The sequence below is a fragment of the Mixophyes fleayi genome, chromosome 3 (assembly GCF_038048845.1).
Source record: "Mixophyes fleayi isolate aMixFle1 chromosome 3, aMixFle1.hap1, whole genome shotgun sequence".
NCBI lineage: Eukaryota > Metazoa > Chordata > Amphibia > Anura > Limnodynastidae > Mixophyes > Mixophyes fleayi.
In genome coordinates, this window is record NC_134404.1 from 136,864,370 (window position 1) to 136,936,458 (window position 72,089).

Genomic DNA, 72,089 nt, shown 5'->3' on the forward strand with positions numbered 1-72,089 from the left:
CCCTATACGATTTTTTCCAGACATGGGTCCTTACGATGCAATAAAAACAAGGTGTGTGTGTGTGTGTGTGTGTGTGTATTTATGTATGTCAGTGTCAGGCACCTTCCCCGCACTTACTGGAAGTGCTGGGGACGGGTGCCTTCCTCCTCTGCCTCCTCGCGTCCCGTTGCTAAGCAACGGAACGCATCTATGCCCGGCGGGCGCCGGCGCATGCGCAGAACTGCGGCGTCCTCATTGCTAGTCAACGTGACATCCATCTCTGATTCCTGTCGGCGGTCAGCTGATTCTGACCGGCAACCCCGCTAATTTTAAGTTAATGCAGTTTTAAGAAATACTGAGTGGACTTATGGGTCTATTTATTTAACTGTAACATAGATTTAATTTCACCCCAGTTACTCAGCGATAGAGAATCTATGATTGACATAAGTTCCGTAAAAATTATCGCCCAGTGATACTGGCTGGTAGTCTAACTGCTTCCCCAGCCAGTCTTAGGTGCATCAGCACATGCATGAGCCAGCTCGCAAGTATACGCATGCACAGAGCGCTCTGGTTTGAGCTTCCAGTTCCACTAGCACACGCAAAATAAAAGAGATTATATATATATATATATACCAGAGAGAAAAAATAAGCACATACTCGGTTAATCGCATATTCTATATATGGTACCAGCTCCATGGCAGTATAAACAACCTGTATGTATACAATGCAAGCACTTATCCTTAACACTACATATCTGTGTGTGTCTAGCAAAATGAAAGCATGAGGTAATCCTTCATATTTTAATCAAGACAGTTTATTTAAAACATTTGAGCCTGCACCTCAGCATCAAGGGCACCTCATTGTATGCAGGTCCTACACTGACTTATATGCTACAAACACCATTAAAATGCAGGTAAAACAGATGCACACACCTCCCAGGTATAATGGCTTATATCTAGCAAGGGCTGACTTGTAGGCCACACCCAAATGAGCCTTAAATAGTCTTGATAGACAGCAGCTAAGACAACATAAGGCAATATTTTGAGACAAAACCAGAGAAGAAATAAGCCTGCGCTTGGTATATCGGTAAATGCCCTATATGTATACAAACTGGAAATTTAGAAGTGGAGGTATCAAAAACGTAATGGGAATGTAAGTGAATGGAATTTGATAGGTTTACATTGAAGGCAGTAGGAGAAGGCACTTGCAAAACATGTTTATATTTTGCAAGTGATCCGCTTTGAGAAAATGTTACATTTAAATAAATAAAGCCTATTCTCAATGACAATTCTCCCATCACTAATCAGAGATGGCAATAGGAAAGAAGGATAGGGGAGGTAAATCTACCACCACAATCCTTGCTAAATAGAGAAAGGCAGTGAATCTCTTTGCTGATATTGGCTAACACATCATTGGTAGATGTTTAACCACCCACAAGTACTTGTACTAATGGTGCCTGAAATGGCATGCAGCACTATGTCATAAATTTTTTGCACTATTAAACAAACAAATAATTAATAGAATAGTCTTCACAGCAAATATTGATACTCCTGATGGATCACTTTTAAATATTCAATGTTTGTATGCAAACTTGGGGCCTGATTCATCAAGGTACGCAAACGCACACGCATCTGCATTGCATACTTTGAGTGACGCAAACCGATTTGCGAGTGAAATAAGCACCTCAAACAGCAAAAACACACCCCCTTGTGGTCCATTACAACTAAGTGACGCAAATAAGCAGTGCAAACGTTAGAAAACACACCCACCTGGGGATCTTTAAACATGCTACACGCATAAGCGACGGCTCTCAACTGATTGACGGCAAGCTAAACAATGCATACTTCACGCCCACTGTGGGAGGGGCCAACAGTTTATTTATATACAACACAACAAACATGCCTGGGGCTTATTTTTACGAGATAGCTCTTTACCCATTAATTACTGTCAATTAACAATAATCTGGAACACTCTCAACCTTGTTTTTCCTTTGCTAATAATTAGTGTAATACACACTGTTAACAAACACATTCTTCACGATCTTTCTGTGTTTAGGATTTCAAGTCGCCGTATAGTGCGCAAAATGCATGAACAATGGCTACATTAAAAACACATGAATAACGAATGTATCAAAATGTATGTGGTGTAAATAAATCTTGGCTTTTCAGCAAAATGCACAGCATACTCTTCCATAAAGGATACACACAAGAGTGTATACAACCTCCACACAGAGGAAGGGTTTCTGTCTGAATCAGAACTCAGGAATGACTGTATGCAAAGTGGGACAGCTACCCACTAGGCCAACCTCAGATGTGAAAAACCACACACAACACCATCCATACAGCATGCGTGCTACACAGGCAACTAACACTTAATACTACTCTTCATTATTCACACTAATTACTCTCAAAATACCCATCTCACAGCTAGCTCACTGGTTTGCACTTTGGACTCACAACACAGCAGACATGCATTCAAATACCAAGCATACCCACAACTTTTGTGTGGACTGGAATCATGACACTAACAAGAAACACATGAACTTGACATAATGGTTTCATTTTTGAAATGGGTTTTGTTTTAAGTGCTCACCCACATTGTAAAATAAGGCCTCATATTGTTCCTGTATGGTAAGATTTACATTTTTGGGGGTGTACTTTATACAAGCCGCAGGGCTAACACTTCACACATGCACATTATTATGTCCATGCTTACATTTTTTTACTACAAATGGACTAAGATGGGGGGGGATTGTAGGGGTCAGCCTCCTTGGAGTTACATGCAACATTGTCAGCAAACAGACCTTCATCTGGATCCACGGCGTACACGTTATGTCATGTACTCAGCTTTATCGAAATAGGCCGATCTCCACACTCCAGTACCATGGAGCTTTGCATTGCTTGCACTTCTGCCTTACACCACTTACGCCACTCCTGGGTACACTTTCCATGTTTCCATGTTCTCTTCAATGTGTGACTGGCTTTTCTCTGACACTTGAACGTAACTTTGGACTATTACTACAATGACACATGATTTTTGAAAATTGAAAACTAGCTAGGGCATTTGACCTTTGGGAATTTATCTTGCACACAGGGCCTACAGATGCCATACCTCTTACAGGGGTGGCTTGTTGGTGGAGGGCACATGTTCCTTTTGGATGAAATGCACACAGAAATGAAAAATCTTTTCTGCTAGAGAAATTATTTTAGCCCAAAACCATCTTGCTGAAATGTTACTCTTTTTTTATATATACATATATATATATATATATATATATATATATATATATATATATATATATTTATTTATTTTTATTTTTTTTTAATTATATATTTATGTATTTGTTTATTTATTATTTATTTATTATATATATATTTTTTAGATATATATATATTTCGGGTTATATATATATTCTTTTATCCGTACAACCACAAGTAGGATAAATAGATGAATAAACACACACACACACCAATATTTTTTAACTTAAACTTATATTTTTTTTTACATATTTACAATCCGAAACATCTTTGTTTAGTTTTAATTTTAAACTATTTACATGACAAGAAAAAGAAAAAAAGAAAAAAAAAAACTATTCATATAAAGCAACACAATAGGCCAGTTTGGCCTCAATGTCCTCCATGTGTTGCTCCTGTTCTTTTTGGAGGTCCTTAATACGTTTCCACGAGGCAAGAATGTCGGCCCTCAACTCTGACAAGGTTGGTGGGGGGGAGGCCAATGGTCAGCTTGCTCCATGTGTGCTGCAAAAAAACATAAAATAAACATTAAATACATGTATACCTATTTGATCAAACAGACAGGATTTACTAGAGATGTGTAGTGTTACATTACTTTAAAATGTTAGGCTTGTGGCAACCAAACCATTTGGACGCACATTAGACGTTGATAATGCATTTGGATCAATGTACTACATTCTGGTGAGCCACGGGGAGAGGGCCATGGACAGGGTTGTCTTATCCAGCATTATAGGCCCCAGGGCAAAGCACTACCATGGGCCACTACCTACACAATCACTCACAGGAATTAAAAAGAATTGGGTTGATGTTTGAATTTAAAAACAAGTCATTAATATACTGGCAAGTTGACCAGGCTAGTGGACACATTTTTTACGGCCCTGCCCTGCGTGCCCATGTGTAGCTAGGAAAACTAGCATTTAACAATAATCTGTTCAGTAGCTGATTTGACTGAACAGGACACATTGATATATATAAATTGATATATATATAAATATGGCTCTGGCTGTGGTTTGAGTGTTTCATGTATATCAAAATTATAGGCAGATATTATGTGTTAAACCAGTGGCATTTATGTCACCATTTAATCAACATCATGTGTCACAGCAGGGATTATGTACAAGTATAATGGACATCTCAATCGTATCAAATTAGGTCCCTCACTTTTGCCAAATACTTACTATCATCAAAGGCCACTGCCTCTTGGCTGCCCGATGCTGCCTCCTCCAATTGTTGGTCCTCCGGGTCAGCCTCCTCCTGCACTCCCACCGGCTGGACCATCTCCTCCTCCTCCACCTCTGCCACTGCCACTGGCACCGGCAGGTCCACCTCCTCCTCCGATGACAGTGACACTGCCACCGCCACTGGCTCCTCCTCCTCCTCCGAGGACAGTTCCACTGCCACCACCACTGGCTCCTCCTCCTCCTCCGAGGACAGTGCCACTGCCATCGCCACTGGCTACTCCTCCTCCTACTTCTCCGCTGCCTGCGCCTCCACCACTGCCCAGCGGCGTTGCCGGCGTTCCCAGCGTGCCCGGTCTGTTTGAAACAAGGAAATATAAACAAATGGACATGTTAACACAATCACCATTTGAAATAACTGATAGTATTATGACAATCAGGTGATCATACATATTTAATAAACTTTACATTGTCAGCAGACAGAAATATTAGCTACTAACAATGCAAGGAGCTAAACATGATGAACACAAAGCATTTCACATGACTTGTTGGGCCGGCACAGTGGTCTAATGGTTAGCACATCTGCCTCACACCACTGGGGTCATGAGGTCAACTCCCTGATTTTTGTTTCATATGTGTGGAGTTTGGAGGCTTGCTCCATATTTGCATGTGTTGTCTAACACACTCCCCAAACATACTACTGGCCGCCTAATTTGGTTTTGTACAAATTTGGCCCTAGTATGTTTTTTCATGTCGGTGAATTTAAGTCTGCAAACTCCCATGGCCCTGGTAATGATGTCAATTAGTTCTCTCTTTACATGACCACAGAATTAGTGGATGGAGCTCCAAATCTTAGAATGTTGAGTATACTTTGGAAATCACCCTTTGTTGGGACTACCTCACAGTCTACAATAGTCAAAATAGGCAGTTAAGTAATGATTGATTAGCTATATCTAGTATACTCTGTAATCTGTTTGCATCTTATGGGAGTTTTTAAAAATTAGTCTATACACTAAGGTGGAATTTGAAACCTGGCTTTTACATCTTTGCCAAATAATGACAACACATCTGCCACTACAAAATGTTTTTAAGGTTAGACCAGCAAGCTACAGCACACGGGTCAAGAGTTACAATGGCTGATTCCAAAACCCACCCTTAATAGTCAGATTTTTCACAATAAAACATTTAGGTCATTAAATTGTCAGCAGACAAATGTAGGAGACAGGAGGCAAAGCATTTTGGGTGCACTGGAAGGGGCATGTCCTTTAGAGTGTGCTTGCACATTGTTATGTAGGCCATGTCAGGTGATTAGGGTGAACTTATTTACAAACATATAGCAAATATATATGTACACATGTGATGGTTTTTGCGATTAATACAGAACTCACTTCTTACAATCTCCTGCCGGAGGTCATCAAGGAGCCTGGGCTGACGGCGCCGGAGATCGCTCCAGCGCCTCTGGAGCTGGACAACGCTCCTGCGTATCCCATACCGCAGGCGGAAATGTCTGCGGACCCTTTGATATGCCCGCAGTTTACCCTCATTGGACACATATCGCCCAGAGGGCACGTTGTCCATGGCCTCTGTGAGGACACGGAGCTCACGCCTCGTGAAAATACTGGCCCTCATTTTTCCTCACAGAAACCAACTCAGCAGTATTCTGAGCTCCGATTGGTTCTCAGTTCTCTTCTAATGTAGCCTTCTTTTTTGTATTAAATATGTGTGTCCTAGCTGTCATAAAACTGCTATAAAAAGGGGCCTTGCCATCACATTTTAACATGGCACTAATGGTATATTTGCCTACAATAAGCTAATTTTTTCTACCTTATCAATCTTGCACTCAATAATATTTAGATGTTAGCATTGTTGATAACATAAACTTAACTTGCATTTTAATCAACGTAATTTTTTGTTTTGCAGGCCACCCCAAATATTACACACTGTTGTAATCTTATTTTTTGTTATCTTTGTGTGCAAATATATAAAAGTAAGTATAAATAGGTCAGATATATTGTATTATATACCAATAATTTGTACCTGCTCATTTAGCCATCTGTGTATGCACAAAATGTGTGTCCTAGCTGTAATGAGAGTGTGACCAGAAGTGGCCTTGGCCTCACATTTAACTGTAAAAGAATGCATTAGTAGCTTACACTATGCCATACTTGCCAACTCTCCCGGAAAGTCCGGGAGACTCCCGAAATTCGGGTCAGTCTCCCGGGCTCCCGGGAGAGATGGCATTTCTCCCGCATCCCGGATTTCACAGAGAATCGCGTCATTTGACGCGATTCTCTGTGAATCACGCTATTTTGGAGGGCGGGAGGGGGCGGGACGAGGCCAATCGCGTCATTTTGGCCCCTGCCCCCGCAACGCAAATTACGTTTTTGCGGGGGGCGGGGCCAAAATGACGCGATTGGCCTCGTTCCGCCCCCTCCCGCCCTTCAGTCTAGCCCCCTCTCCCGGGAGTTGGCAACTATGCACTATGCTAAGTACTGTTAGATTATCCATATCCCACACACTAATAACTGACTTATTGCATTGAGGGACACATGCATCCAAATGTTTAAATGTATTGGGACGCTTACATAACAAATAGCATTTGTAGTACACATTTAAGTGTGTTGCTGGCTGATTTGATTTACCAAAGTAATATTGCAAGCACCATATAGGGCTTGCTACTCCGACAAACTTAATGTGATATCATTAATTTATGTATGTGGCTAAACCTGTTAACCAAGGTTAGGCTTTTAAAAGTGGCAACTGGTAGTAGTAGCTGAATGTGTAAGTAGTATTTGTCGACCATTAATGTAAAAATACAGTGGACAAAGTAAATGTTGGTTCAATATAGAAGCAACAATGTTGATTAGAATAAGGGCCATGTGTTTTATACCTAGGTAGTACTTTCCCAAATTAAACCTTTTAAGGGGGTGGATGGCCATACAATCTGTATTGGCACCTGATTGTTTGCATTGCCAAAACCTAATTTAATTATCTTTCCAATAGGAATATGTGTGACCCAGGCCCCAGTGGGGAGCAGGCACCCGGGCGCCCAAGTATGCGCAAAAAAAACTTTTCTAATGAAGAATTAGAGGTTTTAGTCTCTGAGGTTTTACAGCGATTCCATTCGGAGGAGCGGCAGATTACTGGGCCGGAGCGTCACCGCCATTGGGAGCTAATTACGCTAGCTATTAATGATATATCGCCCCATGGACGAAAAGTACATGAGGTCCAGAAACGGTACAAAGCCAATGTTTGTAAAAAAGGGCTATAGAATGTGACTGACTGTGTTGAGTAGTATTTATTAGCTTTTGTTTCTCTCTCTCTATATAGATATATATATAGACATGTATGTACATTGTGTGTTAGTATTAATTAGGCAACTGTGATGTAAAAGCAGCCTTGTGTGTATAATCTTTTCTTCTATCAGGGCCTTAGATGATGGTTCCAAGCAGCATGGGCCTTGGCCACATTTACATAATGAGTTGTGCACATTAACCACGATTGTAAATCCCAAGACATTAGTGTACAATGTGCCATTAATAAATGTGGTTTAATTAGTATATTGATTTTAACCTTTACAAAAGGCAGATATTTAACACCATAATGTTTGTCTATTCCGCAGCTGGGCAGACTATAAAGCTAGGCTGAAAAGCAAACTGGCACGGCAACACCGGCATGCGCACGGGACTGGGGGTGGCCCACCAATGGACATTTCCTTGAATCCGCTTGAGGAGTGGGCAAGGGCCGCAATTTCTCTTGTGGAGATTGTTGGGGTGGGCGACATAGACACTGGCTATAGCCTATCCCGAAGAGGAGATTCCGCTCCACTAGGTACAATGATGAGTGTGCAAATGTATAAACTCTCTGGATGTGTCTGAAGGATAACTTTGATTGCACAATATCTTAGCCTATCACATTTGAGGAAATGTAACGTAGACAGTGAAGATAAAAATCCTCTATATATACAGTTTTGTGCATAATTTGAATAAAATAAAAAAACTAAAGTCTGATTGGGTGACTGTAAAGGGCTGCAAGCACATTAAATGTGATTTCAGACTTGACCAATGCTACATCAGGCGTACCTCAATATGTTTTAAAAAAACATTATTGTTCCCAAATGTTTTTATCTAATATCTTGGTGTTTGTTTTTATTCTCTCTACAGATTCCGAGCAGCAGGCCACTGAAGCCGTTTCAGAAGTTGCCCGTGATGTGGAGGGGGATCAGGTGGATCCAGCTCAAAATGCATGGGAGCGGGTACTCTCGGACGCATCACAAAGACTTAACTGCGCCACAGAATCACAGAATGATCACCTGGCACTTATAGCGAGCACTGTCCAACACACGGATCAGCAACTTACAAGTCTCATAAACACACTCTCCACTTTCATGAGCACACACACCTCTTTAATGACCACACACAACTCTTTAATGACCACACACAACACCCAAATGGCAAATTTAAATCAAACAATGTCACATATCGAAACACTCCTGGGTGATCTCTTGCATGCCCACTCCCAACGCACCTCCGCCACATTCTCCCAGCTCAGATTTTATGTTCACCAGCCCCCATACCCAGTTGGCTGGTGGCTCCAACCTCCCTGTTGTGTCTGACTCCTCCCTCCCTGTTGGTTCTGTTCCGTCCCCCCTCCCTGTTGGTTCTGTTCCATCCCCCCTCCCTGTTGGTTCTGTTGTGTCCCCCCTCCCTGTTGATTCTGTTCCGTCCCCCCTCCCTGTTGGTTCTATTCCGTCCTCCCTCCCTGTTGGTTCTGTTGTGTCCTCCCTCCTTGACCCAGCCCTCTGTCGTCTTGTGTGTTTTGCTTCGGCCAATCCCCTGTCGTGGTCCTTTCCCAATCCCCTGTCGTGGTCCCTTCCCAATCCCCTGTCCATGGGGCTGCACCTTCACCTCGTCGGACACAAACCGTTTCCCATGCAGGTTTGGCTGCTTCATCTGACTCCTCTACATCACGGGTGACAAGAAGTAGGAGTCGGAGCCAGCCCATTCCCATTCCTTACAAAAAGCCTAAGAGAAAATAATTTATTGTTTTGGTTTCCAAACCTTATTTCATATTTTGATTAAAAAATATGTATTGTTTCATTATAAAAAATTTTTTTATTAATAAGTATGGGTTTCTTTATTTATTATTACATCATCTATTATGGTTTTTTGTACGCAATACTTGTTATCAAGTATAAGCAAAATATTACCTCCGAACACACGGGCGGAATCATTAAGGTTCTTTAAGGAATAGGTATCTAATTTCAGTGTGGTGTCCAAAAGCAAGTGGCAGATTGATTCAGGGTCATAAATGCAAAGGATCCTTATTACAATAATCTGCTAGAAACCATGAATTAATGTCAGGGTAGTAAAATATCACCCATTTTTTTAAAAAAATTACATACTGTCTGTATCTTAATATTGTGCACAAATACTTGATAGCTTATTTGTAGACGGTAATTTTAAGTTCATCTAGGACCTCTCCTACCCCCCCATAAGAAACAGCAAGCTCCATTTTTCAAACATACCCCTCCAATGCCACATGGTTTGGCCTGACTTAGTTACTTTGCCTTAACTTTCTAGAATGATTCAGGCCCATGGTTTGGTCAAGAAGACTTAAACAAGAAGTTTATCAAGCTAAGCTTTAGAATGATTTTTCCACAGTGTTTCTTTATTTGTGTGAGTAAATATTTTTAATTCAAGCGTGGCACTACTACAGTGGGCCTTTATAGGTTGCAAAAATCATCCTGTAAAGGAAGTATTGTTTTTGTAAACTGTAAGTTGACAGAAAGTAGCCAGAAAAAAAAGGTGCAAATAGCGCCAAAATACTCCTAAGATTATTTCCCATAATGCGACAGGTCAAGTATTGTTAACTACTATTCTGAACCGTTCCGACTGTAGAAAATTTTAACAGATCTAATAAGGCATTTGTCTTTAAGAATAGTACTAATGCACAGTGTATGGTACACCAATCACCCTTTAGTCTAACACTTGTTTAAATGTTACTTAATGTCCTTATTGCACTAAGCACATATAGTTAGTGAGTCAAATTGGGTTCTTAGGTGCACTTACCCCATCCACCTCTGTCATATCACGTCTACCCTGGCCCCTTCTGTTAGTCTGCAACATTCCCGTCCTCCACACCACCATTTGAAAACACACACTGTTTGTTCTGCTGTATGGGCGTGGCCAGCTTGGATGCAGTCAGGTGATCATTCCAGACCAACCAGAATCACCAGCTCAGATCACATTAACTGATCAGCCAATAGTTGTTTGGGACACCCTATTTAAATCTGCTGCTGTGATCTGTTCATTGGCCGAACAACACACTTCTCTCCAGAGGATAGGTCTTGCCTCCAGTGTTCTGGCCTGCATTACAAAAGCAGAGTTTTTGGCCACATTTGCAGACTGGTCATTCCCCTGCTATATTAGACAATCATCAAGAACATGAGCAGGAAGAGGATCGAGTCTGCTAAGTTCTTATTCAGTCCAGCTCCAGCTTGTCCCAAGGGCCCATAATCGGACAAAGAAATACAGATGTCCGTGACATTTGTACACTATATAAGGGTGTATGTTGTGTTGTGTGAGCTGTTTGCTGTGTGCCTGGCTAATCATGTCATAAGGACACTAAAATCATGGCAGTTTGATTATGGTTTACTCTGCCAAAGAAACACACCCTCTAATTTAATTAAGTATACACAACATTATCTACATCACCTAGTGATCATCATCATCATTAATTTCTATAGCTCCACTGATTCCGCAGCACTGTACAGAGAACTCATTCACACCAGTCCCTGCCCCATTGGAGCTTACAGTCTAAATTCCCTAATATAGACACATACTCACACACAGACAGACACGGAGACAGACAAAGAGGGAGAGACTAGGGTTAATTTTGATAGCAGCCAATTAACCTACTAGTATGTTTTTGGAGTGTGGGTAAAAACCAGAGGACCTGGAGGAAACCCATGCAAAAACAGGGAGAACTCCACACAGATGAGGCCATGGACAGGAATTGAATTCATGACCCCAGTGTTGGGAGGTGAAAGTGCTAACCACTACGCCACTGTGCTGCCCGTGATGGATATCCAAGAGGTAGTTTTTCACCCAATCTTATTGATACAGTCCTTATTTAACAAAACTCTATGGTCTCATTCCACAATTGCATGACAGTTCAAAACAATTTGGATGCCTTAATACCTTTTTTGCCTAAACAGACCTTATAGTTTATTCAGTTATGAAAACTCATTCATTCATTCCTATACTGGCCATGACAATACATTTTTGCTCCCTTCCAGTGGTGGATTTTATTTACGCAAGGGCAAGCTAGTTGACATGACGTGCAAATTATTATGCTGAGTCGTTTGGTAGGTGGAGATTTCGTGTAAATACAGACACAGGTACCCATTGCACATGATCACTGGCCCAGAATGAATAAGGATGTTCAAAGCTTTGTATCCTTACTTCAGTGTCCTGGAGAAAACCATGTTACAATGCAAGAGGCGCAAAAGACTCTTCACATGTACTAGCATGTTTAAACAGTCATAGCTTCTAATCAGGCCCAAACTAACATAATTTACTAGTGACACACACACTGACATAGGATTTGTAGTACAACCAAGCTGGAATGTGGCTTTTGTCGATATGTTATATTTACAGAGGGAAATGCAACAGATATTTGGATAGTCTAATAATTACACATTTAGACACCACAACAATGAAACTTTGTAAAGACACCATGAAAAGGGTGTATACTGTATTATTAGCCGTTCCAAAGGTGGGTTACACATAATGTTAATCTGCCCTTGTAGCAACACGACACTACCTTAGGACACTAACGCATTTACCATCATTGTTAGTGTTGGTTTTGTGTGTGCCATGTGGGTGTTGGCCCACTTTTAAACAAAGTGCCACTAGCACAGGCGAAAGCTAGTTATCCTGTTTGTGCAAGGGCCAAAAGTTTATAGTATTGGACGTAACACCGGTAACATTTTTGCATTATTTGTATGCGTTACACATTTTATAATGCCTATATTGCTATGCACCTACCATGTTCCCTCTAAAAGCTGTAAAGTGTACAAGAAATTAACTACTAAGCAACCAAACACACATACAAACCTCCAAACTAAACTCATTTCCTATAACTGAACATAAACACCATAGAGTGTGTTTGTAGGCTATGGTGTGTCTGTGGCAAAGGACAAAAAAACCACACAAAATAATAGTATATTTTCAAAGTATACCTGTTACACAATAGTTAGGAAAGCAAATCACAAGTATCTGTGTGTATTCAAAGAGAAATCACAGCACTATAGTAATGGTACAAAATGGCATAACAACAGATTGCAGAGTCATTTGCAGGATAAGATATATTTATTACATATATGAATCCAAACAGCCTAACAAAAACATAGCAAAGAAGTTAACGGTGTGTGTGTGTGGCAAAGATCCTTGGATGAAGAGATACCAATGTGGCCAGACTGAAGAGAGACATAAGCAGCCTTGGAGCTCTGGAGAAATACTTCAACATGTAGTGAGACACGAATTGCACCACTCCAAAAAGCAAACAAAATAAAAAGTTTAATGCCACAAAGACCACCACTCCAGGCCAGGTGTTATATACAGGCTGTAGAAATGACCACTACAACACACTATATGTGCCAAACAATTACCTATAAACCTCGCATGGATAAATAACCAGAGTTAGGCCACATTTACATGGTCACAATTTAGCTAACACATTATGACACTAGGGGACATCTACATACTACACCATTAATGCCTTTTGTGACTTAGCAAATACAAGCATCAAGTGTGCAAAGTCTGGACTGGCCAAAGTGTAGCAAATATTAAAAAAAAACAAAAAAAAAAAACACATTAGCCTGTAGATGAAATCTAACACACTAAGGTGCATTTAGCAAAAGACATTGAGGCAAAACCTACAGACATGAATATATACTTTCTACACACATTGTAAAGGTTAAAAACAGGTAGCAAATATTTGAAATACAAATTATTACACATATTAGACATTTCACTATCACACCAGTCCATGTAGATTCATATTGACATTTGAACTTAACATACCTTATATCATCTAACCTTGCCGATGATTTTAACACACAGCTTTGAAATGTTAAGGTTGAACAAGTGCATTAAAAATTATTACCTCAAAAATAACGATCGACAACATAGCTCCTGAAGTTTGAGCCACGCACTACTTCACGAGGGGGGGGACTTGATCTTCCTCCTCCTCCTCCTCTGCCTCCTCCGCCTCTTCCACCCCAGCAACCTCGTCCATGACCCCTGGTGCCCCACTCCTGATGGCAATATTATGGAACACCACACACAGAGCGATGATCCTACAAACCTTCCTTGGCTCATACATCAGGGCGCCACCAGACCGGTCCAGGCATCTAAATCGAGCCTTGAGAACTCCAAAAGCCCTTTCTATGACCGATCTGGTGGCCCTATGAGCCGAGTTATAGGCCTCCTCCTGCTCTGTGTGTGGGTTCAATATAGGAGTGAGGAGCCAAGGGCAGGAGGGATACGCATTGTCTCCTATGTAGGAAGAGAGGAAAGGAAAAAAAACAAAAAAAACAAAACCTTTTAAGACTACAACTATATGTGATATAAATTTAATACTAACATTCTAATATATGAGGGCAAACTACAATATAGGCCAAATAGTAAGGTTACTACATCTTAATACTGTATAATTAGCCTCCAAACAAAACTAGCCATATCCATTAATGCCTCAACAACAAAGGTAAATCAACATTACAGATTGGCAAAGTGCACCTAACAAATATTTTTACACCTGCCAAAGTCCACTATTCTCAAGACACATACCTATTACTAATAGGTGACTTTCAGTTATACGGCTACATGAGCATTATATCTCTTAATAGTCAAAAGATTGATACAATCACTCTATAGTAGGGAAATCTATAAATACAAGGCACATGTGTAACAGTAAAATATCAATTACTATATTAAACTTTAACAATCTATGTCTGCCATACAATATGACTAAACATTTATAGTTGAGGGAACCATTATTTGCACATAATTACCAAGAAGCCACGCATCTCCGTGTGGTGTCACACCCCCTTGCCTCTGTTGCAATCTAGGCCACAACCATGAGTTACGAAATGCATAGGAGTCATGGGTACTCCCAGGCCATTTCGCAACCAGGTTTCGAAACAGGAGAGACGGGTCACATATGGCCTGGACGTTTATTGAGTGGAAATGCTTCCGGTTAATGTAAATGGAAGCATTTCCACTCAAGGGCACCAGTGCCACATGAGTCCCATCTACAGCCCCTATGACATTTGGAAAGCCAGCTATGGTGACAAACTGCTGCTTGATCCGCACAAGAGACTTCTCTTCGAGTGGCAGATGTATAAACTGCCGAAGTCGTGACTGAAATGCCCTCAGGACAACCTCCAGCACACGGCTGAAGGTCGTCTGGGACATTCCTGCAGCGACCCCAACTGTGAACTGGAATGACCCAGTAGCACAGAAGTGCAGTACCGCCACAAGTTTGGTCAAAGGCGGTACTGCTGTTGGGATGACGCGCATTGGCTCAAGGTCACGCTCCACAATGCGCAGGGTGTCAAAGATCAGATATGGAGGAAGCCGATAGCGACAGACAACCTCCGCATTTGACATCCCAAAGAGGCTGACACGTGGCCTGAAGATGCGCTCCCTCGGACGGCGACGTCGGCGTAGTTGCTGGTTAGGACGGGGCACAGGAGCACGCCCCTCGTGATGCATAATGTACTGAAACTCCAGGAGTGCCTGTATATGTGTGAAAAGGAAGAGGTCACAAACCAGCACTTAGGTGAAACGTTTAGACTTTGCATTGTCTGACTTTGGCACAAATTACACAACCAATACTTACAATGATGTTGTTATTCATGCTTTCGCTTCATGGTGTAAAAGAACAGTCCATAAGTAGATGAAAGTAATGTGGAAGGGGAGTTTGTATAAAAAATAAAAAAATAAAAATAAAAAAATAATTACATAAACAAACCATATTCATTGTCCAAACACCATATAGTCATATAGAACCACTACCAAAGTGCTTGCAAACGTGATACTTACCATCGCCATAGACCCTTTCACAAATCAGATTAGTTAGATTGACCTTTATGTGGCGTACAAATGTGAAGGGAGTGAAACACTAAATACAGAGTGCTAATGTGTTTTTAAGGTAGGGGCAAAAAACACCACTTTATTAAAAGTGATTATAGCACAATAAAATAAATCCTAAAACCATGTCCATTATTACTGCAAGGTGTTTTAACAAGGGGTATGTAAGAAACTATATCTGGTTTATACTTACCACACACACAGACAAGATTGTCTTAAAATGGCACACAACAAGATTAGTCAAAATCCCAGCAGAACCAAATGTCTGTGGGGGAGGGTAAACAAGTAAAAGAAAAAATAAATAAAAGGGATAATATTTAATCATTTCACTACATTCTAGAGGACTGTATGCAGTTCCGCCTCTAAGTATACACAGTGGACTAAATATTAAAACTCCACAGCTAACCAAACACTTTTGCACTAACCTTCAACATAAAAACCACTAGCACAGTACATTAAGCCCTTTCTGCAGCAATAGAGATTTCTTGCTCACCAACATATAGTTACATCTTTAAACATACTGAGTACTGAGCAAGGTACAGCAGTAAACATCAGATTCAAAAAACATTTGCCCATCTACAGTCTACTTACCCTGAATTGTGAAACTCACAACAACACAAAAGTGCAAGCAAGGTATTTTTAACTACCACTCTAATTAGGTAATTAAATGCCGGTGCGAACGCCGAAGAGTATGGCGAACAGAAGTCATTAAGAGCTGACAGGTGCGTACCAATTAAACAAGTTTGTTTTTGACTAAAAGTCATGCTGGCATTTTACCTAAGGTTCTTCATTGTACGTTAAGTCGATATTTAAACTATTATTACAGATGTAAATAATGCGCTTAGCTTTTATTACTGTGCCAATAATAATGAATAAATTGTTTGGACTATAATTATATTCCCTAAAAATCATTTACATGTATTGAATTAACATGTGTAAACTTAATGTGTAAACTTAATGTGTAAACTTAATGTGTAAACTTAATGTGAGACACTATAGTGTAGTGGTTATGTATTCCACCCACCAGTACTAAGTGCAGGAGTTCGAGCCCCCAGGTCAACCATAAGCACAGAGCCATTTACAAGGCTCCATTAAGCATACTCAGTAAAGTATAATAGGAATAAAAATACGCAAATGTTTGTAACATAGCACAAGATACACAACTTTTTTTTCTTTTTTTCAATTATTAACATGGTCAAGTCTTTCAAGGTCCTGATGCGTTGGACAAGCATTTTTTTATTTTATGTGTGTGTATGTAGGGTTATGTTTTTTATAGCACCTTATCCGTCATTCCGTTAACAATAAATGCAACCTGCCAGATTTGACAGACCTAAGACAGCGATTCAGCTGGCCGAAAAAGTTATTGTGCAGTTTGGTGGGTGTTTTTCTATCTGAAGTATACCTTAGTGGATAAAGAACTAACCTTACAATGATAAGGTAATGGGTTTGACCCCCGATTCATGCGTGTATGTGTCTTACCTTTGTTTATGTAAATGTTTGAGTGCATTTATTCCACTCTGTGACTTATGTGAGAGTGCTTTTGTATATGGTTTGGTGTTTAATCTGCCTATCTGTCATGTTGAACATTGTGATCACTTACAACAGATGAAAGGAGTTGTAGCAAAAGACTTTATTGCAAAGACATAGTAAATCTATACTCTCAGAAGTAGAAAAAGAGAACACAAAAATGGTAGCAATATTAATATACTTTTGATTTGTATTAATGAACATGGATATAATTCAATATGCATACATTTTTACTCACCATATACCAGTTCCTACCGTGTATAATATGTGAAAATATTTGGAGTTTTCAACATCTTTTAAGGACACCAACTTATTATATACGTTGGTGCTCATCTTTCATTATTATTCTATTCTGTTCTTGTCACTACTTGTACAGTGGCGTAGCAGATAGCCAAGGCACCTTTGAAGCTTGCAAACGTGTGTTCAAGACCTCACTAATTCACTTGTGTCTTAGGGATCCTTCATTAAGGATATTTCCTTACAATATTTGTGTTGGTGTCCAAACTTACCCTGTGGTAATCGAACACTTTGTTTACAATAGCTAATAAAATGTGTGTAAATTCCTTTAAAAAGTGTAGTTATTCTATGTGTATTTTTCTTTTATTATATTGAAAAGGCACCATCAACAAGTGTCAAATCATCCATGTTGCATATTGAGACTAATGTTAATTGTTAGTTGCTGAGAATCAAAAGAGATCTGTAATCAATATTTATGATAAAGCAGAATGTTTGCCTAACAGTTTAACACAATTTATCAAATTAGCCATGCACTGTGCACTCGATTCCAGCAGCCGACATGAATGGGGAATGGAGTGTGCACTCCATTCCGGAAGCCACAATGAATGGGGAATGGAGTGTGCACTCCATTCCGGAAGCCACAATGAATGGGGAATGGAGTGTGCACTCCATTTTGAAAACTGCCATGAATGGGGAATGGAGTGTGCACTCCATTTTGGAAACTGTCATGAATGGGGACAGTTCATGACAGTGCTTTGGAAACTGTCATGAATGGGGAATGGAGTGTGCACTCCATTTTGGAAACTGTCATGAATGGGGAATGGAGTGTGCACTCCATTCCGGAAGCCACAATGAATGGGGAATGGAGTGTGCACTCCATTTTGAAAACTGTCATGAATGGGGAATGGAGTGTGCACTCCATTTTGGAAACTGTCATGAATGGGGAATGGAGTGTGCACTCCATTCCGGAAGCCACAATGAATGGGGAATGGAGTGTGCACTCCATTTTGAAAACTGCCATGAATGGGGAATGGAGTGTGCACTCCATTTTGGAAACTGTCATGAATGGGGAATGGAGTGTGCACTCCATTTTGGAAACTGTCATGAATGGGGACAGTTCATGACAGTGCTTTGGAAACTGTCATGAATGGGGAATAGAGTGTGCACTCCATTTTGGAAACTGTCATGAATGGGGAATGGAGTGTGCACTCCATTCCGGAAGCCACAATGAATGGGGAATGGAGTGTGCACTCCATTTTGAAAACTGTCATGAATGGGGAATGGAGTGTGCACTCCATTTTGGAAACTGCAATGAATGGGGAATGGAGTGTGCACTCCATTTTGGAAACTGTCATGAATGGGGAATGGAGTGTGCACTCCATTTTGGAAACTCTCATGAATGGGGAATGGAGTGTGCACTCCATTTTGGAAACTGTAATGAATGGGGAATGGAGTGTGCACTCCATTTTAGAAACTGTAATGAATGGGGAATGGAGTGTGCACTCCATTCTGGAAGCCACAATGAATGGGGAATGGAGTGTGCACTCCATTTTGAAAACTGCCATGAATGGGGAATGGAGTGTGCACTCCATTTTGGAAACTGCAATGAATGGGGAATGGAGTGTGCACTCCATTTTGGAAACTGTCATGAATGGGGAATGGAGTGTGCACTCCATTTTGGAAACTGTCATGAATGGGGAATGGAGTGTGCACTCCATTTTGGAAACTGTCATGAATGGGGAATGGAGTGTGCACTCCATTTTGGAAACTGTCATGAATGGGGAATGGAGTGTGCACTCTATTTTGGAAACTGTCATGAATGGAGTGTGCACTCCATTTTGCCAGCCGGAATGGATAGGGAGTGATAGTAGAAAATATATCTGACTAGCATACCAAACTGCAGTGTAGAGGCCCATAAAAGCCAGGCCTCTTTACTAAAGAGGCAGCAAGCAGCATAGTGCACTATTTTTTTTTTTTATAACAAAACAAATATTAATATGTGTGTTTGTTTAGCAGATTTTTTTAATTTTTTATTTGTTTTTTTCATATGCAGAGTATGCTTCTAAAGGCTTTTAACAGTTGTTTGCGCTAGGTGTTTGGGATTTAAACATGACTCTGGGCGTTATTAACTTTTGTAAAAGATTTGAGACAGGAGTGACGTCAGTTTCACTCAACTGTTCTCAAGTAAAAATGTATAATGCCTACTTTACTCAAATGGTGTCTCATCTCCACCCAGTCCGCGCCTACTCTCCGCCCATTCCCACCCCTTTGTTCTCAAGTGGTCGGCAGCCATCTCAAATCTATTTGCGTTGTCCTTTGAGATTGCGTTGACTTTGAGAGTAGTATCTGCCGTGATTGCGTAGCGCAAGTGTCGTTTTGCGTATCTCAAGTGTCGTTTTGCGCATCTCAAGTGTCGTTTCGCGCATGCGCAGAACAAATTAGCAGATGCGTATGCATTTGCGTACCTTGATGAATCGGGCCCTTGGTTATCTTAATAAGGTCACTGGCACACCACAATTCCACCATATACGTACAACTGATAACTCGGAACTCCTGTATCAGGTCCACAATAAACGCTCTTCTGAAGTAAGCAGTATCATGTTGATTGTAATAATTACAGCAAAGTGTTATGAGGATTGCAGAAAATTTAAGCCGATAAAACTAAGCAAAGTGAAGTCTTCTCTACAGAGAGTGCTCCAAATATTTACTCCATTAAACATTGATTGCTGCAACTGACACATTGATGTTTTTATGCACAGGGGAGAACACCCATATGGAGGCCACACAAGTGGAGTCTAGCCAAGGAGGACAGGCTCAGCTGTTTCTAAGTAGCATCTCAAGTGACCTACAGATCACGAGGCAGATAATGGCAGGTTATGATGGAAGTCAAAAAGTAGCAGAGAAGTGGCTGCGTATTGGGCTTATTCTGGATACTCTGATATACCAGTTGTACTTGCTCTTCCTTGTATACACTTTAATACTTGGTGCTATCTGGCGTACTTGGTACCATACATAAATCACCTAAGGTGATGTTAAGCTGTGTTTATATTGTTAGACAAACTGTATTTACTCCCCAAACTTAGCAAACCATAATTGTAGTGTACGACATGCTATGGAGGGAAGACAAATACATAAATAAATACATAGACTTTTGCTCTTTAGCAAGCTGGTAATTAATGTCTAATGTGTTTCTCCAGTTTAGCCAGCATATTGGTGGTTGGTACTGTACGTTCTTCTTATCATTTACTATTACTGCATCATTTTACTTTTGTTATAGTTTGCTAATATGGCTAAAAATTTTTACAGATATACATTGCCTCTGTGACATATACAAGACACAAAATAAAGCACTCTCACAAGAGAAGGTTGTACTGTCGTTATTTATATACTGCTACCTCCTCATCAGATCAATTTTACAACACTGTAAATCAAGAACTATTGAAGCCTAGGTCTGAGAGTAGGCCTAGTCTTATATATTTGTTTACACTGGATCATTACCTTAATAATGTGTAAGTACTTTGTCTATGACTCTCTTACATGTTATCTATGGCAGCTTGGCTGAGTGGAAAACTTCCCAAATGTCTTTCTTATTCAGTGCCATGACAAAATGACATAACACATGAAAATGAATGAAACAACCAAAATATGCGATGGTCTAACCGGGTCTGCCACAAAAACACTCATGCACACAGTATACAATTATAAAGGGTATTTATTAAAACATGATAAAAACCATATAAAAATGGTAAATGCAATATAAACACATATGTGCTAATGTCAGTGCCAAATTCAGCTTACAGCAGAGTAGGTGCACCTACACGCTATTAAATATGTATGTATACCAGTCCAGCAACTGTACATAACCGCTCCTCTTCTTTAATAAGCATTGAATAATTGTATAGAACTCAGGGGAATATCGTTCCCAGATATCATGGGATAGCAGTGTGGAGCTGTGAATCGATATATTGGGGGAGGATCAACTCCGTGAATAATGATGGAACTCCAATCGATAATGTCAAAGGTAAAACAAAGTCTCTTACCAAATGTTTGGCGATGTTACACAAGACCGATACCTTATTATATATTCTCGATCCGGAAGTAATCCTCCTCTGATGGATAAGTGTAAATATTAAACAGAGCTCCGTGTACCGCTCCTGTCCTCTCAACACAGTCTCCAAACACTAGCGCATGGTCCCGCGCACAGCTGACGTCATAGAAGTGCGCCCCCGTCTTCTACGGAACTCTCCAGATTGTTTCAGAAAGTAAGCGGTCACTTGAAAAAATGCACTGGTAATTGTGGCACTGAAATTATAGCTCACAAAACAATTGCTGCTCATATGACGCGTTTCATCCCCATATAGGTGATTTCCTCAGAGATAAGTTTCACAATGACTTTGGTCGCCTTTTAAGTCCACAGCAAATTACAAACAATTAACACCTGGTAAAAGTTAAGCCTTTGTTATTCGTGCATAAGTGTTTAGCCCCTATACCTATAGAGGATATTAGATCCATTTGAAAAAAAACATTTCTTACAATATTCCTTCTTCATGAAAAATACATATATATATATATATATATATATCTCTAGTTTCTCCAATACATATCATTTATATATATATATATATATATATATATATATATATATATATATATATAAAAACAAAATAAGCGGGAGGGGGCGCCACATAGTATAATACTGTATGTAACAATACAGAGTAATGTGCCAAAAAGTGAAATATAGGTCACCAAGTGGGTACAGACACACAGAAGTTAGGTGAATCAATATAGAAAGTGCACTCTGGAACAGCGACACCAAGCCAATATAATATGCGTGCCAGATATAAAAACTTTAGGGCTTATCTGTAGAAGTAGCTGGTATCTTTATGCGTCAAAATAAGCTCAGGTTCCTCTTCAGAACAATGGGATGCTTCACTCAGCAAGTAGGGTTCAAAACACTGGGTTGAATTCAGGTTGAACGTAAAAGATGCCCTATGTTATGCACAAAAGTATTTCTGAACACTTAAGTTTCCATCTCTGTATTTTGAGTTGCGCACATCATAAGATACATGCAAAATCTAGCATATAGACAAGTCTTGAGCAAACATGCAACACTCAACATTAACTCCAAAATTTGTATCCTATTTATGTAGCTGCAAAATGTACATCTTGTAGTGTGTATCTTGAAATAAATAACTTTAGCTTGCATCTGCAAACCCCTGCTTTACTGCACTTACATGTTAATACCCCTGGTCTGCCTCTACAACAACAAAAAGCCACAAGTGAATGAAATGTGCAAGTCTAAAGACAGATGTTAATTGTGCTTATGTGGAGTGGATTAGTTTAACACCAAGATGCATCTTAACATCACCCAAACGCATTTACATGACCACTTGATCAAAATGTCTATTTCCTAATGATCCATATTATAAATGACATAAATGATGTGGAGATGAGCTGTAGTTCCACAGAAGGTCCCCTGCTGGGCTCTAGACAAAAATGTCTGGACTGGTCATGTTGAGAACAATGGATACTAATTGTCCTTCCCCCTCACCTGTATCCTGCAATCTGATCCGTACCCATAACCCACCTGGCTTCACGTTAAGGACAATGACTAACAGCTTTGATGCAATATCAATAAGATACAATAAACAATATACATATTTACAGTGAGCTATAATGTCCCCTTATCCACATGTAATTAGACACTGCAGTGGTATTTTGTTGAGCTGGGGACCAAAAGCAAGGGCTATAAAAAGTACATGCTATAATCCACATTTCGTGAGAAACGAGGGCCAGGCTGGTTAGTGTGACATCAATACCTCGTTTCACCACCTTATATCCTTTACTGTCAAGAGACTTAACTCCCCCCAAAAAAGGGACAAACGTTTTACTTCCCCACAGGCCCTTAAAAGTTATCTACTCTACCTTCAGGAAACTCACTTTATTAAACATATTAATCATATTAATCTGGAACTTAGGTCCAAGCGATTCCCTCTCACCTATCATGCATGTGACTCCTCTACCCAGAAGAGATGCGGGGTGGCAATCCTTTTCTCTCGCTACCTCATTTTCGACCTCCTAGATACACATAGAGATAAGGAGGGTAGATTTCTTATTCTTGTGGGTAAACTAAACAATCTACTTTGCACGCTAGTGTATAGTTATGCTCCCAATCAGGACCAGCATACATTTTTCAAGCGTCTAGGCACAATACTATCTCAGGTCCATAAGTGGGAACTGATAGTGGGAGGAGACCTCAATGCGGTCCTTTCCCCTTCCCTGAATAGGTCTGCCCCCAACCAACCTCCCTGACAGGAAAGATGAGATGTACTCTACAGCCTTACAATATTTTTTAAAGTGGCACAACCTGTATGATACATGGCGAGTATCTGACCCTCTGGCCCGAGATTACTCCTTTTACTCTTCAGGTCACAATACATATTCCCGAATTGACATGATCCTGATAGCCATGACCTAACCCGTAAACCCATTAACTACAATATTCACTCATGCCCTGATCTCATTCGACCTTTCCTCCTTAGCTTTGAGTCCCTCCTCCTTTTCCTGGAGATTTAATTAATACCTTCTCTCTGATCATAACACGTTAGCCCACTTTTGATCCCTCTTGTCTGAAAATTTTGAAACAAATGACTCTCTTGACACTCCATCCATTACCCTCTGGAATGCCCATAAGGACCGCCATCAGAGGTCACCTAATGGTCCTGTCTGCGAGCGCTAAGAGAGAGAGATGGCTAAAACTGTATGTCTCACTACTTTCCTTCAGCAGCTAGAGGCTACTCTTAAACAAATAGTCTCCATAAGGGGCGTACTCATCCTTCTGCTCTCTCAACAAGTGGCCAACAAGCTGAAATGGCTAAACCAGCGTTTGTATGAGAAGGGCGACAAGCCAGACAAGCTCTTGGCCATTCGGCTGCAGACCAGAATCTCAGCCCGCAATCTACTATCAGGGACTCTGCAGGTGTCCTGGTTTATTAAAAAATCAATCCGCTCTGAATTTTGAAAGAACTATTTGAAATTGTATAATTTCCCTCAACCTCCTGATGTGCTTGCCCACCAGAAACAGGCAGAGTGCATAGAGATTTTTGTGAAGGACGCCCGTCTTCCTAAGCTAACCCTCTAAGCTGCAGCCCACCTTAGCGAATCCATCACTTTAGAGGAGATGGAGCAGGTTATTAAGGCTCAAAAAGTCAGCAAGACTCCTGGCCCCGATGGGTTTTTGGTGGCCTATTATAAAAGGTTTGCGTCTCTCCTGGCTCCTCGTCTCTCCACTCTCTTTAACTCCATTTTGAAGAGTGCCTGTTGGCCAAAATAATTCTTAGAGGCTCAGATAACCCTGATCCACAAAGAAGGCAAAAATTCCCACAGCTGTGCTAGTTATCACCCAATTTCCGTGCTAAACAACGCCTTAAAACTTTATGCCAAGATCCTTGCCAACCGGTTAAACTCCGTACTACCTAGTCTAGTCCATCATGACCAGGTGGGCTTTATCTCTGGTAGGCAGGCCAGAAATAACACGAGGAGGACCACTGAACTCATCCACATACTTAATACTAGAAAAACTCCCTATGTTATCTTATCTTTAGATGCCGAAAAGGCCTTTGACAGGATCTCCTGGCAGTTTATGAATCAGACCCTGAAGCACTTTGGACTGTCCGGGGACTTCCTGTCTTGCATACAGGATTTATACTCTCAACCTTCTGCCAAAGTTATGGTTAATGGCTCCCCCTCTGACCCAATATCAAGTAGTAATGGTACCCGCCAGGGCGGTCCTCTCTCCCCCCAAATCTTCGCCCTAGTCATGGAACCCCTGGTAGCCGCTATCCGAGCCTCTCCAGACATAAAGAGTGTGGAGATGGGAGCCCTGGAGAGTGTGCTCTCTCTCTTCACTGACGATGTCCGCCTCACTCTAAATATATTAATTAGTGATTAGTGTGTTTATTATTTTTATGAATTTTTTTTTTACATGCTTAATGTACAAGTAAATCACCTTTTTCATGTTATGCATTACTGATAAAACATAATTTATCTTTTTTTTTTACATTATTACATTATTTCAAATAGTTTTCTCATGTTTTTAATTTTTTACACAGCCATGAGAGGTGTAAGATAAAATTTGACAGTTTTCTGCGCCACGTTAAAAAACAATTGAATAGGTTTTAACTCTTCTCCCTCCCTCCCTCCCTAAACTTTCAATGGATCTTCTAATTGTCCACGATAGGACCGTTTGTGCAAAAAAACCAGTGCACTAACAATTTAATTGTATATCGGGTAAAGTTAAGCCGCTCTAAAATGAGTGAAAACCCTGTTAAAATGACTTGGTGGTGGTTTTAAAAAAAACCTGCGGCAATCGAATTCCCCCCAAAATCTACTATAGATGGTATCTCACCTGCCAGACTTGCAAGAATGCATCCGTCTGCTCTTCCTGCTTGCTGGAGGAACTGCGGTCATCGAGGCACTTTCTTACATATCTGGTGGTCATGTCCGGTCATCTCCTCCTATTGGGACAGGGTCTTCTCTTGCTCCAATGCCCAATCCGGGTAGGAACCATGGTCCTTCCTCCTCTGGCACCCTATAGAAGATCTCGATACCCACTCCGCAAAATTAGCCTCACATATTTTTGCGGCCGCTAGACGTTTGATAGCTAAATTATGAAAGCGTGCACAACTCCCCCCCCCCATGCATCTGTTCTCTAAGATCATGTTTAGTTCATTGCCAACACTGAGAAAATCACCTCCCTCCTACGATATAAAGATATCGACAAAGGCTGGGCTCCCTGGCTCTATCTCTAGCATCTCACCTCATGCCCCCCTCCCTAGTAGTCCTACCCCAGAATGATCCTGGGCCTACTGTTTTCCCGAGTCCCATAATACAGCTGTGTGGAGTTTGTATGTTCTCCCTGTGTTTACGTGGGTTTCATCCGGGTGCTCCGGTTTCCTCCCACACTCCAAAAACATACTGCTAGGTTAATTGGCTGCTATCAAAAATTGACCCTAGTCTCTGTCTGTCTGTCTATCTCCCTCTTTGTCTGTCTGTGTCTGTGTGAGTGTGTTTCTATATTAGGGAATTTAGACTGTAAGCTCCAATGGGGCAGGGACTGATGTAAATGAGTTCTCTGTACAGCGCTGCGGCATTAGTGGCGCTATATAAATAAATGATGATGATGATGATGATGATGATACAGCTCTGTCTGCTCCATTACCAGTAGGGGTCCCTAATCCTTCTGGCTTCCCATATCTGACGATCACACTCTCCCCTCCTTCCCTGCCCCTCTCCCCATTAATTTCCATAGCTTGACTTACTTCCTATTTTCATACCTTGTTCTACTGTAAATTGCACTATTACTATGGAAAGTGACACTAGTTGATACTCAATTGATGTTCAATGTTTCATTCATGTTTATTGTCACCCGAGTTTATGCAATAAAAATTTTGAATTTAAAAAAAGAAATAAAACCTGCTGTACCACAGAGATTAACCCACACAAACATTTGGGCAATATAACATGAGCCTTTTAATTGAAAAACAAGAAATTCAACATAAAAATGGCACTCAGTTGGTAAATCATACAGACAGAGATGGCACTATACGAAATTACTGTGCTCAGCATAAACATGCAAAATTTCTTTGCAGAGAATTGCTTTATAATTGGTTTGAAGTCAATGGTCTTCAAAATGTAATTTTCCATTCACATGTGTGAAAGCCAGGTCAAACGCTGCTGCCCCATTGTGCAGTGGAACTGATTTTTTATCAGTTTCAGTTTTGAAAATGAACATTTTCCGGCACAGTTGGGTTTGAAGGTTCCAAATAAATCTTCCGGAATAATATACTGAAATGTTGGCAAGCCTATGGGACCCCTATGCTCGTGGGGTCCCCGGGCAATTACCCAGCGTGCCTATGCATTAAGACGGCTCTGATAGCAGCCAATAATAAACATATCATGATTTTGATTCCCGACCATGGCCTTATCTGTGTGGAGTTTGTATGTTCTCCCTGTGTTTGCATGGGTTTCCACCAGGTGCTCCGGTTTCCTCCCACACTCCAAAAACATACTGGTAGGTTAATTGTTAAATTGCCCTAATCTAGTTGCTATATGTTACAGCACATCATTGCTATTTGAACCATGTTATTATATAAGCCATGTTTTATGTCACATTTTGTTCATGATTATGGGTAATCATGGGTAAACAGCCTGCTAAAATTGTGCTCTCAACTTTTTAAGGGAAGATGTAAAAATATAATTACTAATGCTTTCATAAAGCTGATCTTGCCCAGGAGGCACGGTCACTGCTATGCAAGACCCATAAAGGGCAAATAGATATTCAGAGCAAAGGACATTGGTCAGTTTCTAATCACTTGCTTCATATGTCATATGAACAAATATGGACATTGCACTGTGTAGATTGTATTCTGAAAAATGCCCCTTCTTCCTCATTGTGACTTTCTGTAAACACATCATTTAAAGGATAACTGTATTTTCACTTAGGGAATGCTAGCATTACTTTTTCTAGATCCATATGGACCATTTAACATTGATCTGACTTTTAATTCCTTCCTAAGATAAAGCAGTTATTGGATTTAATGTATAAATATATAATTGGTTACATATAAATCTATAGGGTTGTAAAGGAGTTCTGATTAAACCATATCAACTTTTACTCATTACATTTTTGTGCTCAGTTATATAAATAAGTTAAAGCCATGGATCTATTCCTTATATACTGTTCCTTTACCATCTGATTTCAGTACCATACCAGACAAGAAAATGAGTTTGGATATTCAAGTTTATATTTTTAATTTGTATACAAATGCTTAATTGCCACCTTAAGATAAGACACAATCATTTTAAAAGGAAAAATATGTAGCGAAAATTAATTTTTCCTGTTAACGTTCTAAGAGGTTTTCACACCTTCCAAGTGGTTGAACTTGCCTAAAATGGAGCTGTAGTGACAACTGTGTGACCATTGGGACATCATAGAATTATCAGATACCGCATGGAGAAATATAAGAGACCTTTTTTCTACCGCTAATGAATCCTTTGAGAAAAAAAAGTGACATTATCCTGAACTGGACAAGCTGAGCGGAATTACCTGGAATTGCCCACAGCAATAGATTTGTACATATATAGGCTGAGAGAGCAATGGTAAACAACACAGTGAAAGAGTTTAGCCATATAGATAGATCTAGTTTTCTAGAAAAGTGTATGGAAACAGACATTAGGTCAGGCAATCAGAAGAAGGAAATAGAGTGACAAGCAGTTGGAGGACCGCACCACCAAGCCAGGCACCTCATTGTGAAATTAAGTGGAATCATGAGGACTGTTTTGCTGGGTACAGTTATCTGGAAAGCTTTACTTTATGGTAAGACATTTTAAATCCATTGAGTTCTATGAATTTAAAATATTGCTTAGGCCAGGTACCAACTAGCATATTGTTTAACGTGCATTTTCACTTGCGTTTGTACTAGTGTTTGGAGCTCACTTAGAGCTCATTTTAGTCTTCTTAAATGCATTTACCTGATGTAAACTCATGTCAATAGAGCAACATTCTGAAAACCGGAGTGCAAACACAACGCAACACTAGTGAAAACACAAATGTATGTGACATTAGAAACTATGGTTTACTGTAACCATACATATTATATTTCTGACATGACGCATCCAATAGCAGAATATGTCAACAATGGCTTTTAACCTTACCAAGCCCTCCCTCCATCACCACCATATAATATTTTTACCATGCTCCACATCTGCAGACCCTCATGCGCCCTTGATGTCAACCCTTTAACACTTTTAACTTTGTTAGAAAATAATATTCATACAATATGTCCCTCAACCTAAATTCATTAAAAAAAAAAAAAACACATGAAAATCCATGACATTACAATTCACAGTGAAAACTCTCCACAAGTCCACTAGAATACACAATAATGGCCTGTCTCCATGTGGGAGTTATGGACTTGTTCATATCTCTGTGAATGGATACCTTGGGATGTTGTCAGCTCACATGCTCATTCCACAATGAATGCACATAATACGCATTGACAACCAAGCTGTCATACAATCATTGATCTTTAAAATGGGTACATTTAAATACACAGTCCTTCACAATTACCCGCAATAGAACAGACCACAAATAGGTCCCCGCGGCTGTCAAAAGTTTAAAAACAGATAAAAGGTTTTTTTAAAAAAGCGTGGGGTCCCCCTGCCCGGCCATTATTAACCCTAGTGCTGCCAGCCTACTGCTGGTTGCGTGAAAATCAGGGAAAAATTAGCTTGGGGTCCTCCCGATTTTCACATAACCAGCACTAGGCAAACCAGCCTGGGGTGGGTGGCACTATAGTAGGGGGACACGCGGCAGGGGCCCCCTGCCATAATGACAACCAACCCCAGGCTGCTCACCGGTGAGCTGGATTTCCTAGGGGGTGGGGTCTGCCGAAAAAAACGAGCAGGCCCCCCTCTAGAAATTACCAGCCCAGTGCTGAAATCTCTAGGGTTCTTCCTACCCCCATGGACTGCGGGTAGTAGGGAAATAACGGAGTGAAAAAACAAACAGACGCCATTTTGTTTTGTGGAACTACAAGTCCTAGCCATGCCAGGGTGCCCTGAACAGTCTGGGCATGCTGATGCTTGTATAACTACAATCACCAGCATGCACATGGCAGCCAGGGCATGCTGGCAACTTGGAGAACCACAAGTGCCAACATACCCTGACACCCATGGCTGGCTGAGACATGTAGTACCACAAAACAAAATGTTTACAAAACCGCAACACCCTATAATATATAATAAAACCCCAATAAATACACTAAACACCCTCATTCATAACACATACATTTATTAAAAATAATAAACCCCAAAATACTCACCAATCTGATTTCTTTCTCTTCTGTCAGCAGCTTTTAATCCCAAAATGCTTGAACCGTGTGTAAAATAATTTGTAATTCCAAAGTCCCTGCTTGTAAATATCTTCTGTTCTTCTTGGCCAAAAAGCCCGCCTTTTTGCGTGCAGTTTTCTTTTCTTCAGCCCAATCCCCATATTTGTAATCCAAATCCGGAACATGCTTGAAAAAAAAAATAAACCCAGTTTGCAGACGACGCAAACTTCTGCTTGTACAGTGTACAAGCAGACCGACGCTACTTGAATAGAATCCAGTCGCGAGGGCATACCCATGACAGAGTGGGAAATTTTTCCCCGATTTTCACGCAACCAGCAGTAGGCTGGCAGCACTAGGGTTAATATGGCCCACGCTTTATTTTTTTAAAAACTTTTATTTGTTTTTAAACTTTTGACAGCCACAGGGACCTGCGGCTGTATAAACAGGCAGTGTTACAGTGAAGTGTTTGCTATACACGCTGCTAGCAAGCAGTGTGTTGTCTATGGGGGTTTTTAACCTAAAACACAGGAGAGTTAGCTAAACACGGGAGTGTTTGACATTGCAGAAAATCGCCAGAAATGACCAGCGATGTTTAAGATCAGAGTGAAAATCGCAGTTTAATACATCTGGCACCTTGGGGACTAAAATCGCGGGTTATCACCTGTGATTTGCCGCGATTTTAACTCGCTGAAAAAATCGGACCTTGATACATTTACCCCCATGCCTCTTTTTCTTTATTCGGCTCTTCACTGGCTTCCAAAAATGTGTATTTAGTTAGTTCTAATTACTAGAAACATAACTCATACAAGCAGAGCTGTCTTATCGCATGGGCACACTGGGTAGCTGCCCGGGGGCCCCACGAGCATAGGGGCCTCATAGGCTTGCCAACATTTCCGTATATTATTCCAGGAGATTTATTCAAAGTCTTCAAACCGTTTTTATTAAAACGTTTAGGTGAACCAATCACCTCAGTATCCACTGTTATCTGTCCATGCGATCTTGCTGTTGCGAATACATATCTTGACCTTGGCGAAAACAACGTACACGTACTAAATGTACATAAATGGGTGAGTGGTTGTGCACTGCTTTGTCCGGGGGCCTATAATGCTGTTAAGACGGCCCTACATACAAGCAAGGAGCAGGTGGAATGCCTTCATAAAGGGGGTTTTCCACTTTTGTACTGTACCACCTTTTTAAAATGTGCTTCCCCCTTACCATCACTCTGCAGCTCGCAGCACTAAATTACTACTTCAATCCAGTCCTCTCCAACAGAGCTACACAGGGCACTATTAAAGGGGACGGGGTTTGTTGTAGTACTTGGATCTGAGCTGCACTGAGAAAGCCTCAATGCAATGTGGCTCCAGGTAATGGCGGGTGTGGATCAGTCCTAATATCAACATCTAACCCTTCTTTAAATGTATATTTATGCAGCAGACTCATTTAACACAGTATGACGAGTCTCACATATCTTAAGATGTTCCGTGCAAAAATAGTGTACGTATGTAGAATTGTGTGTGTATCTTTGACTTGCGCCCCCTTACACCCAGCAAGGCAGAACACAGGCTGGTAAAGTCAGGTGAAGAGTAAGCAGAGTACAGTTAAAAAGCTTGTTGAGAAACAAGCAGAAGAAGAAACACACGTACAATCTAAAAGGAAACAAAGAAAGTAAATAAATGTATAATGGCATTCCCTGTATCAGTGACTGTCACACCGGGGAAACCGGATTTATGTCAAGATTCTCTTGTGTTAACATTGGACTATCACACTGAAACAATAATCAAAGTGATATATTTTATAGTAATATAAAACAATTCTGGGCGCAAAGTAAGGTAACCAAGAGAAGAAAGGCACGAATAAAATGAAAGTTATGTTTATAAACAGATGTACATAGGAAATCAGTGCACTGAAATATAATTAAAATTGCCACTAACCAGTGTATACAAATAGACAATGGTAAATCAATAACCGTTATGTAACATACGTCTTGCTATTGCAGGTACGTATGCAAAATATATTTAACGTTGCAAGACCCAAATGGGAATGAAAGAGTTATTATGTGATCTCAACAGGGATAGCTACTATTAGCCTGTAGATACATACAGTTGCGATGTTTTCTTGGTAGAAGTCCCGTGAAAAACACACACTCTCTATGGTAAGGTGATGACTCTGTTGGACTCACAACCGTTCGTTCACTCTTCGTGCATCCAAAAGATACGTTGTAAATCTCATGCTTGAAGTTATGTTTCCTGAAGACTGATAATTTTTCAATAGATCCAGTCTTTCGGAATTTGGTATCCGCGCGGGTGATTGTCCGTCACACTCCTGTGTCTATTGCCTAATCACTTCTGCGCATGCGCAGTTGGCAAAAGATACCTCCGTGAATTTTAAAAAGTCAAAAAGCGAGCTCGCAGTTAAAAACTGAAAATGATAGTTGAAATGATGTAGCCAACGCGTTTCAACCATCCATGTGGGCTTCCTCAGGGCAAGTGCTCATAATTGCATATAGGTGTCATTTATACCATTTTGTTCCGGGGGTGTGGTCAGCATTTGAACTATACCTTAGTGGCTAAAGAAACGAGCTGTCAATGAGAAGAACTCAATTTAGATAGGGGTTAAATGCTGACCACACCCCCGAAACAAAATGGTATAAATGACACCTATATGCAATTATGAGCACTTGCCCTGAGGAAGCCCAAATGGATGGGTGAAACGCGTTGGCTACATCATTTCAACTATCATTTTCAGTTTTTAACTGTGAGCTCGCTTTTTGACTTTTTAAAATTCACGGAGGTATCTTTTGCCAACTGCGCATGCGCAGAAGTGATTAGGCAATAGACACAGGAGTGTGACGGACAATCACCCGCGCGGATACCAAATTCCGAAAGACTGGATCTATTGAAAAATTATCAGTCTTCAGGAAACATAACTTCAAGCATGAGATTTACAACTTATCTTTTGGATGCACGAAGAGTGAACGAACGGTTGTGAGTCCAACAGAGTCATAACCTTACCATAGAGATTGTGTGTTTTTCACGGGACTTCTACCAAGAAAACATCGCAACTGTATGTATCTACAGGCTAATAGTAGCTATCCCTGTTGAGATCACATAATAACTCTTTCATTACCATTTGGATCTTGCAACATTATATATATTTTGCATACGTACCTGCAATAGCAAGACGTATGTTACATAACGGTTATTGATTAACCATTGTCTATTTGTATACACTGGTTAGTGGCAATTTTAATTATATTTCAGTGCACTGATTTCCTATGTACATCTGTTTATAAACATAACTTTCATTTTATTCGTGCCTTTCTTCTCTTGGTTACCTTACTTTGCGCCCAGAATTGTTTTATATTACTTTAGCTAAGAGGGAGGGACACCCCCTTTTATTATCTGTGAGCAGCATTACTAGATAACCAATTAGTCAACAGCGCATACTAGTCTATCGTCGTTGATATATTTTATAGATTACAAAATGCAAAATAAGGATCTCAATGGCTGAAGGCCAGACAAAAACAAATAATAGGAAGTTCATATGATGTATATACTGGTATATCAAGACAAAGGTAAGCAGGCTCTGATGCAGGTGCAAAAGGACACAGAATCCACATAGCAATGCACAATATACACAGTAATCAGCCAGTAACACAAAGCTCAGAAATAAACAAAGTCCTTTACACTTGTCAGGGTGCCAGAAATTCAGAAGCAAGGTCAGGATACCACAGGTAAAACAAGATGAATACTACTGAAATAGCGAGAAACTAGGAACCAGAAACTACAATAATCCAGCCTGATTGCAAGAAGCTTCTACAGTATGTAAGAGGTAGTCATCAGGTTTACCAGCTACAGCGAGGACAGCAGCTCAGCTGGTTCTAACTAAGGTACATGATCCACAAGGCGGCCACTGGTGGTAGAAATGCAGCACTGTAATTGTATGGAAGAAAGGAGTCGGACCAATTTAAGTGGACTTTTTTTTCACTCTACTGAAAATTGGAACCCTCCTTAGTCCTATCACTAGTGACTCCCCCTTCCCAAGTTAAATAAATAAATTAAACAGAGGCTCTATACAGCTCATCATTCCAAATATCTTACTTTTTGCTGAATTGTGGAATTTTGCCCTGTTTATTTAATAAGTCATGTTTCTCCTTCATTTACCTTCCTAGCTCTAGCAGAAAATGCTGAGCTGCAATGTACAGGTTCTGAAGCTGGGCCTTCATATGAGTCCTTGCAAGCTGTGTTTAATAAGAAGTCATTTCGTCCAACCCTGAATTACAGCCGCCCCACTAGTGTGAACATCTCATTCACAATGTACGCAGTGCTTGGAGTGGTAAGAATTTCTTGTCTGTTAGAGTTTAAGGGGCTATAGTTTGAGAAGTTAAGAGATACATAGGAAAGGCTAAATTATGCTGAATACAAATTTCAGGGGCACTGTTAAATCTTGGCCTCTATAGTCCAGACTCCACGTCTTGTGCACAGTGCCCTGGCTCAAATATTTTTACATTTAATTATAGCAACTTATTTGATATACTTAAACAGAGTGTGACCTCTTGCTACACCACTATTCCAGAATTGCTTAAATTAATTTAACTTAGAGACAAATATAGAAATATGTTTGAAAGAATGGTGAAATGTACTATTTATTATACCTTTACTCACATTTGCAAACTATTAATTGCCCAGGGGGTGGGGGTGCATTGCGGGTGGGGGGCATGACAGCGTGATATGCAACGATTCACATTATCTAGGCCTCATCCCATCCAGGATCCGGGAGGCTGCATTCCTCTCCTGGGAGCAGGCCCAGAAATTCAGGCATCTCCCAGACATTCCAGGAGAGTAGGCAAGTATTCCTTTACTTGAACAAGTGACTGAAGGATACCATACTAACCACCGCAACCACTGCTTCTTTCTTTGTCCCCCAGAGCCCACTTCAAGGTGCACACCCACTTTCTGGTCCTGGAAACTGCCCACATAGGAGAGGAATGCGCCTAGTTTTGCCAAGCCACCTGAAAATGTGCATGATAGTGTGAAAACATCCTACTATCGCTTTATGAACACCACTTTCATTAAATTAAAGTTTTTTGCTTTTTTTCATAAAATACTGCTTGGCTTAGCATCATATATATCTTACAATAATTATGAAAGTAAGGGGGACATCAGGGCTGCCTTTACATAAAACAAAGAAGGCCCCACCTAAATGCAACTTTTCACCCCTTTACCTCATTTAACTAATCTTATCCCATAAAACAAAATCTAGTGTTTTGCATGTGGGTACAAAAGTAGGCACATTTATCTGTGTAATCTGCACTCCGCATGGAATGCCCCATATCCGCACAACTCCTTACGTAAGACAGTGATACACATCTTATTTTCTATTTCTTCAACATTAATTCGGACACCAATGTTATATATTAATTTGTACAATACGTTTGCTAACAGTGCAAAGATATCTAAGGTTTAGCACCATCAATTCTGCTTTTCCCTTTAGAATGAAAAATCTCAAATTCTCACCACTTTCCTCTGGCTGCGCCTGGTAAGTTACAAGACCTGCCAGGCTGTACGCTTCTGAAGCATGACCTGGACTTGAAATTCATTAAACCTGTAAGCTAATTTATGCAATTTATCTTATATTTTCCCCATGAATTACTGACCTGCAAAACCTCAATTTACATTCTGTTATAAATAAAATGGTGATAACATTCTAAACAGCCCTCATATTAATAAAATGGCTTCAGGGAAAATAACACTCTATTAATGCTGAGCTTTTGCTAATGGTTTTGCTCCTGTAGAGGGAACAAATGCATATTGTTTATTGTTTGTTCACCCATTTTTGTTTTCATATTTGCATTTATGTAAACGACCATGTACATGCTCTTTGGGACCTCCTTTATTAGTAATTGTCTGCCTCATGTAAAACAAATGTGTAAAGTAAAAAAACCAAAACTAAGTAGTATCTATGTCAAAAGAAATAAATAGTATGTGTTGTAACACTAATACATCTGCCCTCTCCTTGGGTAGATGGTTGACTCACATCAGCATATAATTTAATTGTAGGTGAAAGTTAAGCTTAACTGTAATGTAGCCACATTTTACTGTGCATGCTCAGTATGACAAATTGCATTTATAGAAATTACATTTCATTCTTAATCCGGCCCCATTTTTGTGAGACTTATATTTTAGTTGTCTTTGTCCAATAAAGAGGTTGGAATACACACAATAATCCATTCAGGTGCAATCATTGGCAAGTCTGAACACAGCAGTATATATATATATATATATATATATATGTATATATATATATATATAGCCAGTGCTATGGGGCAGTAGTACACCAACTACTCTACTCCAGAGCCGTAACTTAGAATTCTAGCGCCCGGGGCGAGAAAGACAAATGCCGCCCCCCTAGCCCTCAATTTTAACCAAATTCACCTAAATTATTCCTAAATTGCGCCCCCCTTCAGCGTTGCGCCCTGGGCGGTCGCCCCTGTCGCACAGCCCTAGTTACGGCCCTGCTCTACTCTGTATGCCAATTTGCTTTCAACGAAGAGAGTGTCTGAGGGCCTGGTGAAGACATGAGTTTGCCTTATAAGCACAACCATTTTACCTAGTTCTACTGAGTACAGTGAATATTTCTCTTTGTGCCTTTCTGCATACACCCTTTGAATAACAATGACAGGAGCTCAGATTGCCAGCTTTTCCCTTATTTGTAAATAGAAGATGGGAGTAGTGGCTGCCAAATGGTACAACCTTATAAACTTTTGCTTTGGCCATGGCTAATGAGAACGTATTTAGTAAATTACATTCATGCTCCAGTATGCAATGCTATAGTCTACCCATTTTTGCTCAGTTTTGGCAGCATGAGTTCTTGACTTGGAGCCCGGAGAAATGTGGAGCTGTTGAGAAAATTTCACTGCCAGTAGAGGACATCTGGACACCGGACATAATTGTCTATGAGTTGTACGTGGTGACTGTCATGTGTTTACTTATTCTGAATATGTAAAAGTATGTTTTCATTTTAGTAGATGAGCAAGACACTCTTTTTGATGTGGTTACATTAGATTAGACTCACTGCTTTACAAAGGATATATCATAAAACATGCAAATGATCACTTTGGATAGGAAGATTCAGCTGTATACAAACATAACCAGACATGGAGCATCTTCTAGTGCATCCTTCCAGGACATTACATGTCCCTGGAAAATTAACACTGAGAAAGAGAGGGAAAGACTGTAAAACAGTGACAGCAGAGAACAGAGGATGATTTAACAAGACTGACAGCTAAAGACAATCAAATCAAGTTTTAAAGAGGAGTGGAGCTTTGTATTGAAATGATATTTTGTGAATGCTTTTATGTAGTGCTTATTATTCTATGTTGTAACTGGACTATTTGTTTTCTTTAGCATAGATGAGGATAAGTCACAGCGCACCCCCTTTGTGTATGTAAATCACACTGGACGTGTGCGCTACGACAGAATGCTTCGTGTGGTCAGCTCATGTAACCTTGGCATCTTCAACTTCCCATTTGATGTACAGAATTGCTCACTTACTTTCGGCTCCTACATGCACACAGGTATGTAATATGGGATCTTACAAAACCTGTACTGAAACAATAGACAATTAAAAAAACACATTGAATGCAAGTAGTTTAAGACAACAAAAATACATAAAATAATGAAAATACAATCTCAGATTTTCAGATCAAAATTCAGGAATAAAAATTGCATTGTGGTCACTGAACACACATACACATAACAACTGGACAGTGCAAGTCACTTATAGATATTTGTACAGCCTACAGTACATTATACTATGCTGGTCTTTTTGTAACTTCATAAAGTACTAGATTAATGCAACATAAATATGTGTAGAACTTGAACTCCTATTACAGTGAAGGACGTACGTCTGGGGCTGGCTCTTCCCGTGGAACAGATTCTTCAAAACTCTTTACAATATTTGGAGACAAGTGGAGAGTGGGAGCTTCTGAGAATAGAAGGAACACCCGGTATCCTGAGATTTGGCATCGATGAATGGGGTATAATTACATTTTGGGTGAGAATGTTTTCTGACAAATAGTTAATGAAAGAAAATAAAACAGAAACAGAGCAAAGGGAATATTAAGGACATACAATACTCCTTTTCAACTCAAAATTCACTGTCCATGCTTTTTTGTCTATTTCATAGAGCTTAATGGATACACCTTTTTTATTGGCTTCCAAAAGTGTCTGTCTCCAAAACTGTAACTTCTAATTGGCTAGTGACATCAGTGTGCTTTTCATACACAGTGTTTGTGTGACTCCCTGCCTGCTCTCTGGTTTAGATAGGGAATCACAAAAATGTTTGGTCTCCCCATAACCCACCTACTCTCAGAACCCGCACTTATGTCTTGTGGTGGTCCTTTAGATTTTGTATAATGTTTTATATTAATGTTTGTGGTCAGAGGTTCACTGAAGTGAATGTGTCTATGTACATAGATAATTTTCAAGGAACAATTTCCTAACTTTATATGTAATCCCCCACTCCCACCCCCCTCTGGCATGACTGAATGTGTGGTCCGACACTAGGATCCAGAGGGGAGAAACAAGGAACCGTTGCTTAGCAACAGGTTTGGATGAGCGGAGCACAACAGAACCTGTGTGGTGACAGCCAGGAGCCCGACGAAGGGGAAGAGATCCCGGGATCTCCTGGTAATCTGCGGAGCTGGTCCCATAGCCTGCTGCCAAGAGGGCCAAAGTACATTATGACAGAGAGAATATGAGAGAAATAAGACAGAATAGACAGCAGGGGGTATATTAAACAGCACCTTTTGCAACTCACCGATATTCGGCGAGTTTGACAGCTAATTTTAAAATGGCAATGTGGTTAAAGCTTTAAACAAGAGATGTTTGGGCTCGGTTTTCTGAAAACCGAACCCACCCGAACTTAGGGGATCCGAGTAGGCTCACGAGCCGGCTCAGTACTTTCGCATATCCTCGGATCTGAATCGAGGCAAAACTTCATTGCTGCGTTGTCGGATCTCGCGGGTGTTAGATTCCATAAGTACCTCCCTCCCCAAGAGATCCAGCGCCATTGTTCACAAAGAAACAGGGGTAGCAGTGTTCTTGTCACTCTCCATTCTCCAGTGACATTGCTCACACAAAAACAGGGGTAGCAGTGTTCTTGTCACTCTCCATTCTCCAGTGACATTGCTCATACAGAAACAGGAGGGATAGCAGTGTTCTTGTCACTCTCCAGTCTCCAGTGACATTTCTCACACAGAAACAGGGGTAGCAGTGTTCTTATCACTCTCCATTCTCCAGTGACATTGCTCAGTGTCATTGCTCACACAGAAACAGGGGTAGCAGTGTTCTTGTCACTCTCCATTCTCCAGTGACATTGCTCATACAGAAACATGAGGGATAGCAGTGTTCTTGTCACTCTCCAGTCTCCAGTGACATTGCTCAAACAGAAACAGGAGGGATAGCAGTGTTCTTGTCACTCTCCAGTTCTCCAGTGCCATTGCTCAGTGTCATTGCTCATACAGAAATAGGAGGGGTAGCAGTCACTTGACAAAAATTGACTGGAAATGACTGGAAATTAATGTTATTGAGGTTAATAATAATGTAGGAACAAAAAAAGAGCCAAATTATCTGATTTTAGCAAAAAATATAATAGGGATTTTAGAAAAAAATAGGTACCCAAAACCAAAACACGTGAGGGTGGTTTTGCCAAAAACAAAACACGAAGTTAATTCAGATCCAAAACCAAAACACGGGGGTCAGTGAACATCTCAACTTTAAACACATTGCCGTTTTAAATTTAGCTGTCAAACTCGCAGAATATCGGTGAGTTGCAAAAAGCGCAGTTTAATACATTTACCCCCCAGAAGACAGTTTGAGACAGGTAAAAGCGACACTGACAGAGGAGTGTAGTATGACAGATTTGAGGGCGAAATTACCTCACAATATAACTGTATAATAGAGCTCAGTGAAGGGGTAATATACTGAATTACATCAGAACATAACTAACTGTATATCACAGAGGTGAGCTCAGTGAAGGGGTAATATACTGAATTACATCAGAATATAATTGTATAACACAGAAGTGAGATCAGTGAAGGATGGTATGCTGAATTACATCAGAACATAACTGTATAACACAGAGGTGAACTCAGTCAGGGGGCAATATGTCTGACTGAGATACGATGTCAATAAAAAATACATTGTTTAAAACATAATTATTACAGAAAGCTAATTAACTACAACATTCTACAGTCCACATTCAGTACATGAAATTAACACACACTGTGGGGTAAATGTATCAAGCTGAGAGTTTTCCGGCGGGTTTGAAAAGTGGAGATGTTGCCTATAGCAACCAATCAGATTCTAGCTATCATTTTGTAGAATGTACTAAATAAATGATAGCTAGAATCCGATTGGTTTTTCAAACCCGCCGGAAAACTCTCAGCTTGATACATTTACCCCTGTATGTTGTATAATTCTGATAATTATTGTAAACATATATTAGGAGATTGTAATTTATTTAATATAATTAACATTAATAAGTAAATAAGCACCAGAACTGTGCAGACTAGCAAAGTAACCAAAGAAGAAAGCCCCACATAAAGAAGCCAATATACAAAAAAAAAAGAGAAACTCTATGAAGAGGAGAGTGCTGCTGGGAGGAGAGAAGCAGCATTGTGTTTATTGAAGGGGCTGAGAGCTACACTTGAGAAAGTGTCAGAGCCCATTAGCTGAAGCTAATCTAGAGAAAAAGTGTAAGGTCCCAAGTAAATGGAGAAGTCACCATTGTAGAGGAGGGGGTGAGTTGCGGCTGAGAACGCACCAGGGGACAGTGCCAGAGCCAAGTGAGTAATGACACCCCTGAAGAGGAGAGATGAGTGAAACATTGCTGAGAAAGAATAGATGTGCGCTGAGGCACTAGTTTAACTGTGACTGTTCTATTAACATATATGTTAACTGTGATAGTGGAGGTGTAAGACAAAGTATATTCTGTAACTGTAACTATCTAAATCAGCTAAGAACTGTACAGGAGGAGAAAGGGAGAGGTATATATTTGCTTTACTATTGCAACCCAAGTATTGTACTGGAGTGGAGAAGGAGTGTAAATAAAGAGTTTATATTTTGCAATATAGAGATGGTCTGGCGCCCAGCTTACTGTGAAACCTATTGCACTGCACCACCACGCAACGACACCTGTGTCCACATTTAACAGACATTGCTGTAGAACCCGCATGTGCAGGGACCCTCTGGTCACTTATGCCCAGACCGATATAGAGCTAGCCAGGGCAGGTGAGGAGGTGTAGTACCCATCTATGCACCCCAGGACCACACACAGTGGCAGGGGTTTACATATACTAATATTTCTAGCCACTGAAAATGTTAAAGTGTTTATTATAAGGTACAGTACATAGTAGGTTGGAAAGTGTGAGACAAAAACATATAGGAAATACAAAACATCTGCTCCGCAGTGCAAAAACAGTTTGGAGTCTATGTATGAGTTTCCATAGGGTTGCAGAGCAGGGTGTCAGCATTTGTGGATCAGCATAAATTTTCACTGGCGGAGGAAAGGAGTTATATGGTGTTAGGGCTTCCTTGCAATGTACTGAAACTATGTGAGATAAAAGAATGGAGAAGATACATTTTTAGAGGCGATCCTTTTTGTGTGGATGGGCTTAAACATTTCCACTCCACAAAATGAATGAATATTTCAACAGTTCAAAGCTGATTGTTTTCATGCCCCATCCTATATTTGTATTCACAAACACAAAATTGCTATGTCATATAGTCCTGATATCCCCTCATTCTAATGATTAATTCATATATAACATCCTTTTTATTGTCTGAGCTAAAGAATGTAGTATAATAGATATAAAAAAAATAATTGTAACCCAAATTCTAATCTTATTCTGGATCTGTTTATTTCAGGTAGTGATCAGACGGCGCCCTGTCCTGTATGTGGTGAATCTACTTATCCCTAGTGCATTCCTGATGCTGATTGACATTTTGAGTTTCTTCCTTCCACCACACAGCACTGACCGAGCATCCTTCAAAATGACTTTGCTCCTTGGGTACACTGTGTTCCTGCTTATTATGAATGACTTGCTGCCAAGTACAGCCAATGGAACACCTCTAATCGGTAAGACTCTTATTCGCATGGAGGTACAAATTGCCTTGGGTGCACAGAGATATCTGTCACTAATTGTTAATCATAGTAGACACAAATTCACGAATAACATTTTGCTATTGAAATGCATAAACTAGTGCTAGGAGTCACTGCAAGACCCAGCTTTCATTTGTTGTTCAGCCACTAAATCTATAACTGCATATTATGACTGGTCAAAGTGGTATCTGGCAATGAGATATATAGTAGTAAATTCCATTGGTGTGACATTAGGAAAAAACTGAGGCACAACACTGTCATTTAAACATATGCCTCTGTCACTGCCACCGCCTGGTTACATTGGTCATAAGAGAGTCCATTGCTAGACCCCTGCCTTACGCATTCTTTTTTTTTTTTTAAACTCTTTATTTTCGTTAACAACATGGGTTCCAGAACAGTACATGTAGAAAATACTGAATCATTTATAATGAGACGAATCAACTGATGTGGGAAAAAAAACAAAAAAAAACAAAAAAAACAATGTAACATCTAAAGTGATTCATATATTGATATTGAAACTCTTTGTAGTTGGAAATTACCATGGTGTTGTTCCCCCCCCCCCTTTTTTTTTATTTACTTTTCTGTTTTCCTTCCTTCAGAAGGAAAGGTGGGGGGAGGGGGAGAGAAGAAAAGAAAAAGAGGGGAGAGAAAGATTCAAAAGGAAAGAAGGTAGAAAAGAAAGAGGCTCAATGTGTTCCCGGGAGGGAATGCGACCGGCACACCGATCCCCCGGGGACCCACACACCTCTAAGGAGAGAATAAATAATATTTTGGGGATGATTAGCATCCACCCCGTGGGGTCCTTTAAGTACATTAATACGAGGGATAAACCCAACAAGAAAATGTAAGGACATATAAGACAAATAAATATAGGTGGTGCAGATTACTGAGCAGCAGGCATCGGAGACTGGTGGAAAGAGTACAATGGATCCCAAACCTTGTAAAAATGTAGGATTTTTTCATGGAGGAGACTTGTGATATATTCCATTGAGGCTATATACCAGACCCGAGAAATTATGTTTTGGAGGCCCGGGGGGCGAGGGGACTTGCAATGTTTAGCTATTTGCAAACGTGTCGCAGCACATGCATTTTGCACAAGCTTATTGCTGTATTTGTTGAGGGATTTGTTCGGAGAGCATAATAACATAACCATTGGATACGGGGACACCTCAATCTTCAATATTTTAGAAATATAATCGGAGACCTAAGACCATAAATTAGAAATGCTAGGACACGTCCACCATATGTGATAAAAAAGACCCCACGTCACCACAGGCCCTCCAACAAAGATCTGACATACCTGGATAGATTTTATGAAGTCTCGTGGGCACCAAGTACCATCTTGTGTAAACCTTGAATGTGTTCTCTCTAATCGATGTGTTGATGGAGATCTTGGAGATCCTAGTTCTGAGCTGGGACCATCCCTCCTGATCCATAGTTTTGCCAGTATCAAGTTTCCAAGCGATCTCAGACGATTAAATGAGGCCATTTTCTGGGTTCAAAAAAGCATGGTAGACCAGAGATATCAACCCTGGTGCTCTGATCTGGTCAATACAAATCCTCTCAAAGGGTGTGGGCTTACGTAACTTGGTTGACCTGCAATTGGTTTGTATAAAGCCTCTAATTTGAATGTAAGCAAAATACAATGACGAAGGGAGTCCCGCCTTCTCTCTCAGACCCGGGAAAGTCTGGGGAGCAAATTCCCCTAGTATGTGGATAAACTGAGTAATACCCGCTTTCTGCCCCGGTGATGCATATGACTTGGAGTTACCAGCCGGGAAATCTGGGTTATGCCAAAGCGGAGTGAGAGGGGAGGGAAACTAAGTTTCCATCTCTTATGTAATTTGTCCCAAATATCAAGTGTAAATTGTATGGTAGGGTGAGAGTAAACTGCGGCCGGCCTCTGACTACGGGGGAGCCAAGGTAATGAGTTCAGAGTGTGATCTGGTGTAAGTGCGTTCTCCAGGTCGACCCATCTCTTAATCCCCGGTGGTCGACTGCCAATAAATAATATGGCTGAGGTTGACCGCATGATGATATTGGTCAAAAAGCGGAAGCCCACATCCTCCCGATTGAGTGTGCTGGGCTAAACATGACCGTTTGAGCCTCAATTTTTTCCCCTGCCAAACGAATCTGCCACAAATTAGTTGGAGATTCGCTACAAACATCCCTGGGACTGGTATGGGTAATGTCTGAAACAAATATAAAACTCGGGATATAACATTCATCTTTATAACATTAATCCTATCAAACCAGGAGATAAAGAGCGAGTCCCATTTTGAAAGGTCTGTTTTTATGGAATCGAGAAGGAGGATATAGTTAGCGTGAAACAGCTGCCTGTATTCTTTCGTGATTTGGACCCCTAAATAGCGCAACGCTTTGGGCCGCCATTGAAATTTGAACGAAGACTCTAGTACGCTTATAACTGTGCTGGATGCTTGAAGCGAAAGGGCCTCCGATTTAGAGTTGTTTATTTTATAGTCCGAGAGGGAACCATACGCCTTAAGCTCCTCAAGTAAGTTTGGGAGCGAAATTAAGGGGTGGGAAAGTATCAGCAGGACGTCGTCAGCAAATAATGATATTTTAAAATAAAGGGGACCAATCCGAATCCCAGTGTATCAGGGTTTTGCCTGATGACAGCAGCCAGTGGCTCAATGCATAAGACATACAGTAAAGGTGACAGAGGGCACCCTTGTCTTGTGCCATTACCCAGGGAGAAAACGGGGGACAATAATCCGTTCGTCAAAACTGAGGAAGAGGGGCGGTGATATAAGGCCTGAATGGCCGACAAAAATGCCCCGTTCAGGCCATATTGGTTAAGGGTACGGAACATGAAGGGCCATGAGAGCCTATCGAATGCCTTTTCGGCATCTAAGGCCCGGACAACTGTTGGGATTTTATTCTGATTGACATGAGCGATAATATCTATGGTGCGTCTATTATTGTCCAAGGCCTGCCTAGAGGGGATAAAACCTACTTGGTCAGGAAACACCAGGGTTGACATGTAGGTATTTAAACGGTTTGCCAATACTTTAGCGAAAAGTTTTACATCTGCATTAAGTAATGAAATAGGGCAATAACTAGAACAACAGGTTGGATCTTTGTTTGGTATAGTAGAGCGGGTAGACTCATCATGGAATTTACCTCCCTGTAATTTGTTAAATAAGTGGGTCAAATGAGGTACAAGATCTTTAGAGAATGTTTTATAGTATAACATCATAAAGCCATCAGGGCCAGGGGCTTTAGAATTTTTTTGTGATTTCAAAGCAAGTGTGACTTCCTCATCAGTGATATCTTGGTTGAAGGTTGAGATCTGATAGGGGGCCATTGTAGGCAGTGAGCATTTGTCTAAATATAGTTTGATGGCCTGAGGGGAAGCTTCTGGAGTATTCTGATCTTTATGGAGATTATATAGGTTTTTAAAGTAGTTTTGAAAGGTGTCGTTAATGACCCTGGGATCATAGGATATTTTCCCTTTTTTATTTTTAATTGAGGTGATTGTTTGGGAAGCCTGTTTCGATCTTATTCTATTGGCCAGAAGTGTATCGGCCTTGTTTCCATTCTCAAAGAAGGATTCGTTAAGCCACCGGAGTTGAGGTTCGTTCCGCTCCGCATGAATCGATTGAATTTCCCCTCTGATCTTTTGTATCTGCTGCATTAATGAGTGGGTTAGATTGCTTATGTTGTATTTCTAAGTTTTTAAGTTGGGAAGATAAATGGTTAAGTGTCTCATTGCGCTCCTTTTTTCTACGGGAAGCAAGTTGGATAATGTTCCCCCGAATTACTGCTTTATGGGCCTCCCAGATTGTAGGAGTTGGGACCTCAGGATTTGAGTTAATATCAAAATATCTTGTTATAGCTTCAGCTATATGTTCTTTGAAATAAGGAAGTTTGAGAAGGGTCTCATTAAGCTTCCAAGATGTTCTGCCCCGGGAGTTCTGAAAGAGGTCGACCGAGAGGGAAAGTATGGAGTGATCAGACCAAGTGTTAGAAATTATATCAGCCTTCTTTATGTGTTGAAAAAGATTAGTGCATCCCATAAACATGTCTATTCGGGCATAAGATTGATGAGGAAACTAATAGAATGTATAGTTCCTGGATGTGGGATAAAGCGCTCGCCAAATTTCAAAGAGACCGACCTCAGTCATTTGTTTTTGCAGGTTTTTTGAGTGTGATGATAATGGAGAAGAGTGTCTAGATGCTGATCTGTCCATTGAGGGTGACATAACAGTGTTAAAGTCACTGTGACAGGATGGACCACCTATGCCACCCTGTCTGTTGTTGCTGGGAACCGGCTGGGCTTACTTTGCCACCGTTCCCTTTCATTATCCCAAATGCGCCCTCTTGTCGCAGTAGGAGGGGCTTACACGAGCTGCCACCACTGGACTCCTTACCGACATCCAGTATCTGGTTTCTTCTGGGTAAATGACGCTGCTAGCGTGTCTCGTTGCTGGTGTACCTGGGCTGGTAACTCCAGACCTCTTACTATGGATTCGGGTTGCTGTGAATGGATCCAGCTCTGGCCTATCACATTGACCAGGGCTGCTGGGTAGCAGGCAGAGCGGTGGTACTGGAAACGCTTGGATCCAAACTTCAGAGACACCCGGAGAATGGATTAAATTTAGGGTCTAATCTGTAGATCACAGGAATACAGCGATATTGAAGATGCTTCCAAGCAGGTCTTTGAAGCAAGATGGTTTATTTGCTCACACTGGTTTGAGGTACCAGTGATCAAGTCAGATTTTAAAATCAGAAGAACACTTACATGCTCACACAGCTCATCTTTTATACAGTTCAGAAATAGTCTATTTTTAGAATCAAGATGCAACCCTGCTTAGCAAAACATAAATTTACATGCATTGCAAAGCTAACGATATTTACATTTATCTGTGAAATTCTAGAAACACTGTGATGTCCTAAACCTGGATTTCAGATGCAGAGAATCCAGGAGCCAGTCTTAATTAAAAGTTCCTGCCTTCAATGTTGGACCTTCACACATCAAAAGATCTAATTAATATGTGGCCTTTCATCAGACCGTTCAGAATACATATTCACACAGAACAACAAAAACCAAAAACAAGCTACTTTCCCACATCACAATACACAAGAGGTTTTGTAAACAAAGGCTCATTGTATCAGATATATACATCAGAAATAGGCATATCCTATAGCAAGGTTAAACAAGAGACAAATTTCTTCCGCTGGTTTCAGAAATAACGATTTCCTACCTTACAATATACACAATATCAAAAAATAAGTGCACATGCAATTACATAAATAAGTGCCCTGCGCTATTTGCTTTAAATAAATTTTTACCAAAAGGTATTTAATAGTGATCCAGTCACAGTCACCCGCTAGAAGAAGCAGCCCCTTATGTGAGTGAAGTAATTCTGAAAATATATGTGAAAAAAAAAGTCGCCTGACCTGTGTTAGGAGCATAGATGTTGGCGAAGGTTATTTCAAGATGCCCAATCTTTCCCGTTAAGATGAGAAACCGTCCCCCGGGATCGTCCTTGATCTCTGACATAACAAAGGGGACAGAGTTACGGAGTAGGATGGCCACCCCATTTTTCTTTGTAGGATGAGAGGAGTAGTAAGCCAAGGAGTATCTTCTCGAGGACAAGGAGGGATGGCCGCCAGCCTTGAAATGGGTCTCCTGCAAAAAATGATATCACCTTTTAGTTTATGTATAGTGTGAAACAGCATAGAGCGTTTTTGTGGGGTATTCAACCCTTTTACATTGAGAGAAAGAGTTGTGAACGACATAGTTAGCGTGCAGGGGGCCAAAATAAATTAGGGAAAATAGGACCCTGCGAAAAAGGGGGGGGAACACCAGAGAAAAAAAGAAGAAAAGAAAAAGGGGAGAAAAGGGCACGGAAAAGAAAGGAAGAAATAAAGATGAGGAAAAGTGGTAAATATGAAATGAGGAAGGGTAAGGGCGTAGGCTCAAGCCTCACGGGCAGAGGGGAAGCCTACAGGATAAGTGCCTGAAGACCAAGACAAGAAGAGGTTTGGAGATATACACCTAATTGATGATATATACCAAGGCACAAAGTGTGGGAGTGCACTTACATTTTGTGACTCTAAAAAATAAGAACAAAAATGTATAATTCCCAATATAGGTGGGTGCGCGGCTAGGGGGGCAAAAGGAGAGTCCCCCGTCTGTTTTGCGAAAGACATTAATATAATTAAATATTGGTAAGACAAACAACCAGAAACAGCTGCATCTACGATGCAGTAGAAAAAATCAACATGAGTGAACATCAATAAACATTTGTAAACCATACGAGGGAGAAATAACAAGAAGAAAAAAAAAAGAAAAGAGCATAACATTGTATAGACAATGATAAAACTTAAGCATTCAAATCCTCTCTAGTAAAGAAGTCAGAGAACCAAAGCAAGGAGGTTGTTGTCCTGTAGGGTTTTGTGGGTCCCCTCCATTGGTCCGATCAGAGCAAGAAAGGTTAAGCCTATGGATCAAGTCTTTCCCTTCGCTTGGTGTGCGAATCAATTCTTGGTGGCCTTCCACTTCAATTATCAGGCGAAAAGGAAATCCCCAGCCATACTTATAGCCATTTTCTCTGAGGGTACATATCACATCCCTAAGGTCGCACCGTTTAGAAATCGTTGATGGGGCGAGGTCTTGGAACACTTGTATGCGACAACCATCATCCTTATATGTCCAGTGACCAACTTTGTACTTTGCATTGGGGAGTTCCCTTGGCGTTCCCAAAGGCAATACAATATAATTGCAAATTAGGCGAAATCTGGGCTCTCAGGCGGTGTATTGCCAGGCTGCAGGAAGCTATTGGGTTGTTGCTAAACAACATTAAGGTCTGTATGGTCCACTAGCCCCCAGAGATCACCTGTATTTTCCACTAGCCACCAGAGAATAGGCTGTATAGGCTATATACTATAAACTAGCCTCCCAGAAGATTGGTTCTGTATTGTCAACTTGCCAGTAGGCTGTATGTTACATTATGATGACTACAGAATGGGCACTGTATTATATACTAGCTACCGTATAATGGGTTTTATATTGTCTATATTGTTAAATGGAGTCTATATTGTCTGCTGCCACCAGAGAATGGAATCTGATTGCATATTAGACACCAGTGAATGTGGCTTCCATTGTCCTCTATTCACCATAGAATGAGGTCTGTGTTGTCATCTAGCCACCACAGAATGGGGCCTGTATTATCCACTAGCCAATAGAGAATGGTTTCTATAAAACTGGTTTCTGATTGTATGCTAACCATTAGAATGAGCTCTATATTATAAACAAGCCACCATTGAATGGTCTTTGAAGGAAGTCTGTAGTGAACATTAACCACATGAAAGCAGGGTCTGTATTGTATAAAAGTCTCCAGAATAGGGTCTCTTCTTAGTCAATGTGTAGTGTGTTGCTAGATATTGTGCTGGTACAATGTTTGTGGGGGCACCTCTGAGTATAACCTGTAAATGGTAATGGAAATCCAGTTTACCACAATATCTTAGATTCTTTATTCAAAGAATCCCTGAAAAACAGATCTGAAGTAAAGGGACAAATATATTTTATATTGATCTCACTTGTGACAACATGCATATAAATACATACAATAGTGCAGGAAAATATACATGTCTTCAACATAATCAAAGCTATATTAACAACATCATAAATATCATGATATACAGCCATATCAAATACAATGGAAAACATATACATTCCTAAACCACACGGGACACATGATAGACCACAGCTCTCGTCTCAAATCATAACCCAAAAGTGTAAAGGTTTGTAGCACTCACAATACCACATAGTAATTTATACAAGAATAGGAAGATCTCTAGCCACAGTTCGGAGTTCAAACCAAGCTGTGTTTTGGAGACATTCTCATATTCTAAGTTTGGTAGCAACGGGGAGTGTATTAATATAGCTTTCCCACATGTCAACTTTTCAACTTGATTTTTTTTTATCAATAAGTGTCTCAACAAGATCCATTCTAAATATAAAGTTAGGCTTTTCTTTGAACAAGGAATGTAAGACTTACGCGCAGCAGCACTGATGGCTAATAATAAACGTCTGCCTCCCTTTGACATCTTATGGTTAGCTGGAAGAATTCCCAGTATGGCCCACTCAGGCGTTAATAGAACATAGTTTAGCAAAGACTTTTCCGCATAACATTTTACTTGAAGCCAAAATGGGCGGATCAGGGGGCATCCCCATATACAATTAAATATATCTGCATCAATAGAATGACAGTTGCTAGATTGCAAGAGACCCATTCTAAAGCGCTTCTGGGGGGGCCAAGTATGTACTGTGATAAATATTTAAGAACATCTCAGTATATGTATTAGCTGATATCAATTTACATGACTTGAACAAAGTATTAAGCAATATTTTTGTGGTAAGATCAGGGAAATGTACCAGCCACTGCAATATACCTGCATGTGTGGTAGAGTAATCTATCACATCCCTCATCATTCCATAATAAATAATGATAGCCTTGCACTTAGGAGTAGGCAAAAAAAGTATAGGGTCTAGGGGGTTGTCCCAATCTACATCTGCAAGCATTCGAAGGAATATCATTTAATAAATATACTCAAGAATTTTTTATTGGGATTGACGTGTTATTCCCTCTTTTTTTCAGCTCCTTAAAATATCCCTATATCATTAACAATACGTTTGTTCCTACAGGGCAGAGGTATTTTATAAAAGAATAATACAAATATTGGAAATTTCTCTAATTATAAGGAACAATAGATCATTGAAAGGGAGGTGTTATCAAGAAAAGAAAAACACAAAATCCCCCAGCACACTGCGGTCAGCCAATAAAAACCCTAATTATAAATGCCTCCTATTTGTAAATAAAATTCAGATGTTTTAGTTACACATATTTGCAAATATATGAGAAGTCATCTGTCATGTTCTGGTGCTGCTTATAGGATGGCCCCAACCTTAAACAGTTAGAGTACCATATTGGGTCATATAATTATGTGTTTTTACATCAATACCCAGGAGATACCCTGAAGCGTCCAAAAGCAGGCACCTACAAAGACCAGCACTCCTTGAAAGCTACTGATTTCGTACAGGCTTTTCAGGTAATAACACCCAATCTGGGTATTCACACTGTTTAGGGCTAGCAGCATCCTATTACAAGAAGTGCTGTGAAGTGGTGGATGGTTTGTATACAGTATTTACAAAGGTGTGTAACTAACACTTCTGCATTTTATTTAGAAATAGTATAGAAGGCAGTTTTAACTAGTCTTGTTTAGCCATTGACGGCAATGTGCTTGGGGATTTTGTGTTTCTTTTTATGATACAAAGAGGCAAAATGTACTTTAAGAGGCAGATCTATTATACACTTTAGCTTTATTATGTGAACATGCACTTATGCTTATACTCATCAGACACCCACATACATGTTGACATATACAAATGAACATAAAACACAGATTACTATGGAAATCGAGAGCACTACAACTTGTAATGATATAAACACTATATGGACAAAAGTATTCAGACACTTGACCGTTTCACCAACAGGGACTGTAATGACATTGTACTCAAATACATATACTTTAATTTGGAGTCGGTCCCTCTTTTGCAGCGATAACAGCTTCCACTCTTCTTGGAAGGCTTTCCACAAGATGTTGGAGTATTTCTGTGGGAACTTGTGCCCATTCAACTGGAACTGGAATGGAGATTGTGAGCAGGCCTTCTCATCCAACATCTGTGCCTGACCTTATAAATGCTCTGTAGAACATTTATAAATTAATGGAGTTTTTGTGCTTACATTAATGTCAGTGGAAGTTCGGAACTCTTTAGCTATGGAATTAGCAAAACGTTGGTGATTTTTACACACCATGCGCCTTAGCAGTCGTTGACCCCACTCTGTGATTTTACATGGTCCTCCGCTTTGTGGCTGAGCTGCTGTTGTTCCTAAACCCCTCCACTTTCTAATAATATCACTTACAGTTGAGCGTGGAATATCCAGCAGGGATGAAATTTTATGAACTATCTTATTGCAAAGGTGGCATCCTATCCCAGTGCCACGCTTGAAGTCACTGAGCTTTTAAGAATGACCCATTTTGTATCACAAATGTTTGCAAATGGAAACTGCATGGCTAGGTAGTTGATTTTATACACCTCTGGCAACAGGTCTGATTGAAACACCTTAATTCAATAACTAACATATAGTGTATGATGGGTGGAATTACAAATTTATGAGCCAAAAAATATCAATGGAACAGTCAATCTACAAACACTATATTTCAGGCCCAATAAATAATTTGGAGTAAAAGAGGGACAAGGGATTTGAATGCAGAAGATAGTCAGTTGAAATGTCTTATTTCAGTCATCGCTATCCATTGATACTAGTATGGTGAAGTAATGGCCCATCCAACTGAATATGACACGCTTAGACAAAGCAGTAGTAAAGCTCCATCAATGCTTTGCTATACGTCTTTCTTTTCCTATATTGCATGACTTTCCACAATGTTTGATGATCATTGGCCCAGAATTATCCAGAACCTATGTGGGTGTGATCAATGGCACATGGCAATATTTGATTGACAAAACTAGTATGGCAGTCAATAACTTTACATGTATAGTATATACATTTACATTACTATTTTATATGTTTCAACCATCAATGTCTTAAAAAGACTATTTGTATATAGACTTATCTATCATCTAACTGTCATTGTATCACAGATGGGTTACATACACATCTAATATCATCATATGCTTATATGCAACATCTTTCTTTTCCAGGTATTTACTTCTCAGTGTGCCTTGCTTTGCTTGTACTCAGTTTATTGGAGACGGTAATAATAACTCATGTGCTGCATCGTGGAGGTCTACAGAGTGGTTCTATGCCTTGCTGGGTCAGACGGTTTGTCCTGGGTTTTCTAGCTCAGCTGATATGTTACCAAGACCCAAATATCAATGCTGATAGCTCGTCCTCCAATAACCATGTCCTGTCCTCCCCCAATGAAAGTGATGCACCGAGACAGCCACCACCTAGTCCCTGCCATGAAAATGTCAGTAATAAAGGTAATGGGATTAAAACATATATATTGAGCAAAATGTTTGTGTAGAAACAGGCCGTAAACTGCAAGAAAACAGCCAAAACACAAACAGTTCTATGAAAACTATTTATACACAAGTCACCAGAGATGAAGTATTAATGTAGCAAGCTCTAAAGCAAAGTATTATAGGCCAGAGGCACTCTATACCTTCATGACCAGGCAATGTTTAAAAGATCAACCCCCCCCCCCCCCCCCAACTCCATCATAATAAATACGGTCCTGCTACCCTCCCCATGGTGCATGGCTACAGTGAGAAGCAATGCTTGGGTAATATTGTTATTATTCCATAGCATCAGAGGGTCTTTCTTTAGCTGTAGTGCAAAGTCAATGCTAGGCTGATCAGGTTAGAGTGCCCCCTTCCAGTATTTAGACCACAAGGAGACAAAATAATTAATGTGATCACAACATTGCTGGACTCATTTCAATGTGTCCTACAGGGTATAATGACAACAACATGCTGAATACTTTTGGCCCGATTCATTAAGGCAGGGAAAATAAATTGTTATTTTTTAAAACGCACGTAAATTGGGCATACGCATATCTATATTCCACTAGGGGCAGATCTGAAGATAAGTCTGTTGTTGAATATGGGTCTAGGTGCGCTCTGCTCTGACAGATAATACACTGCAGGATACGAGCAATACATATGTGGATTATAAAGTCCTAAATGAACACACAACAAAAAAAAGTGTTGTTTTTTTGTTTTATAAAATACATGTATTAGGATGTGATGTTATGACGGTACATAAAATGCATTTTTACAGTTGCTTCTGATTGCAAACACATGTTGTAGCATGCATACATGACTGTCACCACTAGTAATCAGCACTTACACCAGACATGACCTCGATCTTGTCATGCCCTTACTGTACATTGACTACGTACATATGTCCAGTCCCCTCCCCGTTCTGCCCATGGAATTATAAGCTATAGTAAGGGTCCTTTGTGCTTAAAGATGAATTGGATGAGTTGGATGTTGCTGTGTTCACTAGCGTATGGTCCGGTTCTGAGCGATTTTTCACAAATTACGGCAAGTATCGGCATTCACATTCCTTAATGAATCAGGCCTGTATTATTTTATGGGAAACACTTAAAAACTTGTTGAATTGAAAGATGTGTTGATGCACATTTGAAATTCATGACATCCTATTGAATTTATTTCTTTGATTACAATTTTTTTTTATTTTTTAATGTTTTGTCATTAATGACTATATATTACTAATAAGTGCATTGGTTTTTTTTCTGTGCATTCTTTTGTGATTTTATATTCCACATATGTATTGGACATATTCTTCATATCATCAACGGACGTATATTTAGATCCACTCCTTGTTGAATACAGACATACCTCTGATGTATGTCCAATTTTTAAAAATGCACAATATGTTCCTTTTGCATGCCTTCATGAATCAGGCCCTACTTGTTTTGCCTCAACCAGCCCCAATGTTAAATAACATGGATTGGTTTCCACTACAACAAGCGTCTTCTTCCCCTGCAATAAGGAAAAACGATGGTCTCTCTGTTATAGTGTAAACCAGCCCAGGCTGTCTAATATAGGGGTTGGTTGAAAGGTTTTTGATGTGGCACGGTTCACTTTTTTCAAATTATTTATTTCACATGGTGCACTGTCTATCTCTTCTTTCTGTACTCATATAGCACAAGGAGTTCTTTCCGATTGTCCTGGAGCTAGTACCTCCAGAGGCTTTGTGTCCAGGTGCAGAGAGGCAGCTGGCTCTTATCAGCCAAAACTTACGTATGGTGAAAGAAATGTTGGAGAGCAGGCACCAACTGCGGGCACAGGAGGAAGAGTGGGTGCACGTTGGCTATGTCTTGGACTCACTGCTGTATCGTTTGTACCTGATCTTCATTGGATCATATGCTATAATCATCATCAGTGTGTGGTGTGTCTGGTATAACATGTAAACAAATCAGTATGTTCTGAGAAATGTGCACATAGCTTGTTAGTAAGTGAATAGACATAGAAGCAGAATAAGGTACATTACATGCACATGGCTACACAGACATAATCATATTAGCGGTTTGGATCAAACACATCTTACAGTGGAGACCTCCATATTGTGGGCTGAACCAGTATGCTAGGTACCAGTTTAAGGCACTGCATGACTAATATTTATAAGATGAGGTATTAGTTCCCCGACAATTAATAGGCTATATTCTCATAAATACTAATTCAGACCACAATATGGCTGCCTCCACTGTAAACGACAGATCCACTTTAAGGAAAATCTTGTGCAGTTATGGCTTTATATGTTCATGTCCAACTAAGTGCTGGGGTATTTTCTTTCTAGAAGAAATGCACTTTTCAGAACTAGGCAAATTCCACTTATAATTCATATCTGCAATACATTTATTATAAAAGTTTCACAGTTCATTGCTATATATTCATTACAATTATATTTATTGTTCTTGTATAGAAGGCATTACTTTCTCTCAATATCTTCATTTGCTCTATTTATAAGCTCCAGGGATAAATAACTAATGGTAGCCACAAACAACTCTCTAATGTCCCTATATCTTGCATGGGTACATGATACAATAGCATCCGATAATTGCTGGTGGCCACCACCCATTATATATCCCGGAGCTTATTAGTAGGGCACTCTATTAGAGACTGTGAATACACTGGAGATACATAATTGCTACATAGTTTCTATCTGAGAGTTACCATGTCGAATACTAGTGTAGTAAATAAAAGGCCAGACCCTAAATGTACTAAATCATGCCACCTATCCTAATGTACTAAATCATGCCACCTATCCTAATGTACTAAATCATGTCCCTGATCCTAATGAACTAAATGATGTCCCTCGATCCTAATGTACTAAATCATGTCCCCGATCCTAATGTACTAGATCATGTTAATAATCCTAATGTACTAAATCATGTTAATAATCCTAATGTACTAAATCATGTCCCTGATCCTAATGTACTAAATCATGTCCCCAATCCTAATGTACTAAATCATGTCCATAATCCTAATGTACTACATCATGCCCCTGATCCTAATAAACTAAATGATGTCCCTCGATCCTAATGTACTAAATCATGTCACCGATCCTAATGTACCAGATCATGTCCCCAATCCTAATGTACTAAATCATGTCCCCAATCATAATGTACTAAATCATGTTAATAATCCTAATGTACTAAATCATGTCCATAATCCTAATGTACTAAATCATGTCCATAATCCTAATGTACTAAATTATGTCCCCGATCCTAATGTACAAGATCATGCCACCCATGCCACCCTCACCCTGTACTGTATTTCTGTCTGTCCCTGTACGGCGCCACGGATACCTAGTGGCGCCCTATAAATAAATAATAATAATAATAATAATAATGCCACCTATCCTAATGTACTAAATCATGTTAATAATCCTAATGTACTAAATCATGTCCATAATACTAATGTACTAAATCATGTCCCCAATCCTAATGTACTAAATCATGTCCCCGATCCTAATGTACTAAATCCTGCCCCCGATCCTAATGTACTAAATCATGACCTCGATCCTAATGTACTAAATCATGTCCCCGATCCTAATGTACTAAATCATGCCCCCGATCCTAATGTACTAAATCATGCCACCTATCCTAATGTACTAAATCATGTTAATAATCCTAATGTACTAAATCATGTTAATAATCCTAATGTACTAAATCATGTCCATAATCCTAATGTACTAAATCATGTCCCTGATGCTAACGTACTAAATCATGTCAATAATCCTAATGTACTAAATCCTGCCCCCGATCCTAATGTACTAAATCATGACCTCGATCCTAATGTACTAAATCATGCCACCTATCCTAATGTACTAAATCATGTTAATAATCCTAATGTACTAAATCATGTTAATAATCCTAATGTACTAAATCATGTCCATAATCCTAATGTACTAAATCATGTCCCTGATGCTAACGTACTAAATCATGTCAATAATCCTAATGTACTAAATCATGTCCATAATCCTAATGTACTAAATCATGTCCCCAATCCTAATGTACTAAATCATGTCCCCGATCCTAATGTACTAAATCCTGCCCCCGATCCTAATGTACTAAATCATGACCTCGATCCTAATGTACTAAATCATGCCACCTATCCTAATGTACTAAATCATGTTAATAATCCTAATGTACTAAATCATGTTAATAATCCTAATGTACTAAATCATGTCCATAATCCTAATGTACTAAATCATGTCCCTGATGCTAACGTACTAAATCATGTCAATAATCCTAATGTACTAAATCATGTCCATAATCCTAATGTACTAAATCATGTCCCTGATCCTAATGTACTAAATCATGTCCCTGATCCTAATGTACTAAATCATGTTAATAATCCTAATGTACTAAATCATGTTAATAATCCTAATGTACTAAATCATGTCCCCAATCCTAAAGTACTAAATCATGTCCACAATCCTAATGTCCTAAATCATGTCCACAATCCTAATGTACTAAATCATGCCACCTATCCTAATGTACTAAATCATGTTAATAATCCTAATGTACTAAATCATGTTAATAATCCTAATGTACTAAATATTGTCCCTGATCCTAATGTACTAAATCATGTTCATAATCCTAATGTACTAAATCAAGTCCATAATCCTAATGTACTAAATCATGTCTCTGATCCAAATGTACTAAATCATGTCCCTGATCCTAATGTACTAAATCATGTTAATAATCCTAATGTACTAAATCATGTCCCCAATCCTAATGTATTAAATTATGTCCATAATCCTAATGTACTAAATCATGTCCCCAATCCTAATGTACTAAATCATGTCCCCAATCCTAATGTACTAAATCATGCCCCCGATCCTAATGTACTAAATTATGTCCATAATCCTAATGAACTAAATCATGTCCCCGATCCTAATGTACTAGATCATGTCCCCGATCCTAATGTACTAAATCATGCCATCTATCCTAAGGTAAGAGATCAAAAAAACATCTCACTCCTGAGAAGCACCTGCCACAAAATTAATTAAGCCCTAGTAAGCCCAGTTAGTTAATAGCTGGACAGTCAATCAGGAGTTTTCTCTTATTTGAAATTGGCTGAGCGGGGTTAGAGAAAGCTCCTAATAGGTTGTTTCCTCACCCATCAAACATTTTTCACCAACTTTGAGAACATCAGCAGCATGTATAGTTGTGTGACCGTTTGTACTGACCGTACATATGTTGACTTTTTCTGCACTATTAAGTAAGAACCTATAAGTGATTAAAGCATCCACTTTGTTGTCCCAATGTTACTTAAAGCTCAACATGTCCAAAACTGAGTTCATCATCTTTTTTTCCCCTAGTATCACTACTCTCCCTGTCTCTCTGTTGACATCACTCAAGCACCTATCATCACAGTATTGCCCTCTCCCTCCACATTACAAGCTCTCATGACCAAGGCCCTCTCTATTCTCTTTGTCATATCTACTTTCTCCATCAATCTCATGTGTCCTTAACGGTTTCTATGCATATTTGTTTGTTGTATGATTTTTTTTGTGGTGCCTTATAAATAAACAATGATGATGAGCAAGCTAAATTTATGTTTTGTGCATTTGTCATTCGAACAATAATAATAATATTTCTTCTTTTGTGACATTACGCATTATTTTTGTTGTGCACATGTTTTAGTGCGGCAACGGTGGAGGTACCAACATTTTTAGAAGCTAAGCTGCACTTATTGAGGAGTTTCTGAATGAATGCGGGCTACCCACAGTAATGTATCTGATTCTGTGCACATGTTCAAAACTGAAATTTTACTTTGTGGGCCAATGAATTTCAATGGGTAGAGACTATAAATGTAAATTTAATGGGAGTACACAGAGCATTACTTGATGTGCAAAATGTGCTGTTTTTATGCCCATCCTCTAAGGGAGTGCAGGTCATTATGTTCAAGTGCATCTATATGTGCACATAAAACTAGTATAATTACAACATTATTGCCTACAAACGTGACACTGAAATAGAGTCAGGGCTGATGTTACTATAGTGACTTAATAATGACATAAAAGAGGATCCAATGAAGAGCATTTATGAGAAAAAACAGCAACCAATTAGCAACTAGAAAACAAATGTCCTACCTGGCATTTTATATTTGTTAAATTCAATATTTACTACCTCCTCTTTTTAACTGCTATTTCATACATGTCACTGAGGTTTCACACAACAAGTATTATAATTGTCCTTGCTGGAAACTTCAGTGATCCTATAAACGACATTAACAGGGATAAGTGTTTTAGATACATGCATATATATTTGTTTTTGAAATTTCGATGACAGCTTTACAACATTTGCTTTAGAAGGTGATATAGTCTATAAAAATCAGAGAGTTGAGCCTATTGGCTTTAGTTGCATATAAAGAGAGATGAAAACATTTAAGAATAAAAAAAGCCACTAGTTAATGATTTTGGGATACAATGAAACCGATTATAGTTGCACTACAACCTACGGAAATTATTTTACAAATGACCACTTCCCCAGGAAAAATGGCTGAAAGATGTAAAATATGTAATACATAAGCGCCAAATCTATTTAGTCTGCTAAGTCTAGATTTCAGAGGACGGGGGTGTAAGTGAGAGGAACAATCACAAACCCTCAAATCGGTACTGCCCCTTCTAAATCTGGAGGGTTGGGAGGTATGGTCAAATGTCATTAATTTCATCGTCATTAAAAAACAATGATAAACACTGCTATTCCAAATGTTGACCTTATATTTATATTTTTGTGCAAGTATTGAAAAGATCTTATAATTTGTAAGCTTGCTTGCAAGATTCTCTTGCCTCTTTGTTTTTATTACCGTTTTTGTTTCCAATTGTGAAGTAGAGTATACTGACTCTACATAAATGATAATAATAATAATAATAATAATAGAAGTAAATGTTAATGGTTTCATATATACACACAACAGATACCAAAAAATGGGGCAGTTAACCCACTTCTGTATACAATAAACAAAATAGCAAAGTGTTTTAGTATACACAAAAAGTCCAATTTGCAGACGGCAGCCAATCCTTAAAAACCGAGGGTGAGTCCGGAATATCTATAGGGCAAAAAAAGGACAAGGGCGCGTTAATGGTTTCATATTAGCATATATCCCAACATTTCAGAAAGCAAAACTGCAAATTACAAATAAGCCCCTTTAATGATCTGCACAAACCATGGCCAAATACACCAAAGCCACACCCACAATTTCATGAAGGAACACTTTTTTTGTGATCTGCGCCTCTGGATGAGGGAGGGATGCATTAGGCTAACCAGGATATACTGTGTTGCAGATGTCACACACAAAATGATTCTTCCAGTACACAAACATCTGTTACAGTTTTTCCAGTTTGTTTCCAAATGGAGTGCTTGGTCTCAATCGATAGTAGTTGCATTTCTAAAGGTGTGCATCATGCATCTGATCTGATCAATATGCAATAACACACCATGTTTAAATTTATTTGTGTAAAGTATCAAGTGACTCACTTAACATCTCCTATCGCCTATATTAGCTTACTGTACCCTACAAACAAAACATCCCTGTAAATAGTGAACAAATGTTGGCAACCATATACTTTTATATCTGCTTTGAAATAGATTTTAAAAATACATTGTCGAATTTACTTATTTTCTTTTTACCTGTCTTTTTATCTACAATCTGTTTGCATTTTAACTTCTACTATATAAAAGCCTAGTGGCGTGTGTCTGTGTGTGAAAAAAAAAAAACAAGCTGCAGCGCCACCTGCTGGGCGAAGTTATACACTGACCTCCTAAATTCTTAGTGTGTGTGCAGAAAAAAACTCAGAAAGGGCTGAAATTTGGTATACTAAGATGTTTTTAATTTGTTAATTTAATTTGTTAATTGTTAAAAGTGTTTATAAAGATTTAAAAAAAATATATATATATTTCTTGAAGGAGAAGTGACAATTGGGAGTGGTTGGTGGTTGCCGGGGGTGACAGTGGGGAGTGGTTGGTGGTTGCCGGGGGTGACAGAGCGAGAGGAGTGTGATACCCAGGACCGCTGAGAAAGATCCGTGTCTGGATAGACATCTGGATAGATGTGGCGATAAAGATGAAGGATGAGGTGATGGAGAAAAATGATGAGGTGGTGACATGTGGACAAAACCACGTTAAAAAAGGGCGCTTGCGTCGGGAAGTAACGCTCTTCCTCTGAGGAGGCCTGGGATATGGCCCAAAAGAACCTTTTTAACACCTTAAGTAGCTTGATTTGACTAGAATGCACGGGTTAACTTGTAAATTATATATGTGTCACGAGTCACAGTGGCTGAAGGCCACTTGCTGATATCTGCACTGCTAAGCTAGGAGGCGTGGAGTCTAAACACGTCCCCGGTCTTCACCAGGGACCCCCGCAAGGGAGTTTGCTGGAAGGGATGTGCAGGTCGCGGCTCTCCAAGTTAGCTATCAGCGGAGTGAATGGTGAACAGATGTAGTCGTGCAGGCAGAGGTCAAACTTTACTGGCAAACGTGGTAAAAAAGGGCAAGGCAAATCAGAGTCAGTAAGCCTAAGGTCAGATATAGTGGGAGCAATCAGGCCGAAGGGAGATCCAGAAGCAGAACCAGGGGAAGCCGGGTCGGTACACAGGAGATCAGTTAGAGAGTAGGAAAACAAGCTGGAGAGAGGACAGCATCCAGCTGCCTAGCAATGGACAGAGCTGCCCGCAGAGGAAGGCGTCTGTCCTTGGCACCGATGGTGAGTGCGGGAACGGCACCAGACAATATGCTACAAGAAAGCCTCATAAACAAAGCCCTTGAGTTATGGGGTGCTACTTCCGTATAAGTCATCTTTTCAACATAAATAAGCATAAACTTGCATGTAAATGGTTGTTGTGCCACACAATAAATCTCTCTCTATATATTTTTTCAAAGCAAGACTTACTACAGATGCACAAAATCCATGTTTTGTTGCTATAAAATAGATTTTGTGTAAACAAATTAATGTTTATGTGCTGCAAGAGATTTTGTGTCTAGCAAATGCAATGTTCTACTATTTGTAGCGACAAAATAAAATATGCAAGTTACAAAAAAAGGTTGTGTAACAGAATCCAATGTGTGTATAGCACTTCTTTGTACAAAAAAAAAAAAAAGTGCTACAAAATCTTGTTTGTGAAATAAATTTGTTTAAAATTAATGCTTTTATACTACAGAATTGATTTTGCATCAGACAATACAAATTTTAAACACAAACTAAGTTCATTTCGACAAATAAACAAATGAATTTAGAGTAGTGGGAGGGTAGGATCGTGGTGACCTCAGAGAGGCATAGCTTCATGGGGCTTCCTTTCTCCGAAGAGGTCCAGTCCAGTGTGGGTGAGTACAGACCTAGCCACGGGAATCCTAAGATGATAGGTTGGATGGCTTGTGGTAGGACCAGAAAGAAGATGAGTTCGGAGTGCATGACTCCTATTTGCATGTGGCTGATCATACACACATAAATCATCTGGTGATAATACACGGTTGTGGATAGTGCAGACACCTGGGACCCGGAAAATGACCCACTTACTCTCCAGAACTTACTGGTGGCTGACTCTCACTAAAGATGTGCAGACATGCTTATCCATCTGTGACAGTTGTGCCCAACACAAGATTCCCAAGGATGAAGCCCAAAGGACTCCTGCTTCCACTCTCCATCCCAAGTCAACCCTGGTCCAGTATATATTGATTTTATCACTGAACTGCCAACATATAAAGAATGTAACACCATCTGGATTGTAGAGGACTGGTTCAATAAGGCGGCTCACTTTGTACCCCTCAAAGGCATACCATCAGCCATGGAATTGGCACAAATCTTCAATCGTGACATATTCCGACTCCACAGGGGATATTAGGTTAGATATTAGTACCCATCATGGCACACTCTATGAAATTTGTCCCGAGATACACTGATCCCTTTCAAATCACCCAAGTCATCAATCATGTGGCATTTACTCTAAAATTACCAGACCCCTTGCTGACTCCCAATATTTTCCACATCTTACTGCTAAAACCACTCATCATCAATACGTTCTCCTCCCAGGAAAAGCCACCATCAGTTGCAGTGTCATCACAGGAGGAGTACGAAATCAAGCAAGTTTTAGGTGTCTGCAGAAAAAGATGTACCCTTCATTATCTGGTAGATTGGAAAGGATTCAGCCCTGGGGAATGAACTTGGGTGGGGGCATCAGATATGCACACTCCACAGGCAATCAAAAGTTTCTTGAGTAAATTCCTCCATAAACGGATTTGTGGGTGTCTGGTGGTCACCCTTTTGATGGGGTATACTGTCAGTACCAAGGGTATTAGACATCACTGTCCTGCCTCCCAACACTCAGCTGTCCACTGATTGCTGCAATTCCCAAGTAGAATCCTTAACAGAACCCAGCTGTTAGTTACCACTAGCCTCCAGTACTAATGACACATTCGGGGAATCACCAATCAATCAGCCACTATTAGAAGCTGCTCAGTGCACTCATCAGTGCCCGAGTATCAATTTTGTCCAACATTGATACTCCTGCTTCACGACTATAGTAGAAAGCATAGCAGCTCTTTGTGTTTCTTCAACTCCAGTATCCAGTCTCCTTGACAGCAGCACACCTGTCACACACCGCTCTCATAACTAGGTGCTGCTGTGTGACTTGCCCTTTAAGGAACTATGTTGGTGCTTGTCTCCTGTTTTAGAGTCTCTACCTTTTCATAGCTGTTTTCTGTTATCCTAATTGGAAACCTCCTTCTGAAGCTTATTGGTTACTAGAGATGGTCGCTGACCCCCGTGTTTTGGTTTTGGATTCGGTTTTGGATCTGGATTACCGTCATGTTTTGGTTTTGGTTTTGGTTTTGCAAAACTGCCATTGCGTGTTTTGGTTTTGGTTTTGGTTTCGTTTCGTTTTGTTTTGCTATTTTTTGGGAAAATCCATGTTTTTGGGCCTAAATTAACCCAATTTAGTGCTCCAACTGTTTTAGAGACAAGTAATCTAATTGTTGAGGTAATAAATCATCCAAAAAAACAGTTTAATTCTTCGTTGGTAGGCCTATTCTACACACAAAACAGATTGTCTTCCTCTCCATCTATGCATATTGGCAATGCAGCCATCGTCTTTGAATGTATATTACACCCTACACTTATAGTTAAATATGTAAAGAAATGGAAAAGGCCAGTTTGGTTTCTGTCTCTCTAGGCCCCCCTCCACTTGTATAAAATACCAAAAAATTCAGCCATTATAGACTGTACAATATTAATTGACATGGAGAAAGCCAGTTTGGTTTCTGTCTCTCTAGGCCCCCCTCCACTTGTATAAAATACAAAAAAATCCAGCCATTATAGACTGTACAATATTAATTGACATGAAGAAAGACAGTTTGGTTTCTGTCTCTCTAGGCCCCCCTCCACTTGTATAAAATACTAATAAATTCAGCCGTTATATACTGTACAATATAAATTGAAATGGACAAAGGCAGTTTGGTATCTGTCTGCATCAGATCCTCTCTCCACTAGGAGTAAAATAGAAAACTATCCAGCCGTTATATAATCTAGAATATAAATAGAAATTGAGAAAGGCAATTTGGTATCTGTCTGCATCATAATCATCAACATCATCATTAGCGCCCTCGTCGCCTACACAAATCTCCCCCTCATCCTCTTCTAATTCCAAAGTGGCATCCTCAATTTGGGTATCACCGGCTACACTCGGGCTATTAAGGCACACATCAGCAGAATGCTCACGATTAGACATCCCACTGTTGGATGGACTCTCCACAGGGATTGTTGTCATTTGCGAATCAGAGCAAATATTCTCCTGTAATGCCTCACTGTTATCTTGCAGCTCGGCTTTGACGCGTAACAGTAGTTGTGCACCAATTGTAGGCTGGGTAACTTTTTGGGATCTGCCACTAATAGCCAAAGGTGAAGGCCTCATTCTCTCTTTGCCACTGCGTGTGTAGAATGGCATGCTTGCAATTTTTTTTTTATCGTCACTTAACTTTTGCTCAGTTACACTTCTTTTTCGCTTCAATACAGTAAAAAATTTTTTGGTTTTTGTTTTTTGCACTAATTTGAAAACACTCTGTTGTTTGACATCGCCTTGGCCAGATGACGTACTGGGAACACTAACATCAGGACTGGTGACAGAACCTGGTTGCTCATTCAGATCATATGTGGACTGCTTTGAATCCATTCTGAGCGCAAACCACTGGGGAGTGCTAAAAATTATTTAGTAGATACTGCTGACAGATATGACTTTTGACAGCCAGAAATATTAATGCACAATTAGGGAGGACACCCCAAAAGCACTGAGGAGTGCTAAAAATTATTTAGTAGATACTGCTGACAGATATGACTTTTGACAGCCAGAAATATTTATGCACAATTATGGGGGACACCCCAAAAGCGCTGGGGAGTGCCAAATATGAAGAAAAAATAATAAACCTCTATCCTCCTCTCTGCACTAGCGATTTTGGTTAGAGCAATTGCAAGAACAATATTGTATTCTCTGTCCCTGCTCTAATTAGCCTATGACTACACCCTGCTCTCTCCCTCTGTCAAATGGCGATGGATTGCTGTGGAGGCGTGTATTTATAAAGTTGAAGTATCGCGAGAACCGAGCCCCGAGATCCGACGACGTCACAATGACGTTCGGCCTCGATTTGGATTCGGAATGGGCGGGAGAGTACCGAGCTGCTCAGCTCGGTACTCGGATACCCAAAGTTCGGGTGGGTTCGGTTCTCGGAGAACCGGACCCGCCCATCTCTATTGGTTACTGAAGACTATATCAACCTCTTGTGATCAGGGATTCATTGCCTGATCTTCGTGTTACTCACACTATCGTGGGTTCTGGCTGCATCCCTAACTCCCTGAGTGTCTCCTGGATGTTATTCGGTTGCCGAGATTGCCTGTCATCGCTGATCTCTATTTGACCCTGCTGAATATCATTTCATGGGTCATCTCTAAGCTGCAACTACTCATTGAACTTTCATCTGCACATAGAACTGTCGTGAGTTGCATAAACTGTGCTCATATTGATTGGATTCATTACCGCTCTGCTCGGCTGTTCATTATTCTGTTGAACTTGTCTACAATCAAGTTCTGGTCATCTGTGGTTCTAGGTCTGGCACGGCTATTATTATCATTCTGCTGTTTGTGAATTGCTGGACTATTTCTAAGAATCATTGCCGAGCTAGGAGCCAGTTCCTTTAATTAAGTTCTGTGCGATGTCAGCTGCTTTCTGTCAAAGAGATGAACTTACGTTTCTCTGTGTGTTGGACTTCTATTGTTACGCTGTACTTCTAGCAACATTCTATTGCATGTCTCTAGTTCACCAAGCTCTTGGACTATATATATACATCTGTTGTTCCGCTGACAAGAACCGTTACATTACCTATCACCATCCGCTAAAGTGAATCACATTCCATCTGGATTAGCCAAGTCTATTTACTATCGTCATCGGACTTCCAAGCTGTGTCAGTGATTCTCCTTTATTGCTGTCTGTGTTATAAGGTTACAAGTGTTCTGGATCATCATCTCAGTGTTGAACTGTATTGCTTGTTTTTCATGCTGTTGGTTACCACTTGAAGTACTGATGTGATTGTTTTATTTCCCAACTACCGTGTGCTTAGCACAGCTGAGTTGTACATGCCTTTTATTACTGCTGTTGCACCATTGAACAATATACTAAAGTTGCAACACTACTTTATCGTCTGTGTATTTCTTCATTGTGATTCTCCATCTGAACTTATCCCAGCGTGTTCTGTCTCCACCACCCTCTAAGTAGAGGTTGGGGATCCACAAATATTCCTAGCCGCGACAACACCCATACCTGTATTCCGATCTGCGGTGCTTCGGCAGAGTCCTCATATCAGCTAAGTGCTAGGATTCTGCTTCTGTTTCCCTCTGTGTGTGAGCTACTTGCCTTAAATTAGTTTGAACTGCAAAGCAAGTGTGCTACCTGTATGTGTTAGGATTCTGTTAGATGTCAGATTCTGCTGCATTTCCCTGTGTATGAGAGATCTCTGCTTTCAATTAGGCTTAGCTGCATTGCAGGTGTGTTATCAGTATTATTCTGACTGGTTACCTGCACTATTTAAGGTATGTCCCATCCTTGCCAGTGATAGTGTTTTGCTTCTAGAGGTAGCGTCCTGGTTTAAGTGCTGTATTATCTTGTGTCTACTTCCTGGTTCTGATCTCTGGCTACTTCTGACTACAATTCTGGTTCATATTCCTGTTTCTGTCTGAGCGTTCATGTTCCTGTTACCTGCCAAATTCTCAGCACTCCATTCCTGACTGAAGTGGTGGTGTCCTGAGAAAGCCGCAACAGCGGTACCATTACCATTTATACAACCTGTTCTGCTTGCCAACATCTGATGGTACGTCTCTGTGGTGTTCAGCTACTCCATTTCTTTCCTGGCCTGCATCCTGACCATTAGTTGTACAAATCCACTCAAAGAATTTGCATTGACTTTTGTACTGCTTCAAGTGCTATTGCAGAGAACTGTTCTGAGAGACTATGGGTCTGTCTCAGAATACTTTGGATACTATGAACTTTGTTATACACTGCCGATCAGTACACTGTGACATTCCGCTGTAACACGTCTGCTAATTTGGGTTAATCTCCTGCTCTGATATAGGGACTTTATGTATCCTGCATTTTTTGCCTGTTGATTGCAAAGCCATCTGCATATGATTCTGACCCTAATAGTCTACATAGAATATCCTGCAGTTGATACTCTGCATATACTGTTTCTTGCCGATTAATTGTGTTCTAAAATAAAGATTGGCATTTTTCGTCACACACCTGGTGATTTCTGCTGCTAAACAAACAATAAGCACTGCTTTCACAGAGGGAACCAACTACACTGGGCTGCAGCCTGGGTCCTCACTGAACAAAGTCCATATCCTCTTGCGGGGATCCCTGGTGAAGTCCGGTGGGCGTTTTCGACTCCACCAGTGTATTTGGTTGTGTTACTGTCATCTGTCTACTCCGGTACAGTCACTGCCTTGCTCTGTTCTACAAGTGCCAACACCTCTGTGTATGTCACGCTACGTGCTGTTCAGACAGTACCAACACATCTGTGTACCTTTTTGCCCACTATATCCTGTCCAACCAGTGCCAACACCTTAGTGTACTTTATTACATGCTACGCACTACCCAGGCAATGCTTACAAACTCTGTTGCACGTTACCAAACCCCCACACTTTGTGTACTTGGCTGAACCCTCAGCATTTCTACTAATGACACATTACTGGGCACTATTACAACTAGAGGCACATTACTGGGCACTACTACGACTAGTGGCACATTACTGGATGCTATTACTATTAGTGACACATACTGAGCACTATTACTACTAGTAGCACATACTGAGCACTATTACTACTAGTGACACTGCTGGACTAATACTACTTGTGACACATTACTGGCCACTATAACTACTGGTGACAAATTACTGGGCACTATTACTACTAGTGGCACATTATTGGGCACTATTACTACTGCCCACCGCAGGAAGAGAAGGCATCAAAGTTTCAGGGGGTTGGGAACCTAAGGGCCAGCTGCCCGCCTAGATCTTTGGGCAATTGTAAAAGCCCATACTGCACCCCCTAGATATGTGGGGAAAAAAAGATAAAAGTTAAAGTGACAAACTGAGTACAGTCTCTGCCTAATGGTCGGGCAAATATAAAAAAATCTCCCGCCCATAGGTCAAAAGGAGGTGACACATTAAAAGAAAAGTGGAAAAATGTACGAGTTAAATCATGTGATGGTGCTTCATCAGCCACCAATGTCTCCACTCGGGCAAATTTCTCTGGTGCCTTAGCCTTCTGGCCAAAGGATAAAGTATAGCACTGCCACTACTGCACTTGATCTTAGCCAAAAGGACTAGAAGCAATATAACCAATACTAAGTACTGCTATACATATTAGAAGTTATCACCATAGTTGCCAATTCCGCTTATAACAAGCGGAATTGGGCTTCTTTTTTTGTTAAGTTGCTGTATTTTTTTCACTGCCTTGTTTTTGGGCTTGGACACGTTCTTCAAGTCCTTAGGCTGCATAATCGTTTTTTGTTGGGGTTTTTTCTGCACAAACATGCTGAAATAAGTGCTGTGTCTGTACTATTGCTGCACTTATAGAGGTAACACTGCTATATAACACCCTCCCGTCCCATTCAGTAGCTGCTCATGTCATATGACTGCTTTCAGAGCCATATTTTATACTGTTATATCATGGGGCTTTCTGGTACAGACATACCAGTGTCCTTGCATACATTATATTCAGTTCACGTATGTTGTGGATTTTGCCTTTTTTACTTGCCGGGCGATGCTGTGGTGTAATTATGGTTAGTAAGAATCTGTGTGTATTTGGGGATGATTATTGAATCTGCAGCCATGTGAGTTTCCCCTATTTCAAAAGGGTAATTTACTGCATTTGCTTCTTCTTTTGCCATATCAGTGTAGAAATGTGTCCTTTTGTGTTTATAAAGGTTTACTAAATGGAGATTGAGTGTAGAAATTAGTGTTATAGAAAAGGACTGTCCCTTGTAAGTTGGGCTTTTTTGGGGGCTTTTTAGGATTGTTTTGGGCTTGTTTTTCACTAAACGGTTGCTTGTTTTTCTTTTCAGAGTTGGCAACCCTGGTTATCACTGCTACTGCAGGCATATTCTGCGCCACTTATGCTGTCTGGAGGTTATCAGGTGCCATAGTAAAAAAAATAGGATTAGACCAGTCCCATTGCAACCCATCAAATATAACTAATTAATTGCAAGTGGAATATTAACTGTAATTAATGTTGTTAATCATCTTTTATTCTAAATTAATTGAAATTTAATGTACGACCGATTTAAGGATTCGGCCGCATGTAACCCAGTCAAGATCTAGTGTGGGGTTCCCACAATATACTATGTTGACAATAGCCCAGAGCGGATTTTATTCATGACATTTGTAGTAGAGGTTTGTTTACTATTAAGTCACAGGTACGAAGAAAAGCCGTTGTGGAACTAAAAGTTCCAGCATGCCTTGCCAATCAACAATAAAATACCACAGCATCAATTTGTTCATGTTGCCGCCAGAAAAACATTAAACTCTGTCGTGTGATTAAATAATTTGTGTTTTTGTTAATGTAACGAATAACGATGTAGGTGTACTATGATGGCCGCCTTACCTGAAGGTGTAGTAAGATGGGTGAATGTTCATCAGCCAAATGCCGATTCGTCATGACTCTTGTTGGCCACCGTAGGAAGCGCCGAGTGATACCGACTACGGTGGCCGGGGAGGTAAAGAGTGTATGAGTGAGTAACATGGCTGCGCGGGTGGGGAAGCGAGGTGCAGGGGGAGATGACGAGCTGCCTCCCTTACAAGCCGTGCTGGTAGCGGACAGCTTCAACAAGAGGTTTTACCCCATTACCAAGGACCGGCCCCGGGTAAGTGTTGCAGTATGGGTGAGAGTTGCGGTGAACAGAAAGCTGACAGATGACATATGTCAGCCCCAGAACAGCTACAGTACCTGTGTCTAAGCAGTTGTAGCCGACAAAATAAATAAAAAAAAAAGTGAGCAATCCGCTATCATCTGAGGCTTTGTTTTCTATTGATTAATAATATTATTTTACTACGTATTAATATACCAGTGGTCCTCAGATTCAGTTATAAGTAAAATTCAATGAAAATAATTTATGTAGGCTTTGTACTAATATTGTAATCCTAGAAGGTTTCTCCAACCTCTGTTAAAGCATGATCATTGTCAATATTTGCAGCTTTGGCCTATTTTAAAAATGACATGTTATCACCTAGTCCCAGCTTTGCTCCAACCTCCAACCACATGTTAGACACAACATTTCCTTTCATTGTAGTATTGATATATTCTACCAGAGCCGTAACTTAGAATTCTAGTGCCTGGGGCGAGAAAGACCAATGCCGCCCCCCAAGCCCTCAATTTTAACAAAATTAACCCAAAATATTCCTAAATTGTGCCCTCCCTTCAGCTTTGTGCCCTGGGTGGTCGCCTCTGTTGCACTGCCCTAGTTAAGGCCCTATATACTACCATAATTACATGATATCTGTTTGTGATGTCTATCTGATTCTGCTCATTTATTTTGTGTGCCTTTTTAATGCAGGGTTGCAATGACTTAAACAGTACTGCAAATCTTTGGTCTATATTTTCCTAATCTTGTTTTAAATATGTTTGTTCACTTACAGTTCAGCATAGTTTGGTTTAATATAACAGTATAAGTCTGTTGTATTATGTTTGTAATGTGTATCGTGGTTTTGTTCTAGATCTGTTATAGAAGCAAATTATCAATCAGTCTGTAAATGATATGATTGCTAGTTATTATGTGTGTGTGTGTGTATATAATATATATATAATCTCATTGCAAGGACCTTTGCAGAACATATATTTGTTATGGTAACCAAATGACAGTGTTAACAATATTTTGATTTCTCACATGTGTGTAACATTTGGGCAAGTTTTTGTTAAGGCCACCTACCATGCCCTTTAATGTTTTGTTATTTTTTTTATTTATTTCTATTTGTTACAGGCTCTTTTACCTCTGGCTAATGTGGCTTTAATTGATTATACACTGGAATTCCTCACTGCCACTGGTGTTAAAGAAACATTTGTGTTTTGCT

At 40.0% G+C, this 72,089-nt stretch overlaps 2 protein-coding genes across 2 annotated transcripts in view; both read left to right on the forward strand.

Moving 5' to 3' along the window:
- Positions 1-25,729: 25,729 nt before the first annotated feature.
- On the forward strand, positions 25,730-55,388 carry LOC142143187 (5-hydroxytryptamine receptor 3A-like). The gene is made up of 9 exons (XM_075200896.1): positions 25,730-25,892; positions 34,399-34,562; positions 35,721-35,765; positions 37,080-37,189; positions 37,634-37,803; positions 38,122-38,282; positions 42,158-42,368; positions 53,149-53,417; positions 55,122-55,388. Exons 1-9 carry the CDS (start codon positions 25,730-25,732, stop codon positions 55,386-55,388), a joined length of 1,560 nt encoding a protein of 519 aa, XP_075056997.1.
- A 15,314-nt stretch (positions 55,389-70,702) lies between these two features.
- The window catches only part of EIF2B5 (eukaryotic translation initiation factor 2B subunit epsilon), a 20,234-nt gene continuing 18,847 nt past the window's right edge, over positions 70,703-72,089 (forward strand). The window contains exons 1-2 of the mRNA XM_075202413.1: positions 70,703-70,885; positions 71,999-72,089. The exon at positions 71,999-72,089 is cut by the window's right edge and continues 34 nt beyond it. Of these exons, the coding sequence (XP_075058514.1) occupies positions 70,763-70,885; positions 71,999-72,089 (214 nt within the window). The 5' untranslated portion in view covers positions 70,703-70,762. The remainder of the gene's footprint in view (positions 70,886-71,998) is intronic.

What these genes read in the sequence shown, in the direction of transcription:
- LOC142143187 (XM_075200896.1), top strand. Translation starts at nt 25,730, where the DNA reads ATGGTATCTCACCTGCCAGACTTGCAAGAATGCATCCGTCTGCTCTTC. An exon ending in GACATAATTGTCTATGAGTT is followed by an intron (nt 37,190 to 37,633) that starts GTACGTGGTGAC and finishes TGTTTTCTTTAG; the next exon opens with CATAGATGAGGATAAGTCAC. An exon ending in GGGGTATAATTACATTTTGG is followed by an intron (nt 38,283 to 42,157) that starts GTGAGAATGTTT and finishes TGTTTATTTCAG; the next exon opens with GTAGTGATCAGACGGCGCCC.